Raw genomic sequence first — 72,089 nt, 5'->3', positions numbered from 1 at the left:
CCTCTTGTGTACATAAGTTAATTATCTAGTGTGCACAGGTTATTTTATCTTGAATGCACAAGTTAATTACAGCTATAAGTAGTGCAAATATGACACATGAAAACAATCAAAACAAGAAAAATAATAAGGGCAAAAAAAGGGCATGATGCATGAATAAGATGAATTGGTGCTGCAAGTTAAAGCCCCCTTTTCCTAACATTTTAACGTTTTTATTCTCTTGTGTACACAAGTTCATTAACGTGTGGTTAACAAGTCATTATCTTGAACGCACAAGTTAATTATCTAGTGTGCACAGGTTATTATCTTTAATGCACAAGTTAATTATCTCATGTGCAAGCTATAAGCAGTGCAATATTAAGAAAATTACAAAGACAGCCTTCTATCACCTGAAGAATATAGCAAGAATTAGAGGACTGATGTCTCAGTAGGATTTGGAAAAACTAGTCCATGCATTTTATAAACGCCAGTGAACCTTTCATTTTAGACAAATACCTTATACCTTACTCCTTCACATACTTAGCTAAGGGTTAAATGCATTTTATATCACGTTTAGCCTTCAGTATATCATTTCTTCCTACATCTTGCTTGGCAATTGACTAGCAACAGAGAAGCTGGCCAACGACATCAGGCTGTACTAAGATAAGATATTCTTTTATTAGTCCCACAGTGGGGAAATTTGCAGTGTACAGCAGCAAAGGGGATAGTGCAAAAAACAAGATGCATCAGCTAACACAGTAAAAAAAAAAAAAAAGAGCTAAACAAAGTGTAACAAAATATGAACCATTTAAATAGAAGGTAGTATAAAAATAGGAGCAGTATATACAGTATTGACAATAAACAGACTATTAACAAAATTGCACAAGTGGAAAATTATATTGCACTGTGAGAATGAAATGAAATTCCACCTGAAAATATCAGGTTATTGTCATTGTTATTGTACTAGCGGGTAACCTAACGTTAATACATGGACATAATAGCGTAGAAGTACATTCAAAATATCTAAATTTATTTTATTGCATTGCAGATGCCTGTGTGATTCGTGTTTTGGAAACGACACATAGCTGGAGAATCAGATGAATTGGTGCTGCAGCTGAGGTGACAAGTTAAGCCCCCTTTCCTAACATGTTTACCTTTTTATTCTGGTGTAAGAACAGCATTTACACATAGAGAAAGGTGATTTTTTTTTTCTTCTATTGTGTACACAAGTTAATTATCGTGTGGGAACAAGTTAATTATCTTGAACGCACAAATTAATTATTTAGTGTGCACAGGTTATTTTATCTTGAATGCACAAGTTAATTATCTTGTGTGCAAGCTATAAGCAGTGAAAATATGACCCATGAAAACAATCAAAACAAGAAAATAATAAGGGCAAAAAAAAGGGCATGGGACATTGCATTGTACTATAGCCAGGGTCTGAAATTAACCTTTTTCCTCACCTGCCACTGTCGCAGGTCACTGAACATTTCTACCGGCCACTCATTTTTTTTTGTCTGCCACTTCTGAAATCTACGTAGAACTCTTTAAAATTGTAAACACTGAGTCAGTGGTACCAGACACTAGAATTTTGGAATATATCAGTAAAACTTAATCCATGACTATATTTCATTTAGGCTTTAGAGTTGCTTTTTAAAAATAATATTTCTTAATATAAGGAAAACCTGTCTGTCTTGGTGGCAGGTGACCTGGAATTTTTTACCTGCCACAGCCAACATTTAACCTGTATTTGGCAGGTGGCAGGTGCTAATTTCATTCCCTGCACATAGCGATAGGTGATTTTTTTTTCTCTTGTGTACACAAGTTCATTATCCTGTGGGAACAAGTCATTATCTTGAATGCAAAAGTTAATTATCTAGTTTGCACAGGTTATTATCTTGAATGCACAAGTTAATTATCTAATGTGCAAGCTGTAAGCAGTGCAAATATGACCCATCAAAACAATCAAAATAATAAGGGCATGGGACATTGCTTTGTACTATAGTGTTTGTGCATGTTTGTGAAAATCATTGTAACAAAATTAAAAAAAATATATATAAGACTGACATTTATAATTTATATCTCTCAAAATGCTAATAAATTCTGTGCTTTTTTTCCCCCCTTCCAGCTCAACTTGTCTCCCTGTCCGTCCGTCCGTCCGTCCGTGAAATGGTGGTGATGATGGCGTTGATAATAAATGTGTGAGGAGAAAGTCCCTGTGGTCCTCTTGCTGCACCGCACACTTCCCCATGGATTCCAGCAATGACGATGCACTTGATATCATTATCACCAATGTGGTGGCAACCTTCAGGACCAGGTGCCACCTCAACCTCCGCACCATTGCCTTAGAGGGAACCAATGTCATCTATAAGCCGGAAGTAGGGGTAAGGAAGTCAAAGTCAAGGATATTCTACATGTAGATATAAAAAAAACAGCTCACCTTTATTTTGATTATGTACAGCTTTGCTGCTTTTATGATATGAATCATGTTGGCAGCATTAAAGTTTTGACCCCTTTTTTATTTCTTAGAAAGTCCTAATGAAGCTTCGTAAGCCCAAGATAACAGCCTCAATCTGGTCCTCAGGGAAAATCATCTGCACTGGAGCAACAAGGTAGACACTCTGCACATGAAACACTCACACAAACCATTAACTGTATAGAAGTCAGTAAATTAAATCTGCAACTGCACATAACAAATGGAGTGTCTGTTGCCAAAGGCCCATTCATTTTCTCTGGTGAGAGAAATCTTGGCTGCTGATGTCTTGCTTGGCTTCAGCTGAATTTTTAAGCAAGATCCTCCATCAACTGCCAATAATGTCGGGGCATTACCATTTGTCTCCACCTGTCACAGATACAATACTGACATTAGAGCTAGTGATTATCACTTTTGGCAAATCAGCCACCACAAACACACAGCACAGGGATGCCTTTGATTGTTGGTGCCCTGAACTCTTAAGGTTCCCACTTTCTGTGTATGTGTTACGTCTCTTTTGCATGCCAAACCATATACAGTATGCATACCACGGTTATCCTGGTTCTCACTCTTTGCTCTCCTCTTTTGTACAGTGAGGATGACGCAAAGCGGGGTGCTCGCAGGTTAGCACGCGTTCTGCAGAAACTGGGCTTCAAGGTGAGCATAACTGTTGGTTAACAGCATCATAACAGATGCCACTTGCCATAACATGAATACCAATGCAGATATAGAGCTTATTATAATATCAGTTAAAGGTTTGCATTTCAGATTTTTTAACAATCCTGGTCTTATTGTCTTAGTTTTGGTTATTATGCCTGAAGGTTAGTGTAATAAGATGAGGTACTTGTATCGTATGAGGTACTTATCCATAGTCAGTGTATTACCTACAGTAGATGGTGGTTGACTCGGCACGCCCCCAATTTGGAGAAACAGACAGGAGTACCAGCAGCAAGGGAGAATTTTTTTTTGCGGTAGTAGAGTCAGATGACACGCCAAACTCCCCATTTTATGGGAACGCGCACAGAGCCTGAGGAAGAAAGTCTGGCTTAATGAAGACTGTTAATAACCACCGTTGTGGTACCCATTATCTCTGTCTGGGGCTTTAGGCTTTGTCGAGCCCGCTAAGGCAAAGAAAGCCTGGCTCTGTTGACCTTGCTTCATGGTACACCCCTCAGGTCAACAGGCAGATTAGATGCTATTTGTAGTTTATATTTGCTTTTATTTCTGCAATAACTGGAGTGAGTACAAATGAGGCTAACTTACAGGTATATTTGCCAACACTAAGGCCATAAAGACCAAGATTGAAAGACCAGAGTTTTCATTTTAATATGAAAGTATGTGGGTATAAATACATTCATATGTGTGTGTGTTGTCTTTTCAGGTGAGGTTTTCAGCCTTCAAAGTTGTGAATGTCCTGGCAGTGTGCTCCATGCCGTTTGCAATCCACCTTATAGACTTTACCAAGAAGAACCGACCCATCGCCAGGTAACACAGTACTATACATCATCACACTAATTCAAATCATCACCATTATCAGAATCCAGAATCTGTCTGAGCAGTATTTAGAAATATTTCATTGTACTGATTGTTTCCCTCTGTAGCAGATCTTACCCCTCAGATGTCAGCCCAGAATCTCTTAAGTTTGATTATGCTCATATTTTGGATCATTTGAGTTATAAATGTTGATCTCATAAGGAAAAATACAGATCACTGTCATAACTACCTACCATTGTCATTTATTTTGATTTAGTTTAGCCTGAAAATGTTACACTTTTTACTTGTAGTGATTCAATATTTGCAAGGACAGGATGACCTCTAGTGGTGGGAGCACTGGTCGGCACTTTAGTATGCATTTGGCACCACAAGCAGGCAGAATATGTTGGTGTAGTCAGCCTCTAATTCACTTGTTTATGTGATAACATATGACGCACTGGCATCATGTAATACTCTCAAAGCTGTATATATGCTGAAAGCCTTTAATACTTAACCCTGTGTTTGTTTGTCAGTTATGAACCAGAGCTCCATCCTGCTGCCACGTACAGGATCAAACACATCAAGGCTACTGTACAGGTGTTCTCTACTGGCAGCATCACAGTTACAGGTAACTCTCACACTTGCATACCTACACGCACACATACAGACTAACCTCTCACCCTCATTTACTAGAGGGCACAACAGCTTAAAGGATTGAGGTCACGTTGTCCTGATGCACTTTTATGCTCTGTTACAACCAGAAAAGAGGTTTGTAAATAACCCGATTCCTCAAGGAATTTTACTCAGAGTGAAATAGTTTATGCCCTCTTTGTATGTCGTGCGTTAGGCTGAACTTGACCCAAACAACTGCTGTGATCTGTGATTCTCCCATTTGTCTGTATGTTGTCTGAAGCTTTTTCTTGTTTATTGTACTCAAAGCTTATTCTTATGCTCTCGTCCCACCCTCACTCCTCCCTATCCTATCGTTCAGGACCATGTGTGCAGAACGTGGCCACAGCTGTTGAGCAGATCTACCCGCTGCTGTTCGAGGTTCAGAAACCCCTCCGCAAATAAAAGAAGACGACGGAGGGAATGAAGGAAAAGAGGAGAGCCCGTCTGATTCGTTTGTTACAAGTGAGGAAGCACTTTATCCTTGGATTTATTTGCTCGATTTTATCGCTACACGGCAACAGACACAAACTTTTAACACAATCAACGGACTGGATGTCACCGGGATTTAAAAGAATCCCCTCAACAACCCTTGTCGGAGTTTTAAAACTTCCCTCTCACAAAAACATAGTTGTTGTTGTGGATTGTGTCGCTCTTGTGATTTTAACAGCCTAAAAGTACGTCTTTCAAACATCAGATCCTTCAGCGGAAGTAGCTCCTCCAAACGTGACTGACACTGAAGGGGGGAGGCAGTTATCTGCTCTCGCTCTTTATGTGCTCTGGGTGTTTTTTGCATGGACACAGAAAAAACAGTTTTACAACAGTCTAACTATTTCAATGACTAACAGTTGTGACCATTGCGAAGAGTCAGTATGTGAAGACTAAGAAGCCTCAACTTTAACCCTATATACCAGAAGTCGTCCCATTTGCCACATTCTCTAGATCTCCGTCCATGGGTTGTTTGCAGACGCAAATACATGGCAACCACTGTATTACCCATATTTTTGCCCAAAGGGAAAAACAGCAGTCAAATCATAGACTGAGTCTTGACTGTTACACATGTACACACGGTAAGAGCAGGTCCTTAAGGAGATGCACATATCCACTCACAACACAGTCATGATCTCTGATTTTAATAGTTGGTTTCTCACATTTCCTTACTTTAGTTTGGTTGTCAGTTCACTATAAGTGTGTTCTTGTTTCTAAACTGTGGCATTGGATCAGAATGCACACGCGTTATCTGATTTAATTTCTTGTCATTTCCTAAAAAAAATACTTTTAAACACAATGCAAAGATGAAATAGTTTTTTTTCTTGGCTGGACAATGTACAGAATAAGCTCGATGTCCTACATTTTTTGGTATGTAATGAAAACGTTTGAAGGGTTCAGGTATATTTGATTTTTCAGGCGGTCCGTTGTTGAGCCATAAGCTCCTTTCACACGGCCTGTTCGAGGCGGGAATGTTGCGCTGTTATTCCACCTCGCTGTTCTGTATGAAAGGTACGGAGATGGAAAGAGGGGAGAGAGTTGTTCCGCCGCTGAGCCGTCAGTGGAGGTAGTCGCAGAGCCGAGCCGATGGCAGGACTACACGCACACACGCCACACGCAGACGCTGTTGTGTTTAATGTCACACCCCTTTTGCTCCCCCGATGCGGGCGTGATATATAAAATCGCACAACAGGCCGGTATTATGCCGCCATTGTTTTGTTCAGTGTGAAAAGCAAAGCTGGCGTAATGGCAGTATTGCGGAATCTCTGTGTGAAAGGGGCTATAGACTCCCCTCACGCTTTTACTTAACTCAGCTACTGGTTAGAGAACTCATAATTACAAAGCAGCCAGTCTTCAGTTAACTCGTCACTGTCACTCATCGAGAGGTTTGGCAACACATTCATTTTCAATTTGTGAAGCAACGTACGACCACGCACAGTGTTGAAAGAGGACATGCCGACAGCATTAGCCAGTCTGAAAAACAAACCCCTTCACAGAATATCATTCTCCTAAACAACAAAAAACGACAGTTTAGTGTTTCTTTTAAATAGAAAACCCTAATGACAGGCAACATAGATGTATGTATATAATTAAGGCATCTGATGGAAAAGATGTAGATAAAAAAACACGTCTCAAGTATGTGGGATGGACTTTTTGAACCAGTGTCAACTGAACATTTGTGACACTTGTTCAGAATTTTGTATTTTGTATAAAAAATAAAGGTTCATGATAAAACAAGGCCACCACAGGACTACTGTTCACTTTGCTTTACTCTCATTTTCATAACGTCCTCTCTTTTTTGTGTATGCGTGTCCTGATTACAGGTGGAGTGAAGCACTTTCAATGGGTTTTCAGTGTGACACAATACAAATGAAAAAAAGATAAGGAGATGTATCAAAGTACAGATTAAAAAATGTGCAATTTTAATTGTTAACAAGTCCACACAAGTCATTCATTCTCACAGTAAAACATCCCACTTGTAAATCACCTAACTATAATTTTGGCATTACAGACGCAAGTAAAAAAAACAACAAAAAAAAACATCACTTTTCACACTTCGTACACTACAGTACTAGTTATACTATCTACTCAATATCACTACGAGACCTGATAAGTTTAATATTTCTTGTTGTTGAGGATTCAGCAGCCAGGCATAGCTTACATCGAAACTGAGCGTGTTGATTCATCATCAGACACCAGATTGACACCAGGCTCACCCTACTTAATGTAGATTACAGTGTTCTTTAGCATAACTGGTATGACTGGTTTGAGCCCTGTTGGTGTTTATGTTATTACATCCCATATGACAGGGAGCAGCATATAATGGTCATGTTAAAGTAAGTAGTTTGCAAATCAAAGAATGTTACATACACAGACATTTGAAGTGATTAGCGTCTTATTTTTTAGTACATTGATTTGTCCATGATAGTCCAAAAAGCCAATCTTTACCAGCCGCAACAGCGACGCTGGTATTGTTTTCACGTTGTGAGTCTGCGTGTGTGTGTGTCATAGCAAAATGTGGACCTGGAAACACCTACTGTAGCAGGAACTACATCAGGTGCCAGGTGTTTACATTTCTGTCTGGGGACAGATTTTGGCAATGCAGTAGCGTTTCAACTTTGTAAGATGCAGTAACAAAACATTACAGGTGCGTAGTTGAGATCAAAAAATAAATAAATACCCCTTCCTGAATTATTGTAGCTGTATTCGTAGATAGGGAGGTAAAGAAAGAAGGGAACTAAATAAATATAATGACATTCAATCCCCATTGTTTACCTTTTTTGCTGCGTTTTAAAAAGCAAGAGTGAACCCTGAGATATCCTCATTTGAGCAAATTCACAAATACTTCTCAATTATTGAATTCTTTACTGCATATGTCATTTTCCACCATCCCTGTCCTGTTGATTTGTTCCTTTACATACACACAGCATGTAGCAAGAAGGAACTATAAGACAGAGACATAATGATAGGAATCAGCTGGAACAGATGTGGGTGAGATATACGAGTTGTACCCCAGAGTCTTAACAGTGATACTATATCGTCCTTCTTGATCCTTTTACTATCGACTCTCCTTCAGGTGAGGTGTGCAGTTGTGGTCTGTTAAGAAAAAAAAAAGTCAAGATGTTTGCTGGAATCCATTTCACAAACCGGTTTACTAGATACATTGATAACATTAAAGTCATGTGGAAGCTGCCATTCACTTCTTAGCCAGTTCTTTGGATATCTCCTCCAGCGTGCGACCTTTGGTCTCGGGGACACAGAGGATGACGAACACCAGGAGAACAAAGCACATGGCAGCGTAGAGGAACATCACATTGGGAAGGCCAATCTTTTCTAGAAAAACAAGAGCAAAGAAATGTGTCCTCAAATGGCTGAACATGGCCTCAGGCAGAATGCTTGTGTGTTTTACCTGCTATGACCTTACGACTGCGCCTGTGTTGGCTCGATGTCACCTTTTTTTTTTTTTTTTATTGAGGAACGTTTTTCTACACAGGATTAAAAACTGAATTGCTCTGACGTTTCGGGCTGCAACTAACGATTATTTTTATTGTCGATTAATCTATTGATTATTTTCTCAATTAACTGATTACTTGTTTGGTCTATAAAATGTAAGAAGATGGTGAAAAATGTCAATCAGTGTTTCCCAAAAGCCAAAGACAACGTCCTCAAATGTTTTGTTTTGTCCACACAACTCAAAGATATTCAGTTTACTGTCATAGACGAGTAAAGAAACCAGAAAATATTCACATTTAAGAAGCTGGAATCAGAGAATTTAGATTTTTTTTTTCTTTAATAATTACTCAAACCGATTATCAAAATAGTTGGCGATTTATTTAATAGTTGACAGCTGATCGATTAATCGTTGCAGTTCTAATTAAGTTTAAATGTACTTGACAGACTTGACATAGGCAAAAAAAAAAGGGCTGCAACTAATAAAAAAAGAAACGGTTCATATCAAAGACTACAAATTTGAATAGTGACACACTGTTTTAGGTGTCTTCCTGTTTTGCTAGTGACTCCACAACAGGTGGGCAGTGTGACTGATGAGTAGGAACAAGGTGAGACACACCTCATTTTTTTCAAGAAGTAAACAAAGAAGTGAAACGTGTTTAGCATGAAATCTCTGGCTGTAAACAGTATAGAGTTTGCTGGTTGTTGTGATCTATCTTGGCCTGTTCTGGGCAAAAGATACGGAAATGGATCTACTAGTGAATACTTGCCTTAATTGCATTGACAGTTTCAGTAAAATGATAGCTCTACCACAATTACTTGAACCTACAATTAATAAATAACACACACACACACCTGTAATTGTGAGGAAGGTCATGGAGATGAGCAGGTTAGTGGCCCAGTTTACAGCCGACACCACAGACACCGCCCTGCCTCTGACTCCCATTGGAAAGATCTCACTGAGAACCACATACACCACTGGAAAGAGAAGGAAACAAAGACATATACATTATCTGGGGAACTTGAGCATTTCAACCTATACTTTACCTAGGCCTAGTTATTGTATGATAACCATTGTTGTACTTTGTACTTCACAGTAGGACGTGTTATAAGCTGCAGGGAAGGGAGTGGGTGAATAAAACTGAATGAATGGGTTCTTACTTGGTCCGAGGCTAATGGAGAAGGCTGCCACATACACCAGCAAGCTGATCAGTGACGCCCACTTCAGTACGGAAGACACTTCTCCAGAAGTCCTTCCTCCTCCTGACTCCCCAATCCCATCATCTTCTTTGTTAGTCCGCTGTGCCTCCTCGCTGCTCCACTGGCTGGGGAGGTCAGTAGAAAAAATGCTACCGTTGTCCAAGTCTATAGAGGTTCCGTTTAAATCCCATGGCGTTTGCGTGTGGTTTAGTATAGTTTGACTTTTACATAGGCTGGTGAGGTTAGTGTGGCTCTGCAGTGTCAATGTGCCAAGTGCAATTAGCGACATTCCCATCGCGACAGAACCCACACACAAAAAGCTCTTGGTTCCAACGCGGTCGACCAGCAGTACGGCCGGGATGGTGCCGACTACCTTGACCACTCCGAACCCTGTGGACGCCAAAGTTGCCGCGGCGTCACTGTTGAAGCCTACGCTGCGGAGAAGTGGTGAAGCGTAGTAGAGGATGTTAGGCTGACCTGTAGCCTGCTGAAGGAAGACTAAGGCCACGCCTGTTAGCAGCCGTGAACGCAAGTTGGCCTTGGTACTGAACAACTCCCAGAAACTATGCTCTGATTCCTCTTTAAGTCCTGCCTGGATGTCCCTGAGCTCCTTTTCCACATGCACCTGAACCCCACCTCTCATTCTGGCCAGCACTATCCTGGCCTGCTCCACTTTACCCTGGGTAACCAGGAAGCGTGGACTGGGTGGGAGGAACATGAGTACACCGATCTGCAGCAGCGCTGGAGGGATTACCAGTCCGAATGTAAACGCCCAGCCATTGGGCACGGTAGCGAAGGCGTAACTACAGCTGAATCCCAGCATTACACCCACAACCAACATGAGCTCGTACAGCGTCACCAGCAGACCCCTCCTCTCCCTCGGCGAGATCTCCGCAATGTACAGACAGGCCGCCGTCCCCGACAGCGCCGTTCCCATGCCGACTATCACCCGGCCCAGCGTGATTGCAATAAATGAGGTGACTGCGATGTGCACGACGCTCCCTACGACCACCACGGAGGCGCTCAGGAGCAGAGAGCAGCGGCGGCCGTAGCGATCCAGAATAGGACCTCCGGCCAGGCAGACGAGGAGAGCGCCGAGCAGGATGGAGCTGACCAGCAGTTCTTGTTCCCGGCAGGAGAGGGAGAGGAGACCCCGCAGCTGCAGCAGGACTCCAGAGGTCAGGCCCAATTCATAGCCCAGCATCAGGCCGCTCAGAGAGGCTGTTCCAGCCGCTACCACCAGCAGCCAGCTGCTGCCTGGAGAGAGGAACAGAAACAGAGAGAGAGTCAGAGAATATAAGATATCAGCTTCCCAACAAAAGGCTACCTACCTACCTACCTGTATGCAATCTGCCCGTGCCCTGATGCATTACACCGGAGTCTTCCACAAGCTGCTAGCTCGACAACTGTGAGTACAATAGGCATGTTTGTTGATTACATTCGTTACAATATGTTTAAGTTCATAATGATAATTTTGGGGGAGTGGCTTTGGAGGGAGCCCTGAAGGGATGAGCTGTCAGGGTTGCCAACTTGGCAACTTTCTCGCTAGATTTAGTGACGTTTGGAGCTACTTTCATTGGAAAGGAGTTGGGGTGAGTTTTTCAGTTGGATACTTTCAAAATCGAGCTGGTTTCTCCAATATTGCTGACCCCAGCTTTAATACGCTTTTAAACATTAGTAATAATACTGTATATAGGCAATTATTATATTAAGAATGTGCACAACTTAAGGTACATAAAATGACACTAAATTGGCCACAAATGACTCTGCCCCAGGTGTGGCTGTATTTCCTTCCTAGTTAGACATTTGTCATGCTCATTTTTTAGAAGCAAGGAAGTCACGAGGGAGATGATCAGGTCGAAGTGTCGGCGAGCATCTGTTGCAGCGAGGCGTTAAAGAGCAAGACACCGCACGGCAGTGAGTGGGGCCAACAACACAACCATTTGTTCCCTTCTGAGCGATCAAACAAGTAGTGTTCTTGTTTACGGCTAGTAATGTTTTAAAGCAGCCGATGGTCTCACGCGCAGTTGCAGTAATCAGGTTATTAGCGTGATAATCTCACCAAAAGCGGTGTTGTCAGGCAGCAGCAAAATATAAAACAATATGTTATTGTGTCCATACATTGTTGTCATAGCACAGAAACTCAACTAACAAACCTTCAGTCAAGGAAATGAGTTTTAGTAAAAAGAGAATCTAAATCGCCCATCACAAGAGGCACTGTACGTACATACATGACAGGGAGAATGCTGTAAAAGGTCACTTAGCATCAATAAATCACTACACAAAAATAAAACATATGGTAATATATTTTAAAGGACCTGGATGCCATAACTTTTGGCAGGGTCACAGCTTTTCTCCCCCAACCATGAGTTGTCTTAAAAGTGCTGACTGTGTGGAATTAGAGGTCGGATGTTCACAAGAAGAATGCCCATCAATCCTGTAAATCATTGTGAGCGTGCACGCATGCTTTGTCTTGTCACTGGGAGTTAACAGATATGTCTTATCATTAGAGAGATAGGAAAGAAACAAATCTGAGTGAATCAAAAGTGATGAGCTTAGCATGTGGACATACATACTATTTACATATATTTCACTTAACTTATGAATTAAAAACTGTGTAATATGCATGAGCTTTTTTTGATATTCATATGAACAGTCATAAACTTCCACCATTATTGATCCTTGTACTTGTTTTATTGCTGAAGCACTGCTGTCGACGTCCATTTTTCCTTTGACAGCTTTGACTAAACAAGACTGCACTTGAATTATTATTGTTTAAACGCGCTGAGTTTGTTTTTATAACAGGCTGTAGACTTAGATGCTAAGGTATTTAAATGCAATTGTCCTAATAATCTTGCTAGTGAGACTTTTTTCTTTCGTTTCTAATGACATTCTCATGGCCCAACATGCAAGAAAAACAGAAACGCACCTGCAAACTGCAGGGTCCTATAAAGTAATTTGCTTCAACTGTTACACTGCATACCCCTCTCTGGATTACCATATTTAATATATGTAAGACTGTACTCTCTTGTAATGAGTCTTTAAGCTACTGTGCAATCGGCTTACAGTTTAGTTACATTTCTACTTCAGGTTTCTTCCTGAAACATTTAAAACTAGAGACCATCTTGCAATGGGATCACACCAGCCGCTATGCCAAATCAACCAATGGCCCCTTCCCCATTCCTACCCCCCTACATCCGGCGCCCTTGCTTGGACCACGCCAATCTTCGAAGTAGACTTTCATTTGATCTTAACTACCCATCTGTAAAGTTTTGGGACTGTATCTTGCACGGTTGTGACGCTATTGCGCTGTCCTCAGACAGACAGTTATACCTGGCTCAAAACCGCCTCTGTGGTAGTTCCTGATATACGGTAGGTATCTTCAGGACACAGTAGGTATCTTCAGGACACAGTAGGTATCTTCAGGACACAGTAGGTATCTTCCTTCAGGACACAGTAGGTATCTTCAGGACACAGTAGGTGTCTTCAGGACACATTTTGCCATGATGAGTCACATGCAGACTCACAGGGTGAAAACAACACCAGCATCGCTGTCGTGGCTCGTAATGAGATTAATACAGATATAATACTCTGGTAACAAACTTTACTTAAGTACTTCTACTTTTTCACTCCTGATGCCGATACTCAGAATTGGGTCATTTTACTGAGTGGAAATTACTAGGCTCACTATTCTAATGTGTAAGGTAACAAGCTGGGACATTCATACAAAACATTTAACACATTTTTACAGCTGGTTTCTGTAATGTAATGGTATTTTAAACACGTAGTTTAGCACACAAAAGGCTTCATCCAGAAACAATTTTGCCCCAGTAAATGCTTTAGTGCAAGGCAACAGATTAAATATGTGCTGACAGGCAGTTTGTGATGAGTGCGTGTGACGTTTTTTTGGTATAACGCCACCGAGGTTAGAGTGACCCAGGACACAGGCATAAAAAACATCATAAATAACTTTTGACTTCATCATTAATCCACGTTTAAGAAAGAGCGGACGTGAAGAAGTTAGTTAGTTTTAGCTGAATGATCACTGATCTCATGTTCAAATTTGGAAATTCATACATCTGTTCCAAAAATCTGAGTTTTCTGAGTTATCTGGATAACTTTGTTGAGTAAAAAAAAACCAGAGCAGGACTTTTTACATCAATCCAAGTTCCAGATTTGCGGGGGGGGCTGTTACTAAATCTAGAGTTATCTAGAGTTAGCTATCTAGTTATCTAACTGAATCATCAGGTACACCCTCACTAAACATTCAAATTATTTAACATTTAAACTCAAAACAAACCAAAAGCACTCCTATGGCTTAGACTTGTATTCACATAAAAAAAACACACATTTTATCTGATAAAAATAATGTTACAGCCATCTGTGTTTACCTGGTTCTCTGGATGGGTTAAGTTTCTGGGTCTCAGAGAGGTTAGAGGTCATCATCTTGGTCTCACTGTTGGGGTCCATCTTCAACCACCTCTAACAATAGGCCTGGATAAAACAGATACAAACCAACACATTCAAACAAAGAAACACCATTAATTCTGCAAAATAAACATGAAACCAACAGACCCTCCCGATGTTGCACAAAGACACACCTGAAATACTTCCCTGAGGTAAAGGACTACGCACCAAGTCCTGAATATGCAGTAGGACAATTCTTCTCTAAAAACAAGTTGAAATGCTCCCCTCTTGTTTGGGGATGAAGCAGATGGAAATCGAATTCCTATCTAACTGATGCCAATAGACACACATGGCAAAATTCGACCCTAATTTTAGGTATATAAAAAAAAAAAAATGTCTACAAATCAGGCCTAATTATTCTTTGAAATGCACCGATACCGGATCGGATATCGGGCCGGTACTGACTCAAATAGCTGGAACAATGGAGCCAATCTAACCAATTCAATTTTATGTTGATATACTATAAACATTATATACTAGAATTGTAATTGCTGTTTAAGTTTTGACTGTTTAAGTTGCTGGTAAATTTCTATTCAGTAAATGTATATCTATATTTTTTTTTTTGTCACATTTTGTTTTACAAAGTTAGGAAATTAATGTTTAAGTTAAGCCTGATGTTGCCTTACACATAAAAGAGTGATACCAGTCACTTCCACACAATGAGGCATACAACTTATTAATTAAACACTGGCATCAGATCGGTACTCGGTATCGGTTGATACCCAAAGCCCAAAAGGTATCGCTATCGGTATCGGGATTGAAAAAGTCTAATCGGTGCATCCCTAATTATTCTTATATACTGGCTTTAGAAACGATAAGACCAACCGCTATACTATGGGGCATATTTAACTTTCTCCAAAATACAGAATAAACAAATCCTGGTGCAGCAAAAAAGGTTGAAATATTAATGATCTCAGTAAACCTGGGTTAAATTTGACCTCTATTAAATGCCTTTTGTTGATACAAGCAGCAAGCTCCCATATAAAAAGCCCTGTCATAAATACCAGCTCTGTGAAGCTCACAATGGACAGATGCAGCTGGCTGGAGATGTTGAGTGAAGTTGGGTAAAATACTTTCTGTGATTGTAGTTTTGTGTAGTGTTTCACACTGATTAAGTTTCTGGTAACCTTTGACCTTAAACCCTCTTATGGTTTATTATTTTGTTGGCATATAGAAATGGTCTGGGAGACTTATTCCCAGTTGTCACACTAAGGACACTTTCCCCATACTTGCAATAGCATCTTATGGTAATATATTTATATGTAATGACTATGAGACTTTTGTTTTTTTATGTTTTTTCAATTTTTCTGCTCCCTAAAAGTCCATGACTTGAGCTTAAATGGCCATAAACCCAAGACCACCAGGGAAAACACAACGTCTTTATAGCAAAAAAACAAAGTGATCAGCTCTCTTTAACACATGAGACTTCCAAGTATGGGCTTGTCCACTATTTATGTGCAACTTAAATGGGTTTTGCTGCATGCAAAGTCTCAGTAGCCTATAATAACATCTGTATGCAGTGGCACTTCCCTACCTGACGCCCCAGCGGTGTCTCTGCTCTTAGCTTCTATTCAGTGTTTATCGGTCCATTCGCTTTCTTCTCCGGACGTTATGACTTCTCCTCTGCTCCACAACTCGTCTTTCTCTCGTGTCTGTGCAGGCACGCAACTTGTTTTGGTAAAGCACTTGTTTAGCCCCGCCCACATCTGCACAGACAACCAATACGAAACGTGGATTTGGCTCAAGAAACGCCCAACGTGGAATCCTATTGGTCCAAAGCGTGTCAATCAGTTTGTGTGCCTATATACTTTATAATTAAAAAAGTGTTCATAGAGAGCGAATATATGATAAGTTTATCTTTCTCTGTGCTGCTTTGTATATAACTTCCATCTGCCATTAAAAGGAATTATAAAGTTTTTTTTTTTATTATGCTGTGATCAAGCAGCAATAAAAAAATACACCTGCATCAATAATGGTTTTTCTCTCATGCTGCATGGGAAAACAAATATGGAATTGCCACCTGCTGTTTTGCTCGGTTCCCATGTCCTGTTTCTACGAATGCTGCATGATCTGAGCTGTCACACCTGCCCTGCTGCTTCACAGATGACAGCATGGAGCCTAATGTGCCTGTAATGCCATGTGTGTGCTTGGTCTACTTCTTTTTAGTTTGTATTTAGATGTTCAGACATGGCCTCTTAGAATCCAAAGTTTTCCCCGCTGTCATTTGATCCTCAGTTAAGTTTACCAAAAGCATGTGTGTGTCTGTGTATGTGTGTTATGTAATGACTCAGTAACCAAGATAACTATGGGCGGCCTACTTGTTGGAGACTGGCCTTTACTATGTCAGCAAATAATCCCTTGTTAAATTGTAATTTCTAATTATTTTTTAAGGTACCTTGGCTAAATGGGCCTTTGGAAAGTCACATATTTCTTGTCTAGGTTTATCCCTGTGGCTTAAATACCATATTGGAATGCAGTTTCACAGTCTTCAACATTTAATATGGACACACCCAAACAGTACATGATGAAACAAATTTTGTGCTTGCAAGGCTTCTTTTTCAAGACAGTCAAAGTTTTACTCACCCAGCGGAATGATATTGACAAATTTGGAAACATAATCAGAGCAGACACACCTATTGATAGTCCAAAGGTCAAACTTGCATAATGTTGGTCCATGCAAATAAAAACAAATTAATCAATGGGTTTGTTTTGATTCAAAGTCACACTTAAAGCAGCAGTGGGTAGAACTGGAGCAAATATGATTAAAAGAGAATTATTGTTACAAAACAGTCACTGTATCCTGACAGTAGTGCATGAGACAGGTAATCTGAAGAAAATCATGTGCCTCTGTGTCTTCTGGTGCTCCTAATGGCATCTGCAAGATTTAACAGACAGGAGGAAAACATCCAATCGGAGCCGAGCTGGAGCCTGCCGTCTATGAGCAGCTGTCAATCACTCGCAAACTCTGATCAAACAGTCAAACTAGGCAGCGCTGATCAAATATAAATCAATATTATGTTAATATAATGCCTATTTCTCGCCTCAAATGTTTTCAGAAACATCTTGTAATGTACTGTTAAGCTGTAAAATGAGAAAGTTTGTGACACGGCTGCCATGTTGACTTTCTTTCAACGTACTATACTATAACTTTTTTTTTTCTTTTCGACTCACTATACTGTGACCTTTTTCAACATACTTGACTACGACTTTTTGTATTTTTTCAACATACTATACTATGACTTTTATTCGACATACTAAACTATGACTTTTTTTCAACTTGCTATACTATGACTTTTTTTTAACTTTTTTCGACATACTATACTATGACTTTCTTTCATAACATTTTCAACATACTATACTCTGAGTCTTTTTGGTGAAATTTTTCGACATACTATACTATGACTTTTTTCAATATACTATAACATACTATATTATGACTTTTTTTCGAAATACTATACTATGACTTTATTCGATATACCCTACTGACTTTTTTTAATCATCGTATACTATGACTTTTTCGACACACTGTACTATGACTTTTTTATCTTTATTTCGACATACTATACTATGACTTTTGTTTTGACATACAATACTGACTTTTTTTCCACATATTCTCCCACGACATACTATAATATACTATACTAAGACTCTTTTTTCAACATACTATACTCTGACTTTTTTTTTACATACTATACTGTGACTCTTTTTTCGACATACTATAATATACTATACTATGACTTTTTTGACACACTATCTTATGCCTTTTTGTTAAACTTTTTCGACATACTATACTATGACTCTATTTGGTGAAATTTTCCAAAAACCATACTATGACTTTTTTCCTTTTTTTAACGTAGTATACTATGACTTTTTTTTTTTTACTTTTTTCAAAATACTATATTATGACTTTTTTTGGCGTACCATACTATGCCTTTTTTTCAACAGACTATACTATGATTTTTAAATTTTTTCGAACATACTATACTATGACTTTTAATTTGTCGACATACTATACTCTGACTTTTTTTCAACATAGTATACTATGACCTTTTTATTTTTTCGACATACTATACTATGACTTTTTTAATTTGTCAACATACTATACCATGACTTTTTTTCGACATACTATACTATGACTTTTTTTCGACATAATATATCATGACTTTTTTGTACTCTTTTTTTTAAATGCTATGTTGTGAAATAGCTCAGTGTGTTAGATGGCTGGTTTGAATACTTGAGGTTGTGTTATCCCGGCAGATATCTCAGTGTGGTAGATATCATCATGGTTCAATCCCTATGTGACACAGTGATTTTTGAGGACTAACTTTAAATTAAGAAGTCAAATACAGAAAGAAACACCACATCAGTGTATCTACAGATAGCTCAGTGACGTAGATACCTGGTTGGAATACTAGTCGTTGTGGGTTTGATCCTTATGTGACACAGTCTATTTTCAGTTCTAACTTCTAATGATGAAGTCATATATACGAAGAGAACAGTCTTCTGTGCGTGTGGTATTGGTGGCTTGGCTGCTAAGTTCCCGGTTCTGTGTGTGACAGAGCGGGGTTCGATCCCCACCCTCACATCGGTGCCCGACAGTGGAGTGAGACGAGTGTCTCCTCCTAGGGTTTCGGAGATATACAACTGGGGGTTATGAAACAGAAATTGTAACAAATTTTAACTGAGTTGTTACAAAAGAACAATGTAATATATATATATATATATATATATTGTATATAACTAACCCTAACCCTATACAAAGTCAATGCATAATATATAACCCTGACCTGTACAATATAAAATCCTAACCCTGACCTGTGTAATATAAAACCCTAACCATGAGCTGTATAATATATAACCCTAACTTGTATAATATAAAACCCTAACCCTGACCTGTATAATATAAAACCCTAACCCTGAGCTGTATAATATATAACCCTAACCCTGACCTGTATAATATAAAACTCTAACCCTAACCCTGAGCTGAATAATATATAACCCTAACCCTAACCCTGAGTTGTATAATATATAACCCTAACCCTGACCTGTATAATATAAAACTCTAACCCTAACCCTGAGCTGAATAATATATAACCCTAACCCTGACCTGTATAATATAAAACTCTAACCCTAACCCTGAGCTGAATAATATATAACCCTAACCCTAACCCTGAGCTGAATAATATATAACCCTAACCCTAACCCTAACCCTGAGTTGTATAATATATAACCCTAACCCTAACCCTGAGTTGTATAATATATAACCCTAACCCTGAGCTGTATAATATATAACCATAACCCCAACCCTGACCTATATAATATATAATGCTAACCCTAACCTTGATCTATATAACATATATACAGGGTATATGTATGTTGAAAATTCATGGAAAAAAAGTCAGTCATGTCAAAAATGTTATGAAAAAAGGCATAGTATGTCGAAAATGTAACGAAAAAAAGGCATAGAGTAGTATGTCGAAAATTTCATGAAAAAAATCATAGAATAGCATGTCGATAATTTTATGAAAAAAAAGTCATAGAATAGTATGTCGAAAATTTCATTAAAAAAAAGTCATAGTATAATATGTCGAACATTTTATGTCGAAAGTTTCATGAAAAAAGTCATAGAATAGTATGTCGAAAATTTCATGGAAAAAAAGGCATAGAATAGTATGTCGAACATTTTATGAAAAAAAAGTCATAGTATATGTCGAACATTTTATGTCGAAAGTTTCATGAAAAAAGTCATAGTATAGCATGTCGATAATTTCACATAAAAAGTCATAGTATAGCATTTCGAAAATGTTATGAAAAAAAGTCATAGAATAGCATGTCGAAAATTTTATGAAAAAAAGGCATAGTATAGTATGCCATAAAAACGTGTCATTAATATTCATAATACTTTAGAATGCTCAAGTTTACAATTGTAAAAAAGCCCTAGGTTTTCCACCACCTTTAACTTTTCAATATGACACATAAAATAAAAAAAATACCTATAAATTAAACACATATTTATCACAAGCATAGATGAAATTGTCTGTATTATCACAAAATAAAGAAAATCAGTAATCAAGAGGTGGTCAAAGTATAGTTCCACGTGGTGCATGGTGTTTGTAATGTCATATTTGTTGTCTGAAAAAGTACAACTGGTTTACTTTATCAGTTCAAGACTTGGCCAGCAGATGGCAGTACATGACTATTGCTGCTGAGCATATCTGGAAATAGTATAACACATCTTCGGCCCAATACAATTTCTTCTACATGTAACAGCTTTTCAAAAAAAAAAAAAATGTATTATGGATCTTAATCAGCAGTAAGTAACTTTGTTTACCCTCTCCAAAAACTAGGACCGATGGATTATAATGAGGAAGATGATGATGGTAAAAACTACTTTGGAAGTTAAGCAAGAGTTCAAGTAGATACAAAGGGTGCAGTGGAAGGTAATGATTTGAATAGTCTTTAATCTTAGATATACATGTAGCACATGCAGGCTTTGCGTAGATCATCATTTTCTTATTCTGAAGAACATGGAAGCTCTGTAGTGACTTTAAAAAATAGCATTTTACCCAATTATATTTCTGCTGATAAACCTTGTGTGAACATTTTGAACTGGATTCACTGAATTTTCAAGTGACTCAGACCAACAATGTCAAACTGTTGTCCAGAGAATTAAACATTTTATGGGTTTCCACTAGGACACCTTCGCCACAGTCCTCTTCTTTTTTCACTTCCCAGAGGTCAGAGGTCACCTGCACTATAACCCTCTGGATCTGTTAAACATTCAGCGTCCTCTTTAAAGACACCCCAGCAGACTCAATTAACCATGAAATCAACCTTGAACTCCAATAGACATAGGGCATTGTCCCTCATCAACACACCACTCTGCTGTAATCTTATTGAAGATGCGGTATATATCATTTACACTATTTCTACTTGAATTATCATTCATGTGATTGCAGCTTTTGCTTCAAAAAACAATGCTCTAGTGCAATGTATCATGGCTCTGGTTCATTAATATGCTTTGACCTGGAGTTGCCTTATCATTCTATCTGAGGCAAGCCAATAATTTGCCCACAAATGGATGTCACAATGATTGTGATGTAAGGCTGCTGACGCACGGAGGGGGGTAAAGTCCATTCTACGCTAATATAGGACGTTTGGCAGTGGTCAGTAGGTCAAGTTCCTTCCACGAGGACTAGTTAATGTTTACTAGATCTTCATTCTTTACATTTTTTTAGTTTACTCTATAACTTAAAAAATGTGCTTATTTTTTACTGGCAATGTCAAGACAAGATTATGTAAAAATCAGCTGCTCATTTCAGACTAAAGGAAAATCAATCAAATTAATGTATAAATGATTACAAGGTTATAAGGTGTAATAAAGTTAAACTTTTATTGCAAACCAAACATGGTCACATAAATCTTAATTTTACAATTTTACAGTACATTTAACATATATTGTTACATATATATTTAAGCATACCTTAAGTCATTTTTGTTCAATAATAATATACATTAAAACTAGTACACATTACTCCAAATATACAAACAAACTTAAATACCGTCAAACTGCATTACAGCAATATTAAAATGGAATGTTCAGTTTTGATGTCGTCAGGCCGGCTGCGGGTCGCCGTTAAATTATTGTGAGGCGAATGGAAGACTAAATGAGGGGGATGCACTTGATAAAGCAGAACTACACAAGCACTTCTGAACACATCACTCTCTTTTCTCACTTAGCAGCTGTGCTCTCTCTTTCTCTCTCTCTCTCTCTATCACCATTATTGTTTTATGTGCAAACGAAAGATATGGAACATCATTTGAGTTCTCTACGTCTCACATGTTAATGCGGGAACAGGTGTGTTAATTTGGTGCTCCCCTCTGGTAACTTAAAAATAAATCCTCCTCACCTGAAGTCAGGTGTGAGATCTGATGGAGAGAAAAAATAAATAAAAGGCACATTTGAGAAAAAAAAAATTTAACATCCCCCTCTGTAACATTCGGCTTCAAGTGACTCCCTTTTTCAACCACAAAGAAAGTAAATGAGAAGAAACTAAAGCACCAAAATGGATGTGATCTCCAAGCTACTCGATCAAACTCAACCAGTAGGTCCCCTGTGGAGGGGGTTAGACAGAATCTCAAAAGAGGGAAGATGTTTCGCTACATAGATGAAGATGGAAATCCTCGTCAGGGCTGGTACAGAAGGGTCCAGTCGTCCTCTTTTGAGAAAAGTTGGTGTGTGTGCTTGTTGGTTGTGGCTTGAAGGCCAAGGGGGGCTTTTTAAGCTGCCTGAGCTGTGTGCAAACAGACCTTCAAGAGATGGCCAATTGAAGGCTGCAGAGTGTTTGTGTCTGTGTGGAAGGTTGAAGAATTTGTGCGTTGGTAAATCAGTGTAAAATGGAGAACAACTACAACCCCAGTGAGTCGTCTAATCATGGCAGGCTTCCTCTTTGCAGCAATTCTTTCAAGATCTGGAGACATTATGGCAAGTACACGTTTAAATTCTTTTGCAAATGCAGAGTTGTTTCAGGGGGGTTGGTTTCGGGAACATCCATCAACCCGATGGGAAATGTAAGGTGGGGGGTCAAGATGCAAGTCAATGGACACGCCACAGTTAATGTCCCATAAGTCTGAATTGGTGTCCATTGAGTGCCTTTGTTTAAATCCTATAGGTAGGAGTCCATAGACGGGGCGTAGGAGAAGCCCACAAAGGCCCCAGCAGCGTCTTTGATGCTGGCTGTGACTAGCGCACTGTCTGGGGAGCAGCCAATGGAGCTGGGCACCGGCTCGTCTGTGAACTCTGGATCAAAGTGCCGCAGGTCGTTGGGTCCCGTCTGAGAGGGAGGAAGGAGGGAAGGAGAGGGGGGGACAAGTAGGGATTAGTCAGGCTGTAAAATACCTTTCCATAATTGGAGATAATTCACAGCGAGGATGTTTCGTGCTCTTGATCTAGTCATGTAAACGTGAATACTGAGGACTAAGACAAGAGCAAGTCTGTGGTTTGGCTACTATGCTGTAGAAAATAATAGATCTGCCATAATGAGCACTTATTGTGGTATTAAAAAGGAACATACCACGTTTGGGTTGAAGGGAGGGGTGATCTTCTTGGCATTGAGGTCATCCCAGTTGATGGGAGAGAAGAATATGTGGTTCTTAATTTCAATCTGTGAAGAGACACAAATGATGAATAATTAATTGATGCACATAATACGTAAAACATGCATACAGATAAACGATCACATAACCAAACACTTACAAAGTCCTCTGTGCAGCCCAGCCTCTTTGTTCGGTCCTTCTGCAGCAGGCCCTCCAGCATGTGTCTGGCTGCGTTGGAAATGTTGGGTTTCAGCTGCAGCGGCTTGTTCAGGATGTTATCGTACATCTCTGCTGTGTTGCGGCTGTAGAACGGAGGCTGGGGAAGGACAAAAAGAACTGATTAGCATCTTGGCAACGAGTAGGAGCAAGGAATCCAACATGACGAACACTGATTGCGTCATTTGAAAATCATGCTTGTACAACAAGTGGAACACAAATGAGATGAGATCATTGTGTACAGTATAACTCTATATTCTAGTACATATATCTGACAATTAAGAAAACAATAAGGATGGGGTTTAACTTTACTATAAAATCATGTAAAGTGAATGTGAATGTTACTCACCAGGCCATAGAGCATTTCATAGAGCACAGCTCCTAAACACCACCAGTCTACCGTCCTGTCATACGGCTGCTTGTGTAGAACCTCAGGAGCTAAATACTGCAGAGAGAAAAAGCCAGAGAGAAGTGGTAAGCTACTAAATATTACAGAGTTGATCTGTCAAGTTCTGAATCACCGAATATTTTTGTCCTTACCTCTGGCGTACCGCAGAAGGTCGACGTGGTCCCGTTGAGTTCGATGTTCTCCTTGCACAGGCCGAAATCCGTAAGAATGATGTGTCCCTGCGAGTCCAGCAGGATGTTCTCCGGCTTCAAGTCTCTGTAGACGATGTTGAGGGAGTGGAGGTAGCCCAGTGCGCTGGCGATCTCTGCCGCGTAGAACCTGGCTCTGGGCTCCAGGAAGCAGCGTTCTCTCTGTAGGTGGTAGAACAACTGGAAGACAAGAAAAAAAAGAATTGTTTTTTTAGTGACAAAACCTTTATTGTGTTACAGATTATCTACAAGATGTCATGAGTAGAGATAAAAAGACAGACATAGAGACAGAGGAAATAAAGAGGCAGGAAGGGATTAATGAGTTTGACAAAAAGGAAGACATTAAACGAGGTTCAAAGGTGGAGTGAAAGAGCAGCAGGATAGAGGGGAAGAAAAGAGAAAGGAGAGTAAATGCGTCCTGTTTCCCCCGATGAGGCCCATATTTAATCAGCACTGTCTTTGCTCGTCCAACAATCGCAGGAAATTAGCTCGATTAGACACACACCGAGTCTGAATGGCGCTGCTAATTTTGGCCCAGAGTCTCTCCCGCTGTCCCAACCCACCCCATGATTTCCTGAGAGGTGTTTCCTTTTACAGAAAGAAAGACGGCTTCTACTCTGCTTCTCATGACAGGATATCCCCTCTGTCTGTCTGTCTGTGTTTCTGCCTCATATTTATCTCTGATTCTGGCACTATATTATTCCTCTTCATCTTTAAAATGACCTCCTGTACCCTATCCATTAATCTTTAGCTCCTTTAAATAGCACAGCTTCTCCTTTCTCCTCTATCAATCTCTGCTTCATATCTTTTCTGGCGGCAGTTTAACTCACCTCTCCTCCGTTGATGTAGTCCAAAACGAAGTAGAGTTTGTCCGCTGTTTGGAAAGAGTAGTGCAGGCCCACCAAGAACGGGTGCTTGACATTCTTTAGCAGCACATTCCTCTCTGACATGATGTGTTTCTCCTGAGGAAATACAAAGAGCAGACAGGTTAGACGAGTCGACACCTTTTGTCGCATTGTGCTCTTTTGGCGTGTCTGCATGCAAATTTACCTCTTTCTTCTTGAGGATGGCCTTTTTCTGTAAGACTTTGACGGCGTAAAACTCGTCATCCGCACGGTGGCGTGCGAGCAGGACCTTGCCGAAGCTCCCCTTGCCGATCACCTTGAGGAAGTGGAAGTCGCTGGGTTTGGCTGAGGGGTTGGAGGATGGACCGAGGTTGATTTGTTGGGATGGACTAGGCTGTGAGAGGGGAGGAAGAGGAAGAAGTTAGCACCCCATTATGACTTCCAAAATGTATGATAAACATGTAAACAGAGGATGTGTAGCTCTGCATACGGCGACATGTAAACAAAGGAAAAATCACAGTTTAGTGCAAATATACTTACAGGAGGAGACGGGTTTGTGTTCATGAGCTCAGCATCCTGAGGAGTACTCAAGTTCAGAATAGACTGAACTTCGGGACTGAAAAAACACAAAGAGTTCAAACTTAGTTCATTCAACAAAAGCTTTTTGAAAGAATCCACAATTGTTTTTCATGTGAATCAGCTGATCTGGAAAGTCACAACAAAGCTTCTCCTGAGGACAGATAACTGGCATTTCTTCTAGTTTGTGTTTCTCAATGCTTAGTCCTCCGGAGAATGCAGAACAATAACATGAGTCAGATGGTATACTCACTGCTTGCAGGCGTAGGAGTTTGTGGCAAGCCTCTGAATGAAGTCGTTCAGACCCATCCTTCTCTGTTTCATGAAAGCTGCAACACAAAAGAGAGAGAGAGAAAAAATAAATAAAAAGCAAAAAAAAAGAAAAATGTCCATCCATATCATGCTTTAAAATATCCAGTTATGATTCCATACCGGTGAGTAATGCCACAAGCCCTTTAGATTTCGAGTAAGTCAGGACAGACTTTTCTGTTTCTGTTTTGATCGTCATGATGAGTTGAATGGCAGATCTGCACTCAGCAACTGCCTCTAAGCTTAAATAACTATCATGTCTTTGGCTCCTCTTTTATAACAGGTCTGGGAGGAGGAGGTGGGAGGAGCTGCCCAATAACTCCCACACCCCCCTGGTGGGCGTGATCCTCTGCAAACATTCCTCTCAGTTTACACGGAACTGTGACAGTTGATCGATCTTGTTCTCGACCAATCAGAGGTCGTTGCGCTCCTAGCGCGTCATAGCCGCACCTCTAGATGTACTTGCGTCAAAATACATAGGAAAAAAGAAGTGCTTTACCACAACTTTACTGAAAGGCCGGTTTGTACTATTGCACATATGCTTTGAGCAACACCATAACAACTCCCACACGGTCTGAACTTGTCACCAAGACAGCAGCAGCATTTCAGTCTATACACCCAAAGCAACCAACACAAATCCTATATAGGCTAATGAGATCCAGATGTGTCCACTAAATAGTAACATGTGGTGCCCCCTTAATGTTGCAGGAGTAAAGAATAAACTGCAGATTGTACATGAGAGTTGACTATTTGAATCCTTTTTTCCCTTTCCTATTGGTCTTATTACGCTCTTATTATTTTAATGTCCTGTTGGTTTTAAGTTAGTGTTTTATTGTGTTCTTTTTTATGTATAATTGTACAGCACTTTGGTGAACTTTTGTTGTTTTTAAATGTGATTTATTATGGTGCCCCTTAATGGTTATTATGGTTACACATGGTGCCCTTAATGTTGCAGGAGTAAAGAATAAACTGCAGATTGTACATGAGAGTTGACTATTTGAATCCTTTTTTTCCTTTCCTATTGGTTTTATTATGCTCTTATTATTTTAATGTCCTGTTGGTTTTAAGTTAGTGTTTTATTGTGTTGTTTTTATGTTCTTATGTATAATTGTAAAGCACTTTGGGTTAACTTTTGTTGTTTTTAAATGTGCTTTATAAATAAATTTGGATTGGAAACAAGTGGAAATGACGAGAAACTGCTTCAGAAAGTTGGTGAGATTCGGGATTATCCTCCAAACTCCTGATTATTTTGGTAACACTGACTGTTCCCATGCTCCACGCCTATAACCCCCCTCTGAGATTGCAACTTGGTCTTGTACAAATAATCTGATAGCCTCTTAACTAGGCCTATCAGCTTCTAAAACGGTGAGTGACGCAGGTTTCCCCCTCGGTATACAAAAGAGGGAGAGCCTGAGCTGAGCTGAGCTGAGGGAGGCTGGGTGCCAAGAAAAAAAGCCGCTGCTAGTGGAAAAGTACAGACTGAGAAACTTCTGAATGCATGCAACTCAAATGAAAAAAAAAAAAAAAAAAAAAAAAGACAGAGCAGACCCACAATCTGCCAGACAAGCCTCTCAGGAGCAGCCAAAACACTTCAATAAGATGACTAGAATGAAAGTATGTGGACAAAATGCCACTCGTTTTGTGCGCTTGGCACACAGAAGCCCAGAGGGAGTACAGTTAGGTACAGTTAGGTACAGTTATGTAACACACCTGGTTCAAGTTGAATAACACGCCTGAGTGGAAAGTATGTAAGACGATATATCACATATGGAGGACAAAAACCCATTATTAAAAGTATATTGATATCCGTGCGTAAAACGGTAAGGAGACGCAGGAAAATAAAATGAATTGAAGTAATGCACACTTTCTAAAAACAGTTTATAGAAAAGATTAGAGAAGGGAACAATGCAAGTAATCAATTGTAACTTTTGCTGCACAATACAAGCATTTACAATTTAAAATGCGTGCGTAAACACAGTATCATTCCACAGGTATTCAGATTCTTAATTGGCTGAAAAAAAATACACTATGCTTCAGTTTTCCAGAGAAAAACAAACAAACCTTTCAGATCTCTCATTTCTCTGCCTGCAGCTCTAGGAGGACTCAACAAGAAGTTGCAAAAAGAGAGTTGCCAAGGTTTCTCTGGCACTTTTAAAAGACCCCCCCCTCCTAATCAGCTTTTTTTTTCTATAGATAACAGCATCATAAATCCAGGTCAAGAGTTTATAATGGGTTGAATGGAGTGACCCCAAGTATGTCTGCCAGTGCTTACTTCACAACCACACAAAGAAAGTAGGTTATGGAGCTTTACCCTTACAAAAGAAACTATAAATATCACAATAAGCTGGTGTATAATAAGCAAATATACCATTACGATTCATAACATAACCCTACAGGAGTATTATAGAGTTTTTTTTCGAATGGAGAAACCCATCGCTGTTGGTTTCAAATGAATAGGCAGTCTACTTACACGTCAAAGTGGTCGTTTTCTCTTTCATAAGGACGCTTTATTTGCTGGATCACAACAAGGAGAGGTGCTTTAGGTTCCTTGGCAGGCAGGTACAGTAATCTAACTACCAAGCAGTCCCCCTCTTGGAGATTTTCATCCAAGATGTTTTATTTTTTGCTTTCTTTTCAGGGCGGAGCCGTCCCGCCTCTCTTTCCTTCTTCCACTCTACACTTTGGTGTTTCATGCATGGCTGAATGAGTTTCCCTCAGGGCGGGGGGACGTGCTGCCTTCAAGTGCTCCTCAGAGGCTCCTACTTTAGAGTGAAACCATTGGAAATATAGACCTCTCTTTTATTTTAAATGACAAAATGAACAAAAGTAACCCATAATAAATGCACTGTTAAGCATTTCCCAGTAAAATAACAGTAAAGAACTGGCAGCAGGGTTGCCTTTATGTTACTGTAAAATTAGCATTATTATACTGTCGCTGAAAATTACAGCTTTGTACTGTTAAAGAAAAATACAGTTTTTTTCTCACAGTATTTGACAGTTAATTTCCTGTTTAAAGATACATTATATAGCTGTTTTTCACCTTTCTTATACATTATCTTACTGATTTGTTTTAATGCACTATTTAAGTTGTATTTTTTACATATATTTTAATAAACATTATTTGTTGCCTAGATGAATAGACTTAGCAGGTTACAGACATAGGAATAGTCACACTAAATACAATTAAAGGCACTTGTTAGGAAATCATGTACAATGTACAAGCCTCACATGTGCAGATCAGGTCCCAGAATTAAAGAAATACTGCATGAAACTGTTACTGATGATACTTTCTTTTGTATTAACAGTAAAGCACTGTTTTTAGCAATAACAGGTTAATACTGTTGAAATCCTGCTGTAAATTAACAGCAATTTTTTTACAGTGTGTTGCATCTAGTTTATTTACACACATAATGACAGCATGCCTTATCAACTTATCACTATCATTAGCAGTGGCGGATTAAGGTGGTCAGGGGCCCCTGTAGGCTACTCTTTGTATGGCCCCCCCACCATTGTTCATCATTCTTTAACGTTACCAGAAAAAAGTAATTTAGTGCCATGTATAAAAGCGTGCTAGGAATATTACACGGCCCACACATACACACTCGGGGAGCACTGGCATAGACACACACTCATTGAGACAGCCTTTAGTCTAAGCCTTGACATATCGGGTCAATTTAGGGATTTTCTTTAGTAGATCTTGGTCATGGTGTTCTTTCAGTCGTTGAGCTTTTCGTTTTTGTGCTCCGTGATCGTATTTTCTTTCTGACATTTTGCCACTATTCTGTCCAGTAGTGACAAATTATTTGAAAATCAAATTGACCTTATGAACCTGGTCACATCATGGGGCCAGGTTCATAAGGTCAGCTGATTGATTTTTTAAATGTTTCTTATGGGTCAATAGGGGTATCGTTTTTTTTTTTCTTCTCTGAAGTACATTTAAATAATAAAAAAATAATCAGGCCAATCTGGGGCCCTTGCAAACATGGGGTCCCTAGGCTGCAGCCTATAGGCCAGCCTGTGCAGTAATCCACCCCAGACCATTAGCTAGTCACACATTTCATCTGCATTTCACTTGCAAACTGCACTTCTCATTGTGACCATTCAACATCACATAAAGCCAAAAACCAGCTTATAGTTAAAGGCTAAATGTAAATGTTTTACCTACTTAAATTTCTCGTTGTAGGCAGTTTTTTTCCACTACAGCCTGCTAGCTGAGGTCATTCACCCGCTGAGCTCCGAATTAAAAAGTAACCTGGATTTGGAAATTCACTGAGTTCACATTAATCCAAAGTTTGGAAGCTGTCAACAAGTTGAGGCCATATTAATTAACTCTTGATGTATTGCTCTCCCAACTATTTTGTACATGTGTATACACGTCTTTGGGAGTGTGTGAGTAGAGAAATAGACAGAATATATGACAGGAAACATAAATGTGAGGACGCCAGTGGCAAAGCACTGAAGATATGGACAAGGGAAGCAGTAAGACAAACCATGGAAATGTAAGGCTGCATAATTAATTGTCATTTTATCAAAATTGCAATATTGCTTGCAGCAATTTTCAAATTGCAGGAGGCGTGGTATTTGTTAAAGGCGAAATGTGTGTCAAAATACCATTTTAAACTAAATATTGTCGTGCTACAGAGATGCCCTGGCCAACACATCATATTCTACAGACTTAAGAAACATCTTTGTTTGGTACAGATCCCTGCAAACATCACACCATAATCATTTTAATATGTTTTCCAGTGCAAATGAGAATAATGATGTAAAAAATTATCATTCCCTCTAATATCGCAAATCATATCGCAATATCAGTCAAAATAATCGCAATTAAAAAGTTTTTTAAAAATCGTTCAGCTCTATGCAAATGTGGATCAGACAAAGAATAAACAGAAATGAGAGGATGGGGAGATGAACATCTGTTTACCAGCGACAGGTCACAAATCAAATGGAGAGGAAGCAAGGGTGTGTGGAAAAAAGTATGCTTTTGTGCTGCAGAAACACTGAGCAGAATTGTTATTAGACTGTGAAAATGCAGAGCCAAAGACAAACAGCAATTAAGGCTCGTCCACTAATGACTAAAAGAGAAAGTGTGTATTCTGTTTTGCTCCTGACCCCACAGCCTCTCTCAGAGAAATTCATTGTGTTCATTGTGCACGTGTGACTCGGCAGTTTTTAAAAATAGCCTCAACTTTTCACTGCTGTCTCTGTTTCTCCCTTAACTCAGGTCAAATCTATTATTAATCTGTCCCCCACCGTAGCCACCTGATGCACACACACACACACACACATGCAGAGCTGGAGGGCAAAACAAAACTGCAGAGAGACACACACAGAGAGAGAGAGAGGGCATATCAGGTGCTTCCTAAATTCCCTCAAGGTGTCCAACACGCCCCTCCCTCACTGCACCAGCAAGAACTTTAGCACTGTTTGTTAGAAAAAAGAGATTTCTCCTTGAGACAGCACAGGTTGCATCCTTCAACACGCATTTAATCTGCAATATCTCTCCACTGAACACGTTACAGCAGCAGTCCACATTGGACACAAAGGGACATCTCTCATCAACACTTGAAAAGCATCACACGCCAAACTAAACCTTGTACACCACGACATATTGCTTTCTCAAATAATAAGAAAGGACCTTGAATACTTTGCACACAGATGTACACACAAGGAGACTGGGTTTTAAACTCTGAATGATGAGCAGCTATACTTTGCATTTTTATCCCAAGCAATAAGAACTAAAACATGTAACAGGAGAGGATGAAAAAAAAAAACGTTACCTCCACCGGGAAGTGAGCACTGCATCTTTGGTGATTGCCCAGACTTGAGTGAAATGAGAGAGAGGTGTTGAGAGAAGATCAGACGAGAGGAAGAAAGAGAGTGAGCAATACTCACAATAGGTCCACTCAGTATTTTTCCTATCTGGCCCTCTCTCCCTACTGGAGTTGCAGCCTGAACAAGAGGAGGCTCCACAATACAAGCTGTGTGTTTATTGCCCTTCTATGTGTGTGTGTGAGACACCAGTGTGTTATGTAACCCACTAGCGGCGCTGTCATCGGGTGCCAAAGCCGGCATTGACTCACACACACACACACACACACAATTAGGGGGGCCATTTCGTGAAAGGACAGGAAGAGGTTCGCTGCAGTGCCTACAGGGTTGAGGTGCAGGATATTAGAGTTGTAGTATAAACACACACACACACACTTTCTCAGCCTACCCATCTACAGTATATACCCACACATACACAAAGAGCAGCATATGCCCATATTCACGCTGTCTCCTGGCAGACGACATCCAGCCATTACATCCTTTCATCTCTTTCATCCCTCCCATCTTGTAATGACGGCTCTCTGTGCCGGGTGGTGATGATGATGAGGCTGTTTTGTGGCTACAGTTTGATCTGGCGTTGAATGTGAATGAGCCTCGGTAATGAGGAACCAAACGACACCGTTACATAAAAGGCCTCGGCTATTCAGAGAGGACAGCTAGCCTTTTATTTTGCCACTGGTGTGTGTGTGTGTGTGTGGAGTGTTTGGCTAAGTAGGATACCGAAAAGTAGGCTACTTATGCCTTTAGCCAAAAGGTCATGGATGATTGAGACTCTCCGATGTTTGAAATTTGATATTCTTGGGCTTCTGTGTGTTAGAGATGTCTGCTGGTCAGTGTGTGTGTGTGTGTGTTTGGTAACAGTTTATTTTTTAGGTCGTAGAGTTTCGGAATCATTTCCTAGAAATTAATTGATATTATAATCCATAAAAGTCAATTGTTTGGAGGGTTCCTGGAAAGGATCTTGCAATTTGATACTCATTATAGGGAAAAATGGAGACAGTAATGGGTACACTACCAATAATATAAGTAAGGGATAATGCCAGACAAGGTGTCCATTATCAGGAATTAATGCACACCTTGAAGGGCATATACCATGGTCACATTTTTAAGACCATTCAGTTATATTTTCCTGCGTTTGCAACCAAAATCTTAAGTTTTTCACTATCCATTCTCGTCATTTCCCTGGTAACCCTGAGGGTTTACTAATACCTGGAGAAATCATTACCATCCCATAAGGTTCTTATGCAATGGAAACATTGTTCACTGCTCCAGTAAATAGGACGGACCTTAGCTACGTCTTAGCAACGGGAGATATTTTTAGTCTGCTCAGATCATAGAACCCTTTGGCTCAGATATGAGCCAGAAAGCTAACATTATGTTAGCAAGATTCAACGTCAATAAGATTGCGTACTGTTGACAAACAGTAAATATAAGACAGTATGTTCAACAATAAGACTAGCTAGCTATCCAGCCATGTCATTGTCCCCAAATCACTATCAAGATTTTCACAAAATCTTGATTAAATAAATATTAATTTAGAACAGTGAACAGACAATTTCACTGGAACTAATTAGTGGGTGTACATTATCAGGAATTAATGGACACCCTGCAGCCAATCAGAATTGAGTATTCACCCAGACCATGGTATAACTCCAATTAATTGCTAGTATAACTTAGTCAGTCGGAGCACAGCAGCAGGCTACCTAAACACGCAAAAATGTACAATTCAATGTAACATACATAGAGAATAAATAATCACGGATTGGCTATTTACCTGAGTTAAAATGGAGAAGTTATGTTAAGGAAATCCAAGGCTGCTTATAAACTCAACACAACCAAACTGTTTCAGAACTTTGTTTCTATTTTCTCATGAATAAATGCAGAATTTCTGTTCTTTCCAAGAAACGCTACAAGTCTAGTAAGTTATCAGAAAATTACGAATACATAGAAAAAACGTTTACAGTACGTTCTAGTACTTCTATCTTTGAAGGAACTCTTGGGTGATAAATGCTAAAAGTGGGAACATTTAAATGTATTTTGCGGGGAATTTTAGGCCTTTATTAGATAGTGACAGTAAAGAGATGACAGGAAATTAGATGGGAATAAAAGACGGGGAATGACATGCAACACAGGTTCCCAGCTGGACGTGAAGTGGGAACGTTGCATTCTAAACCCCCTAGGCCATCAGGACGTCCCAAAAAGTGATTTATTTTTTCAATTTTTGCAAAGAGATTATTTTGGTTGATCTACAGTTTTTTAGTTGGGCCATACGAGGGCAAGGATTTGGCTTTTGGATTAAGGCTAGAATTAGATTGAGGTTGTGATGGTCAAAAGGTAGATTTAGGGAACAGGGATTATGTCATTGGCAGCCCTGGCTCTGAATACAGTACACACTGTACAGTACATCCAAATCTGTCTTACTGCAAATCTTCTGGGTGTAATGACAACAAACGTGTTCAGACTGTCTCTATCGGGAGTGCCTTAATGGATAACAAATTATATGCACATGTTGTGTTGGTGAATATGTGCACGTTTAGGTGTGAATGTTTGCCAGTGTGAAGGGCAGGTTAACACAGGTTAACACAGGTGAGCAATGTGTCATGAACGGTGGAAGAAAAGACTAAATAACAGCTTCCTGGAGAGAGCTGCTATGATGATGATATCGTTGCATCACTGAGAACAAGAGTTACGTTTGAGAACAGTTTGAGTTGTGGACAACATTTTAGGACGTCATCTTGCGCTTTGAGAAACACTGATCAACATCTTTCACCATTTTCTGACATTTTATAGACCAAACAACTAATCAATTAATCGAGAAATTAATCGTCAGATTAATCAACAATAAAAACAATCGTTACTTTCAGCCCTATATAAACCTGTTGGCATCTCCGGAAGAAGTGCTGATTAACTGCTCTTTAGCAAGTTGATGAACATAATAATGTGTTTTAATAAGGGCATTCTAAGCAGATGCTCTTTGATACATAAGATTAAAGTGAAAGTACACACAGTTTGCTGTGTTAACTCTTCTGTGAAATTGGACAGTCGGAACTCTACTCCCTATAATTATTATTATTGGATCTATCCCTACTCTCCTTCATTGCTCTCTATTGCTCCTTCTGTCACGCACATCACTGCATCATCGTAAATGACTCACACGTGACAGATTTCAACTTTTAAGTGCTCCTAAAGCTAACTAATTGCTGAGCCTGGGAGGACAGGGTGTAGCGGCATCACGGGCCGAGGCCACAGGAACAGCTTGTCACCAGCTCGGCTAATTGCTTGGATGTCTTTCCATACGCTGAAAACTCCCATAATTAACAGGCAGACTACTCCCAGTGAAAAACATTTTCATCAGAATATGGGGGTTATTGTGTTCATATGGTTGTTATATTGTCACATTTCTTTCTTGGAGATGTTCAGGCAGCAGTTACATGCATATCTGCCACAAAGTTCTGTTATTGCAGTAGCACAGAGTGACAAGCGGTGGTTGAAAGTAACAAAGTACATTTACTTCACTTCTGTACTTAAGTACAGATTTTAGGCACTTGTACTTTGAGTATTTCCATTTCATGCTCCTGTATACTTTATGTGAGGGATTATATACAGCGAACCGGTCATTGTTGTTAAATAAAGACCCCTTTGCTTGCGTCGGGGTGCCACATGAAGAACAATGACCTGCTTGCTGTACGTTATCCCGCTAATTACACAGCTACTTACTTAAGAAATCAATAATTTGACCCAAAAACAGTCCACCAGAGTCCGACATCAGAACTGTGCCCATAGCAACGGTCTGTTATACATAGCAACGGTCTGTTATAAAGAAATAACAGACCACGGAATGCCATAATTGACCAATCAGAATCGAGTATTCAACGAAGCCGTGTAATAAACATCTTTAGTTACTAGTTACTACAGATGAAGACTTTACATATAAAACATATGATGGACTAAAATATGATGCAATATGATAGATTAATCCAACAGTAGGGTATATAGAATAGTTAAAATTAGCTATATCTCGACCAACTACAACAGTAAAATTTTACTTTTATGCATCAGTAATAATAATCCAATAATATAATTTGTAATAGTATAACACGCTATTTTTCTGAATTATGAGTACTTTCGATCATGTAAGTACATTTTGCTAATAATGTTTATGTACTTTTACAATGCAGGACGTTTACTTGTAAAAGAGTATTTTTATATTTCAGTATTGCTACTTTTATTTACAGTTACAATCTCGGAGATTCATTCTCTTTGGCAGCACCTATGGCGATATGCAGTAATTGTGTTTTTTCCCCAGAATGTCGCCACAGACACCCAGTTCGTAATACTGCAAATGCAAAGGCTTTGCTCGGTGGGCCATAAACTCAGACAAGCTAAGACTTACTTTAAGTAAAGAACTTCTGCCACTGCTGGTGAAATGGATGTGCATACTATCCAAGAGCGGAAATTAATGGTTCCTACGTGGAATTAGCAAAATAAGGCAATTGCAATGCAATGCATTAGAAAAATATTAGTTTTCATCTGATAACTATGATCTTTTACAGTTTAAAGATGAACAGAATTCAATATTTTTTTAGTTCATTGTGAAAGGAAAGTTAAAGTTTTTGTTGCTAAAAATGATATATAATGTAATGGTGAGCTCAAACACACACACACACACACACACACACACACACACACACACACACACACACACACACACACACACACACACACACACTCACAAGAAGAGCTCATGCAAGATTCCCAGCAAAGGTAAAGGTAGCAATAAAAAAGAGAATAGATAGGCTTCATGCCAAGCGATGACATCCATACATATTGGGTACTTCGGATTGGACTATGATTTGTGGCACAAGTAAGCGGCATGATGGAAAATTAAACACCAGTCACTTACAGTCGTGTTGGTTATAAACCAATGCTGAACTCTCACCCAGTGACAGATACAAACACACATATTTCTTCTGCAGCGAGCAACAAAAGTTGTGAACAAATGTGGAAAAGGTCACTGTGTCATGTGTATGATGATGATCAGCGCTCAGTATTGTGTCTGTAAATACTGTTTTGCTCTCCAAGCCGGTTTCCACAAAACAACAAAACAGTAATCTTGGTTTATGAACAACAGTTATTATCGGGGAGCTTAGAGGTTGGATTAGAGAGCCAAGTGGTAACGTAAGTTAAACTTACACAGTGTGTGTGTGTGTGTGTGCTGGCTGAATCATTTTGCTCCCACAGCTATTAGATTTGGACGGAAGGGAAACAACAAACAAGAGGAAAAATAGACAGAGAATGAATGGTAGAAGATTATTTTGGATTGATGGTGAAAATAAACAAAACTGCAGATAATAAAGAGAAATGACCCGGGACTGACAGAGAGAGATAGCACAGGAATGAGAGTCACGGTGTGAAAGACGGATGGGAAAGAAGGAAAGACTGGAGGAAGTGGAAGAATACAAAACAACGGGTTTAGTTGCCGGTGACTTACTGTTGTTGTCGCCAGGGCAACAGTAGCTGTCTGGGTCTGACTCATTGTGGTAATACAGGTCCATCGCCTGGGGGAGAAATATGGCATTACTTAGTAAGAACAAATATAATACTTTATGACAAAAACATGCACATAAAAGAACATTGAGACTAAGGCTGTGGATTCAGTTGAATAGCATTCAAATAATTATCCATATTCGTTAATAACTGACCTGACATATTAGGCAACACCCTGCTATTGTTGTGTGCAACCCTGCAAATCTGGTTTTGTTGTTTTAATACAGTTGAATGATAATAGGTGTACCACAACTTGCGGAAACTGTACAGCCCTTAGGCTGTAACTGTCTTGTAAAGTCCCTATTAGATACATTTAAAAAAAAAAAAAAACAGGCTGGCAAAGCTAAAATCTAGGTCAGTAGTTCCCAACCTCATGGGATCACAACACAAATCGGAGGTGTGGCTAGACCATTAACAGGATATGAGAGCAGAAAAAACATCTCATTGCTACACCAAATTATGAGGAATTTTTCTTTTCCTTCCTTCTTCTTGTGAAACACTTTAACTCTTATTTATTTAAAACAAGGTTGGTTGAAATGGTCACAACTGGTAAACAAATGTAACCTGTGAAGATGGGTCACAAGCAATTGATTTGTTTTAAGGGGTTACTAGCCCAAAAGTTGCTTATAAGCTCTTGAAAAGAGTACAGTGATTTTAAGAGATGTGAACATCAGCACTCTTAATCAGCATTTCTAAAACCATTGGTTCTGACCCAGACTTGTTCGTTCCTCAGCATCAGTTGGTTCCCCACATGACTTGTTTTAATGAGGATGGGTTTCCAGGGTGAGACTGCACTAAATCACTTGAGTCCTGCGCTGAAAGTGGTGAGAAACCTCTGCTCTAACAACATGACGACACAGTATTATTGTGCTTTAGTGAGACTGAATGCCGGGATGAAAAGAAGATGAACTGCTTCTTCATCTTGTTAGGCTAAGTTCACTGTGAAACATATATCTTTAAACTGTTTATAGAGACATAAGACAGTCTCATATGTATCTCTTTAATAAAAGACAACACATGTGAGCAGTGGTGGAAGTATTGAGATCTTGTACTCAAGTAAAATCACAAATTAATGTAAAAATACTCCATTACACGTAAAAATCCTGCATTCAAAATCCTCAAGTACAGAGATATTATCAGCAAAATGTCCTTAAAGTTTAAAAAGTAAAAGTACTCATGAGCATACACGAACAAGTCGATTTTTGTGGACTTTTTCTCTAATGTTTGTTTTTCATTGTGAAATATTGGACAATTTGGATCCCAAATCAATTATTCAAATGAAAGTGGTTTAGAGGGGACATGTCTCTTTGGTGGAACTGACTGAACTCATAGACAAAGGGCCCCAGCGTTTTTGTAAAATGCCACAAGCCATCAAGGCTGGGAACCACTGGTTTAACCTTTAACAAGGCATTTGATCCTATTAACTTTTCATATGTTGTTTTACGTCAAATTTTGGGCTGTCAAAGTTAACGTGAAAATAACACGTTAACGCACATTTGTTTTAATGCCACCAATTTCTGTAACGCATTAACACAACCTGCTTAGTTTTAAAGCTAGAGTGAATCATATGGAACTATAAAACCTAAGGAATCCATTGGTACCAATCATAACATACTAGCTTGTCATGAAGAGGGATAAATAACGCTCCAAACTTACGCACAATTTTGGTTGGCCCTTTTCAAAAGGGTCTGTTGACTTTTGACCTCAAGATATGTGAATGTAAATGGGTTCTATGGATACCCACGAGTCTCCCCTTTACAGACATGCCCACTTTATGATAATCACATGCAGTTTGGGGCAAGTCATAGTCAAGTCAGCACACTGACACACTGACAGCTGTTGTTGCCTGTTGGGCTTGAGTTTGCCATGTTTATTATTTGAGCATTTCTTATGCTAAATGCAGTACCTGTGAGGGTTTCTGGACAATATTTGTCATTGTTTTGTGTTGTTGATTGATTCCCAGTAATAACTATATACATACATTTGTATAAAGCAAGCATATTTGCCCACTCCCATGTTGATAAGAGTATTAAATACTTGACAAATCTCCCTCTAAGGTACATTTTGAACAGATCAAATCGTGTGATTAATTTGTGATTAATCACAATTAACTATGGACAATCATGCGATTAATTGTGATTGTGAAATCTTCATCTGAGAAGTAACCAGTAGGAAGCACTTGATGACTATGTAGTTGTTTTCCATCTCTCGTGTTTATGCCTTTCTATGTGTTGACCTTTTACGTCTCCATTTGATTATACAAGTCAGTACATTGCTCTGGCATGTGGAATGGCTCAGAAATGTGCAAGTAAACACTCAAGAATGTGCACAAAGGTCTCAACAACAACTACCTAAGTCTGTCACGCTTTTTTCTTTTCACATGCATTAACAGTATAATTGGCAGCTGTCACAGGAACCAGCAGTATTTGCATCTCAGGACATTCCCGTGAAGTCGTGTCAGATATCAGTTGTTCGTGATGTCGCAGTCACTCATCGACTTTTCAAAGTATCTCTGTTAAATACAGTCTTAGCCTAGTTTGGTATTCCACGTTGCAGCTCTGAAAACTTATCGCAGCTCTCAGGATTCTCCCATGGGTGTTTTCAGAGAACCAGACAAGTCGAGGCATGTGTGTGTGTGTGCGTGTGTGAGAGTTGTTTCAATCTCAACACTTCGTTTATTCATTCAGAGGCAATGCTTTCAAAAATCTGCCTGTCACGCTGGTCATTTCATCTCCATATAAGTCTCAATATAGCTGACAGCAGCCTCGTCTATCCGTCTTTTCCTCTTTTTCTGCTCTCTCACATACACACACATATATACACGCATTCTATTCACATCCCCTTATACTGTCAACATCTCTCTGTAGTCAATCACGTCACCGTTCATGCCCCTTTCTCCTTGAATTTGCCTCTCGTGCTCTTTCCTTTCTCTTTCTTCTGAATTGTTTATTGATTCAGTATAAAGATCTGATGGAGTCGTATCCACAGTGACGGCGAATCTAGGCTTTCCGTTCATTAATATTTCATTGCGGATTTATGTTTCAAAAAGAAGACAGAAAGTTTGGGTTGTTCAAGCAGAGGCAAAGGGAGAGAGGGAAGAAATCATTTTTGTCTGTGTGAGAGTCAAGGAGAGGTAGAGGCTTATATGACTTGACTGTGAGTCATAAAATAAAGCACATATAGCAGTAATGGAAAATAAATAGTTTACTTTTACCATCAAATATATTAGGACGCAAAAAGATGCAAATGAAAAATGGAAGAAACTATGCACTCGATTATATTAATTCCAGTGCTATAATCCTTTCTTTACTTAAGTTTTCCATACAACAAACATAGAATTATTGTGCTTTCTAATAACCCTTATTTTTATGTAATATTTCGTATTATCATTAAAAACGATTTGAATCAAGTCAGTATACTGTCAATTATTTCTTACGTTATGACATTTTCTCAGACTTTTTTTGTCTTGTTTGGTAGGAGAGCAGAAAAAGTGAAAAGCAACTTTTTGGTTGCACAAACAATATACAGACACATATTAAATATTACCATGTGCTGCTGTTATAGCTTATTACACATTTGCTGCAATAGTACTTAAAAATGTGGATGCCACAATAATGTCATGGGGTTAAATGAAAAGGGTCTCTGAAGTAACCTCATGACAATTACAAGTACTGCTACTAAGGTGGGTCATGTTATGTTGAATACCAATTAGCAGTATTGGTCAGCAGTAGAAGTGGTGTGGCAGTCAGCACTTTGCACTGCAGTGAACAGAGCCAAATGATCTGTGGCCAAACTGTACAGTAGATGCCTCGGACAAAAAATAAATAAATATGGATATACTCTAAAATCATTAGCTTTAACAATGCTGCAAACTGACATGCAACCCTTTTACGGGCCACATTTATGAGAGTGTTTCCTATAACGATTAAGTTACTTCAAACTTAAAGTCCTATAACAAGTATTTTAATTATTTTCTCAACAGAAAGTAGTTAATTAGTGTTTGCTACCTGTAATTCAATTAGCTGTAGGCTACTGTAACTTACCTGTGTGCGTTGCCGTGGCTGCCAGGTATCCTCCAGGGCGTAGCTGATGTAGGGCCCACTGCAGATGGAGCACTCCAGCATGACAGGGCTGGCCATGAGGGGCGAGGCGTGGATCCCCCACGACTGACAACCACCCAGGTGGACGTCTGACTCTGCTTCCTTCTGCTTGCCTGTACCGTCGCCGTGATGGCGAGCCAGCATCTTCCACTTCCTGACCTGTAAGAGAAGATAAGTGAAGGTGTTTTAAAAGTTTAAAACTAAAGTAGGGACTGCAACTAACAATTATTTTCATTGTCAATTAATCTGTTGATTATTTTCTTGATTTATCAATTAGTTGTTTGGCCTATAAAAATGTCATGGTAACAAATGTGGATCAGTTTACTAAAGCCCAATGATGACGTCCACATATGTCTTGTTTTGTCCACAACTCAAAGATATTCAGTTTACTGTCATAGAGGAGTAAAAGAAAACAAACAGAAAATATTCACATTTAAGAAGCTGGATTCAGATATTTGTTTTTCTTTGAAAAAATATTTAAATCGATTATCAAAATAGTTGGCGATTAATTTAATAGTTGACAACTAATCGATTAATGGTTGCAGCTCTAAAACCATGTGGAATAAAAGCAACAAACTACGACAGCTTGAGTCAACACCTTCACTTTATGAGTAAAATATCTGAGGGTCACATTTGCATTGCACAGGAGGCAGTGAATGAGTTTAGCAGTAATCTCCTCTGGTGTGACAGCTGCGCTGACACACTCTCCTGAGGACTTTTCATCACAAACAGCTCTTCTGAATCATTCAGCATGTGACAGGCAAACGCTGACTGAATACATATCGTGGGCATAAACCAAAAAAATACCTTTTAAGCACACATGCACAGGAGAGAGAAGGAGGTGTATAGGAGAGAGAAAAATAAGATACATGGGACAATGGCAGCTATACGGTCAAGGCACGCATAGTTCTTGAGGAAACCAAATTGCATAGGTGGATGTGTCAGTGACCCAGAGTGGCTGTTATATAAGGCAAATGGTGTCCTTGGCTCACAGAGCGAACAGGTTCAGTGACTGCAGCCATTTCAAATGAGTCTTATCAAGGCCTCTATCAGTGGCTGCTGCTCTGCTGGCCTCTACATTACCACAGCTTGGCTTGGGGAAAATGTGTGCGAGGGAGATTGTGTGTGTGTGTGTGTGTGTGTGTGTGTGTGTGTGTGTGTGTGTGTGTGTGTGTGTGTGTGTGTGTGTGTGTGTGTGTGTATTAGAGTCCAAAACTTGCAACTCTGCAAAACACATTTTCCCCGTGTGTGAATGGTTGCTCCCTTGACTATAATTATAGCTCAGTGCTGGAAGGACAGAATGGATCTAATCAATTACTGAGGCTGTCATAACGCTGAGGGTGTGTGTGTGTGTGTGTCTACTGTGAAATGAAATTGGCACATATTGATCCAAATTTGAGAAAATTGTATTGAATCAATGGGCCTATATTGCTGTTTAGGTATTAAAGGAATAGGTCAACTTTGTTTGGGAAATATGTTTATTCGCTTTCTGTTGGAGTTACACAAAAAGATACCACTTTCATATCTGCCCGTTATGCATAAGGATACAGCCAGCGGTCGGTTAGCTTAGCTCAGCACAAAAACTGTGAACAAATGGGAACAAACAGCCAGCCCGGCTATGCGACGTGAACTCACTAATTAACATTTTACATCTTGTTTGTTTAGTCTGTACAAAAACGTGTAAAAAAATTACAATTTGCTGTTTCTCGGGTCTGAGCAGTTGCCAGGCAACCAGTGGAGACTCATATAGAAGTTACTGCTCCCAACCAAAAGAAATAGGCACATAACTCCCCATAAAACAACAAATTGTCATTTTTATGCTTTGGTTTTTTGTACGGATTAAACAAACAAGACATAACGTGTTAATTAGCGAGCTACATATACACTGTTAGGCAGATTTTTTGTTACCTTCGGACAGAGCCAGGCATAAGTTTGATTCTGTTTCTCCTAATTGTTTACTTCTTTTAAATTTACATGGCTATATTTTTCTTGCATACTAATTCATAGCTTTCTATATCTCAAATGCATATGTATTTACATATTTATTGCTAACTACTAATTATAAACATGAAGGAAGTCTAGGACAGCGTGGAGGTATCTGTGTGTGGGTCATAAACTTTGTTTCTCTAGGCAACATTTCATCATAGTTATGTATATACAGACCCATAAACTGCTCTTTATTAGACTGAACTGTGCATGTTTATCATGCAAGTGATCCTATATTGTATGGCCTTTTACTGAACCTTGTTCCAGAGAAAGTACCATGCATTCCTCCAGTGGGTAAGAAAATATGTGCACAGGAAGTATAACACACACAGACAAGCACATAATGCATGCCATCTCCAGATTCCCCTTCCTCTTAACCCCTTTCCCTGCCCTTTGACCTAGTTTCATGCTGCGCCCCATTGAGACAACAGTGGTCCCACTATTACTTAGGTTGCATAAGGCCTGTCCTATAAGATATGTCCTTTCACCTCATAAACTCAGGATGTATTACAGGGGGAAATTCTCACATTAAGACCAGGATGTACACATCACCCTCAAAGTCCCACAAATCAAGAAATAAAAACATCAGGCACCACATCCAGACCCCCGTACGTCTGCCTCTTCCTCACTAATCTCTTTACATAACTGTCCTTTGCCGGTGTTCTATACACATCACCTTTGAAAAACAATCACTGACAAAGTTATGTAAAACTTTTACCTTAAGATTTGCCCTTTGCTCCCATACAGTAGTTCTAGCCATAAAATGCAGTACTGTATGATTAAGCTGCAGCTGAAAACACTGTTATCGTGAAGATTTACATCATAACCACATAACTCACACTACTACTCAACGCAACACTGAGTATACTGCCAGCACGTAACGATATTGCATAATACATCAGGTAAGGTTCTGTATAAAGTCCTTTCATATAGGGGTAGACACAATAATAGAAGCAGAGCACAATACAGTAGCCCTACAGTAAGTACTGATTTAATGAAGGTACTTTTAGGGCCACAGTTGTAGTTGTTGGGCAAATTCTTGTTAAAGGGGTACTCAACTGATCTTACACAAAGGGTCATAAGGTGGATGTCTGTTTGGATCATAGACTGTATATAAGAAGTGGACATAATCAGTGTGATGTCACCCATTGGTTTGTGGACTGCCATTTTTAAGCCTCAGGTTCGGCATTTTGGCTATCGACATCTTGGTTTTCGGCCGTCACCATCTTGGTTATTTGCAACCAGAAGTGACGTGAGAAGGTGGACTTATATTCAACCGAACAATGAATAAGACATTTTTATGAGACTAAAAATATTACAATTTACTTTCATGAACTGAAAACACACTGTCAAAGGGTTAAATTTGTAAGACGAAAACACGGACAACTCCAGATAAGAAGCGACCTGTCAATCACACGGTAGCCACGCCCTTATGCATACCCTTTATCGTCTATTTTACTCTAAATGGGACCATAATTTACTAGATGAACATCATGCTGTATTAAAGAAGACTTAAAACTAGCGATTGAGACCATAAACTCAATACAATCTGACTTATTTTTGCAACCAGAAGAGTCGCCCCCTGCTGGCTATTTAATAGAATGCAAGTTTAAGGCACTTCTGCACTGACTTCACTTTTCAGACCCCGGAGTCAAAAAGTATAGAAGCAAAGAGACGAAAATCTGGAGTTTTTTTTTTACAACAGCAGCTGCCGCCATTATGGACTGAAAACGCTTATTATATTTATAACATTTTATTGTTCAACACAGGTTAATAAGTGGCTAGTATACTGTATAGCGTGCAGTACCTGGTAATAATCATTGGACATTAAGCATTGGTAGACTGATATAAGTCTATGATAGAATAAATAAGGTATTAACAGAGACTCAAATGACTAAGTTGAGTTTTAGTAGAGTTTTTTGTGTTTGGATGGTCCAAATTTATTTTAAAAAATCATAAAAGCTTACATACAGTATACTGCTAATTAATACTCAATATGAATGATTTCTATAGATCCCTTTATAACTGTGATTTACAGTCAGAAAAAACACAATGACATTTGCAAAGTGAGAAAAACAGCACTGACAGTGTTCAGACCAGCAATGACTAAAAGACCAATCTGACAAAAAAATATATAGTTTGCTTCTTTAAACTGGTATTTATAGCTGCTGTATTGCATCGTAAGGTGTTTCTGTTATTGTGTGTTATTAACCAGCCAATGGCCCTCTTTCCCGGTAACCCCCTTTTTGCCTCGTCCTGCTTATCCCTCCCTGTCCTCTACCAGCTCCCCTTGGTGTGTTACTCCACCTCTAACAAGCTGTGTGACGTCCCACATATGTCTGAGCATCAAAGAGTAATGAAATGAGGGAAAGGCGAGGGAGCATGGGTAGGGGGGGGGGAATCATAAAGTAGAAGAAGGGAATGAGGTGCGAGCGGAGATATGGAGACAAAGAAAAATATGTTTGAAAGACGAAAAGATAAATAGAAAGAATGAGAGTGCGAGATAGTCTTACATAAGACGTCCCATTCCCTGTCAGAGATAAGACTTTGCTCATTAACACCAAGGTCACTGCTCTTTCTTCTCCCTTTCTTTTCCTCGCTTCTGTTTCCTAGATCGCAAAACACAGTTTTTTTAAAAAGAATAAGGGAGGGAGGGGAGTCAGATCCAAATGGGTAGAGAGGGAAAGATGATTCAGGCAGTCCAAATGGAATTCAAATTCCAACTACAGTATGTCCCACGTGAGATTAAGCCTCCGAAATATTGTTCAGAGAAAGAGAGAGAGGGAGAGTCAACCTGAAAAACGAGAGCGATTATCTGAGAAACAAGACAGCAGGACGGAGAGAACTGCAATGTTATTGTTGAACAGGGGAACGCACTAAGGGGTAAGTTTGGGATTTCAAGATTGAGATATTGACCCTAAGCTGCTTTTCAGCCATGTTCATCCTCAGGGAGCGCTGAGGTCTCTGAACCTCGACTTCCTGGCAAACACTAATAGGCATAATCATGGTCATCCACTGTGCCTCAATCCCTGCATTTTTTCTTCTAAATTAAAAAGCTGCACTCTCTCTGGACTTTCTTACTATCTTCTCCCAACATTTCTCATTCTTTTTGTCATTTCTATAAAACAGGGAGAGAAGAATATATCTACGTGGCACGGAGCCTATTTGCTCACTGCTCGGGCTATTATGAGATTTTCGTCGTTCGCCATTGTTTTGACATTAAGCCTCACCTCCTGTCTCTCTGAGATAGTCAAACATTTCAGATTGCATGAGCACACTTTGACTAAATTGGCCAAAGGTGAAAACATTGGAACACTGACTTTAAAAGCACTGCGAAATATATTCACATTTTCACGGCTCATCTTATTTGAGACGTTTGAGGGTAACTATCTAATTTTACAAAATTTACTGGATGCCAACTTTGTCTTGCATAATAAAATTGGATATTAATTTCACAGATATTTGTGAATGACTACTGTATACTCATAAACACGAGTCTACAGCTACATCAAACGACCCAAAGCATGTGTCTATACTTCTGCATAGGGGCTGTCCTCGACCAAAGAAATTCTTAGTCGACTAACACTCATACAATTGGTCAATTCGATTAGTTGATTTAATCGACAGACAGTTTCTCCACTAAGAATCACACAAAAGCACCACTTTAAATCTTGTGTTTACCAGAGATGTGCTCATAAGTTTATTAGAAATAAGTCATTCAGCATAAAAAAAGCATAAAAAATGACTAATTGACTGCAGAAATCTTAGCTGACTAAGACCAAAACGTCCAACTAGTCAACTAACCGACTAACAGGGGGTAGCCCTGATTCTGCAATTGGATATCAGTGCTATCTGTCCTTTCAAAACACAGGTTTCACAGCATACCAATAGATTTTATATGTATTTTCCATCTTGACTATAGATTATTTCATTTTTTTTGTTGCTGCATGCCATTGGATTTTTCAAGGATTTAGAACCACAAAACCAAAATGACATCTCAAGGTTGACCTGAACTGGAAATGGAATAACAGTATAACACCAATGAGTCCGAGCCTTTCACAGCACAACAAAATGCAGTATGTAATCACAAAGCACAACTACAATAGCTTGTTGTACACCATGCCATGAGTAAGCATATTGTCTATGTGGAAGCAGGTCAACTCGCAAGCTTAGTTGTCGAGTATGTGAGCCATAAGCTCCCAAAACCTCAATGCACTAAGCAGTTTCAATAGAGCTGAGTGTGTGAATGGAAGTTACACTGCATAGTCACGGTGCTGCTGAGCCTCTGTGGCGCAGCAGTTTCTTGGCATTAACTGTGGAACATCAAGATGGAAGAGATGGGATTAGCCGGGTTCTCAGGGTAGATTAGAACAACAATAATTCCCAAATTCCCTCACAATGAGACTCGGAAGGGAGGATGCTCCCTTTTTTTTTCTTCTAGTGGGCCAATGTCGGCGGAGAGAACGGGGGAGGAGTATTGATGCTGGTGGATCTCCCCGATACGTGGGGGAATTAAGCCACAGGAGGTGTAGAAACTGATACAGAATCTGTTACCGGTCTTTTGAGTCTTGTGAACATGCAAGTCAGTGATTATCCACTGAATGTATCCTACATAGTCCATTTTATCTCAGTTAATACACCTAACCATCAGTCATATTATCAGTTGTCCTCATCGTTAACCCCTTTCTTCAAGCACCCATGCACTGAAACTCGGAAAGTATTATCAAAAAATAAAACTTCCCTTGACATTTCACCACACTACATGAAGTCGTGCAGATGTATATCTCTCTCTATGTACGCCGAATGCCTTTGTTATCTGTATCAAACCAGACACAGATTAGTCAGGATGGCTCTTTACATCACAAACAACCTGCCTTCCTTCTTCAGCTCCCCTGTAGCTTGTTAGAGCTAGAGAGTAAAACGCAACAAAGCTAATTCACACATCCTCCTTCGTCACGACAAATCCAGGAAACTGCAGCCAAGGTATGAAGTGCCTTCTGTATTCATCTCCTTTTTTTGTGCTTTGGCAAGAGAAAGCCTGCAGTAGCAACGGTTGGAAACCAATGCATTGTGCCATTTTAGGGTGTGTATATACATCCTCTGTGAGCAAGAAGAGCGATCACGCAAGAATTTCAAGTTTATTACTCCAACCACATTCTTCCACTGCCAGAGCACTTGGCTCTGGAACAAAAGAATAGCGAAGGATTAGCAGTTTTCCATTGCTAAGTGTATGCTAAACAGTGGTAGCTTAGAACTACTTTCCAATCCCTGAGAGAGATCCCTCATTTAAATGCTGCTTAAATATGTTTAAATCAGAGGAGAGAAAAACAACATGAGTCATAACAATAAGGAGGGCAGTGGATGATGGTAGAGAAATAACAAGGTTGTGAAGGATATAGGGCATGATTTTAATAGAAGTAAAGGTTTTCAACAGACTACCAGCTGACTCTGTCAGGTATTGCCAGGAGGACAAGAAGGAGCTGGAAGTTTGCCAAACTGATTCAAACTGGCTTTATACCCAACGCTTAGCTGGCACCTCACCAGTTTCATTACTAAGCACAGAGTTTGAAAGACTCAGGGGGTTCTGACTTGTGGCATGAATATGAATATGTTCCGAGGTCTTTAACAAGGAGAAAAGAAAGTTTGGAGTCAATTAGCTGAACTATTTAAAAGAATACAAACAGAAGTTTGGACTGAGAGGCATTTCTCCTTGGTATTGGTACAATATGCATGACAAGCCAACCACTCGGAAAGGGATTTTTGCTCCCAGTGCTCTCTGCGTAACTCTTTGTATCAAATATAATTGGACCTTGTGGGTTGTTCCTCTTAATTCCTTCTTATTCCCAATACAAGCTTAAAAACCGCTTTGGCAGTTATGCAATTCATGGTAAATGCAACTAAAGCTGGAATTCAAGTGAGGTTTTTCTAAAAGGTAACCTGTTTGGCAAGTGAGGAGAGGACTAAATGTTGCTTTGGAGAGACACAGACAACATAGTTCATGAGTTCACTAGGTGCACATAGTTATCCAATACAACAGCCCTGCAAGAAATCATACAGCTTTGCTGAGACTGTGCCAGGGAGTCCTTTTGTAAGCTGCAGTTTGTTGGTTTCATAATACTGAAATATGTTTCTTATATTGACCTAAATATTGGTGAAAAACACAAATCAAGATTTTCCATCCAGAGTTCACAGTTTAAATTTAAACAGCTGCTGGAGATGGCTGGAATCCAGAGTTTGTGTCCTTGAAAGCATCATCAGCGGAGTGCTAGTAAAAGGTCACCGGTGAAGCGTGGCGATCTTTGAATATGACACACAAGTGATTAACCATATTCTCCAATAATAGGTGATCTACTGCCTCTCAGTATGCACAGGTAAAGCACGTCACAGATAAGATTACGTCAAGAGCTAAAGTCTGAAGTTCAAAGTCCAGCAGAATCGTATTCTCACATTAGAACATGTGAACCATAAAAGTGGGAATTCTTTTCTAACAGATTTTTTAACAGCCAATATGTGCAGCCAAAGTTGAGGGCATTTCTACTTCTAATCCTCCTGAATTCTCATCTGATTAAGCACCTGAATTGCATTTGCACTCTTCATCGACTGACTTGACAGGATCTTTGAATGAAATCAGTCCACCATCAATTGCCTCGTCCTGGTCTCATTCACTGCCTAGGACACAATGCATTAGCATTGGTGGAACAGAGCTTAGCCTGCAGGGCCTTGTCACTGCTGAGGGAGAACAAGAGAGGTGGATTTGTCACAGGTCGTCTCCCTCGGTTTTGTCACTGTGGAGAACGAAACCGGTACGGCCAATTTCTACATGAGAAACCCGCTCTTTAAAAAAACATCACTGATCATCTGAGCCGGTGTGTTTTTGAACTGTGACGACAAAGGTACATGATCAAGCTTTTAATTCCAGCTGACTAACAAAATGTTAACGAGATGAGATCACCTCACCGACAAATGAGGTTTCTAGAAATTCATATGCAGTTTTTCCCCCTCTACTTTGCCACCACTCTCAGCTGAGATTTAATCAATAGTCGACGACATCTCACAGGCTGCATGGGAGCAGATAAAAATCACTGTTCTTCTTGGACACGCTTGGCTTCTCTCATCTCTTTGGATTTCTTCACCCCTTGTCTTTTTTGTTCCCTTCCTGCCTTCCTTCCTTCCTCCCTCCTCTCTCTTGCATGACTGATTTTGGACAGTAAACACAAATGGGAACAGTGCAGGTCAGGCTTTCCTGGACAAAGTTGGTGTTTAAACCATAGCAAATACACTGACTGATTAACAACACCATCACCTGATCCATGCACAAAACAGGCCATGAGGAAATGGAAATAATGCCATAAGCAACTTCGATAACGGCTATGAACTCATGTAATACATAATGTAAAGATAGTAGGGCTGCGGAGGTTAACACGTTAACGCAAATTAGTTTGAACAGCACTAATTTCTTTAACGCATTAACGCAACTCACAATTTTTAGATTAGAACGGGCTCAGTTTAAAAAATCCAGAGTGAAGACACTGGCAAGATATGAAACGAAAAAAAACCTAAAAAAATTCATTGGTACCAAACATTTCATGCTAGCTTGTTGCGAAGGATGCTAAATAACGCTCCAAACGTACACTTGCGAGGAAAAACTGTCATGGCCATTTTCAAAGGGGTCCCTTGACCTCTGACCTCAATATATGTGAATGAAAATGGGTTCTATGGGTACCCACGAGTCTCCCCTTTACAGACATGCCCACTTTATGATAATCACATGCAGTTTGGGGCAAGTCATAGTCAAGTCAGCACACTGACAGCTGTTGTTGCCTGTTGGGGTTGAGTTTGCCATGTTATAATTTGAGCATATTTTTATGCTAAATGCAGTACCTGTGAGGGTTTCTGGACAATATCTGTCATTGTTTTGTATTGTTAATTGATCTCCAATAATAAATATATACATATATTTGCATAAAACAAGCATATTTGCCCACTCTCATGTTGATAAAGTATTAAATACTTGACAAATCTCCCTTTAAAGTACATTTTGAACAGATCAAATCGTGTGATTAATTTGTGATTAATCGCAATTAACTATGGACAATCATGTAATTAATCGCGACTAAATATTTTAATCGATTGACAGCCAAAAAAATAAAATAAAATAAAAGAGCGATTTTGCTGTTATGTCTGTTTATATATCATGTTGTTCTTTAGATTAGAGCACGCAATCTAACATGTTATAGGAGTTCCCCTAAGATTCTAAAAAAGTACTGAATCTATGTGACAAGAGAGATAACATGCCAGGACAACCATCAGTCAGCAAAAGTTGTTGTTCTTTCATGTTCTTTTCATTTTTGATTAAGTCTTCATCAAGAACAGTAAGGGCTTTATGTAGGAGATTAGAGGAAAGGCTGTGTTTGCATTAGCTTTGTGTGTGTGTGTGTGTGTGTGTGTGTGTGTGTGTGTGTGTGTGTGTGTGTGTGTGTGTGTGTGTCGTATCTGACAGTCTGATGTTGCGCACACAGGATAGTACAGGACGTCCTTATCAGGAGGATTTATATGCTTTTGATTTCTGGCCATGCTCAGGCGCTGGGGCAGATGCTCTGACCTCATCCTCTACGTTCTAATAAAAGTGTCCTCTCAGCTCCTCTCATCTCTCTCTCTCTTTATCACGGCTGTTTCCTGTGTTTATGTCTCTCCTCTCAGCTCCACCAATCCCTCAACTCTTATCATTTTTCCTCTCTGGTTATTACTGTTTACCCTTTGTCCATTTTTAATTCTAATTTCCTCCTAATTACTCATATTTCCTTCTAGTAACAGTAAACCTCTCCTCCTGTCCTCCCTTGTTTTATCTGCAGTTATCACCCCATGGAAAAAGGCACTATAAATTCAGTACACCGATTTCATAATATAATAAGATCAGCGCCATAAAGTTGGTCTATATTTAGCTTTGGCTGTGATAAACTAAAGCAGTGGCAGATGGGGTGAAGGCTATGCAAAGCACTGGGTCAAGGCTACGCTAAGCTACCTGCATTTTAAATGGTGCTGATGCTTCGTAATTAGAAAAACAAAAAGCTGCTGTGATGGATTTTCAATGAGGAGGGGGCGGTGGAGGTGGACAATCTGTCAGGGAAGCCTTTTTGGAGAGAGAACAACATAAGTAGATATACTTATATTTATTCAAATATTTCAGATTTCATGATTTATTTATTTTTCTGCCTCTAAGGGGTTAGTGAAAACTTTAATTTCAGTTCATATGCAGCTCCTCTGGCAGCAAACAACCGCATTTCGTGGCCAAGTACAGCTTAACAAATTCAAAAGCTTCTGCTCACAATGAGTGTAACGCAGAAAAGCTAATGTTGAGCATTCAGTATTCGACAATACAGGACACTTAAGGCAAAATAACGTACTTCTAGATTTACAACAGCGTACAAAAAATAAAGAATGAAGAGCATCGTGTGACAAATGTCCTATGAGCTTTCCCTTCTGTCTCTTGCACACTTAAGAGCAGGCCTATAAACTGACACCGTCTGTCAACGTCTGGCGTCCTATTCATCTCCTCCTCCTCTAAAAAATGTGACAGCAGCCTCTCGGCGTCATCACCCCACTTTTCTTAAGTCTGAGACACTTGTTAGACAGCGACTGATACGGTTCACTTTGATGGGGGCTGACAAATTTCACAGCGAAGCTTCGCTCATTTGCATTCGAGTCAGGACGTGGGTGGCCTCCTCGAGCACGGAGCGGCGCGTTTTGGCATGGGAGGGAATATGTTTCTGTTACCGCTCCATTTGTTGAACAAGTGTCACGCTCTGCGAGTGTTCGGCAAGCCATGAGGGCCTGAGTGTGTGAAGTGTTTGGACAGAGTGTGCCAAGATATGGTACAGAATGTGGCGAAGAGTACGGAACATGACGTCTGTGTGCTGAGGTTTTTGTCGTGGAGTATTTGGCAACAAAGTCAAATAGAGGAAGGGAGCATTTCAGCCCATATTTAGGTTGTGAATGCAACTGCCACTGTATGTTGTAAGTTTCCAGTTTAAATTCGGTCAATCATTGATTGAGTCTTACCACATTGGAGTAGCTACTATAGGTCAGTCCAGTTTAACTCCACATTGGCTGTGCATGGACTTCACACACTCTGCAGTGAAAACTATGACTCACCACAGAGCCCCATCCTCTTTAACACCCCTCAGCCTGCTCCAAACTCACCGCAACACCCATTAATCCTACACACACACACACACCGGTTATCTCCGGTGAGACATTAGTGACAGATCTATTGGTTGTGAGGGCAAGAGGTGGAATTTGTGGAGAGATAGAGGGAGACACAACTGCCTGGAAGAAAACCAGAGCAAAATGAAACTAAATGAAACTAAAAGGTGCTGGAGTGATGGACAACAACAACACGGTCCTGTTTTATATTCCTACACGATTCAACGTTTCTCGTTGCACACGCGCTCACATGCAAACACACGCGGTACACAGTGTGGCTTTGTCTTGCTGGGACATTGATGACTCATTCTCTCCTGTCGCCAATGGGACTGGAGAAACACAAACATACGAGCGAGGAACCACTTGATGGGTATGATGATTGATAGGAGTGGGATGGCTATTATGATTGCAGTTGCAAGGACAACCTGGACACCTGCAGCAGCGTTAGAATGAATGGACTGGTGTGTGTTTGGACAAGGCGTTGGTTGACAGCCTTGCACTGGTGTTTTGCTTAATTTTTTATACAATGTTCATGTTCTCTGCTGAATATATGCCTCCTGCTGTAATTTTAGAAAGACCAGCCCGTGGTGAGCAACAAGTGCAAAGTTTAAAAAAAAAAAAAAACGCCCCAGTCTTCTTAGTGTTTATGTTACATAACAACACTCATGGTAGAGCTTAAAGGGCGAGTAAAGATAAACTAAACAATGTCTAGAGTCCTGTTAATACCTAATTTGCTTCTTTGACTTCTTTTAATGAGCGCTAATGGGCAAACAGAGGGAGCTGTAAAAATGATTGCTGTTACGGAGTGTGTTAGTTGCACCTGAAGGTCAGAGGAGGAGATTTGTGGTGAGAGGATGGCGGGATGAGACGGTGGTAGAAATGCAGAAAAAGCATCACAATATCACATATACAGTATATTGGACGTACTTGTTCCACTGAATTTACAGTATAGAGAGCTGAAGTGAATTTATGAGTTCTTCAGAATAAAATGGTTTAGATAATCTGGCTAAACTATTTGGTTTGTTCAATTTGTCTGAATGTCTGACTCAGTGGTTCCCAACCTGGGTTATCGGGACCCATCGAAGAGGTCACGAGATAAATCTGAGGGTTCATGAGATGATTAATGGGATAGGAAAAGCAGCATCGGGCCGATACTGACTCAAATAGCTATCGGGTACCAGTGACAATGGGGCCGACCTCTTCAATTCATTTCTATGTTTATATACTATATACATTATGTACTGGAATTTCAATTGCTGGTTAAGTTTTGACCAATTTATTGATGCATTAAAAAGATTTACACTTTAATTTACGTTCCCGTTAATTTTGAAAAAAATGTTACCAAGCTGCTTGAGAATTATGTATTATTTTAATAATAAATAACCATTCAATAATATTATATATATGTATTTATTTGTTACATGTTGTTGTACAGCTAGGAAAGCAATGTTTAAGTCCAGCCTGATGTTGCCCTTCCACACAGTGGGGCGTACAGCTTGTTAATTAAACCTCTGGTATCAGATCGGTACTCAGTATCAGCCGATGCTGATCAGACCAGGTTTCGCTATCAATATCGGGACTGAAAAAGTCAGAACGGTGCATCCCTAGAAAAAAAAAGTTATTTCTCCAGACATCCCTCTAAAATATTTGCTTTTTTACTTGTGGATTATTGAATACCTTTGCATTTTCAAATACAGATTGCTTTGTTTTAGGGACCGCTTGTTTCTTTGTTTGTCTTTGGTAAGGTGTTATAATCGATAGAAATGATGACCAAGCTATGAAAATAAGACCTCAAGTTGTATTCAACTTTACCCTTCAAATGAAGACTGAGCATATTACTCACTGCCAACAGCTGTGTGTGTGTGACGGAGGTGACAAATGATGCTGCAGTTGATTGTGTGTCACAGTAAAGTGTGACATAATGACTGACTACTCACGCAAATGCATTCATTGACACTCTCTCTCTCTCTCTCTCTCTCTCTCTCTCTCTCTGTGTGTATTTGTTTTTACCTTGCATCCTTTGCTTTTGTCATGGCCGCTGGTTTGCCCACTGGCAGGGCATGGCGAGCACGGCTCCTGGTGGTAGTACTGTCCGCCCTGCAGGCCGCCGTAGTGACAGCAGCCGTAAGGCGAGGGGAAGTGCGTGTACCACAGGTCGTCGGCCAGCGGACACTTTGGACACGGGTGGAGGCCTTTCCCTTGGGCCTTCTCCACGCTCACCTTGGGGTTCCTCATCCACCTTCGTACCTGCATGGGAAAGAAGCGCTCAGGTCAAAACCAGTTTGAGAAATAAATTTTTTTTTAGAAGAAAAAGGTTGGTTGGATCTCACTTCTACTTTGTACAAACACACACTGTCAGCTCTGCCAGCTGCAAACCTTCGATGAGAAGAGTTTCTCATGTTATCCCTGATTACATGTCATTTCAAGTGACACACACACACACACACACACACACAGAATTACACTTAAGTGAGGAACAGATTGCTTCTCTGCTCTGCACCCACACCAGTTGCATGTATGTGACCTTCAAATATGACAAAGAGTGCCATCTATCTTGTCAAAGTTTCTTCAAAATCTTTGCCTTTGACTCAACTCGCTTGTCTCGCTTTAAGGTCGACAATACTTCAGAGAGCTCTCCCTGCAAAAGCGAACTTCAAACCAACCGCACGTGACTATTATGATGAATTAGCACAATTTAAAACCCTTCTACATCCTCGTCACTAAAAGATGTTCACATTACGCAGCCGTACGGTAATAAAAACAAAAAAGAGTGAGACGTTGTGTTTCATGGTGAGATATCACCGACACATGTTGGTGCATGCGAGCACAGCATTGCATACACACACATCTCTCCTGCAGTGACTAAGGCTTCCCAGAAAAGCACTGTCACTAACCATCAAATCTGGTGTGTGAGTGTGTGGGTTTTGGGGCAAGAAACATGGAGGAGAGGTGGTTAAAGTGGAGAGAAAACAGAAAAAAGGGGCACATGGGAGACAGAAGGAGAACGACGGGGAAAGAAAAGCGAAATTTTCATGAGAAGCCTTGAGAAATCTGGTCCTGCTGCGTGAATCGAACATTTAGCAAACACACACCGCGGGGGCAGTATAGCCTCTGTGACTGAGCAGCACAGAGTCCAGACAGCTGTGACACACACACACACACACACTAAGACTGAATGCCTAAGTCGAAGGGTAGCCAGACAGCATGTCAAGGCACGTCGGCTCTAAAGGAAAACAGTCTTGGAAAAACACTCCAGCAGGTCAATACAAAAACAAACCAGCCACTGTGAGGACTAGCTCATACAAGTCTAATGACATGCACCTAAAATAAGAGTAGGCGGGATTGACGTTACATCCAATTACAGGATTCTTCCCGTTCTTATTTGTCATCCTATTCAAAGCAGAGTGAGAAATGTTTTGGCATTACCCCCAGTGGATCAAACGCTGCACTGTCATACCGCTTGTTTAACATGTCCCGCTGACCGTGAAACTGATGAGAGGTGTCTGCTGAAGCTTACCACTTATTCACCTCAGACACAAAAACACGGTGCATCGTGGCAGCAGGAATGTGTTCTCCTTTTTGTGGCCCACTTAAAAACCTCAGTGAAGAGCTATACTTCATCTTTTTGATGGGGCTTTTTTGTCCATGTGTCATATCTCAAAAGCTGCTGACTAATTTTGATGCAACTTCAGGGAATTGTTGCATTTCAAACTTTCCCGTATTGCCCAAATGTCTAATCAACAATCAATATGTACAGTCCAAATTCACAGACAAAAAAACACACACACAGAGACATTGATTTTACATTTCCTTCCATTATTTCCCTTACTCATTTGTATGATATAGTGCTCTGTCTGGACTGCTCTCCCCATTATGTAATTAGGCTTCTTTAGACACAAATAGAGAGACAAATAAACCCCTAACAGCAGCAGGCATTGATTCGGATTTGAGGCTGTGTGCTGATGCATATCTGGAAGCTTCTGTTTTTCTTTTTAGGGTGGAGCCCAGAAGGAAAGTCAGTTTTATACAAAATATATGCAAAAAAAAGGCAAAAAGAGCTAAAGATGTATCATACGTAGATGTATAGATAGATCCTCAGGCTCTTAATTACTGATTCATATTTAAATTAGTTTTTTTTAAATCCCATGGGAGACTCACCGCAGCAGAATGTGCCTGTGGGAGTGCATGTGTGTTTGTGCGTGGGTGTTAACACAACACAATCTGCTCATATTAACCGGCCGAGTCATCAGGGATCCACACCATACTGTACGCCATCTGAGACCAACAACACTACTGCGAGCAAGATCACACATCGATGACACAACCGGAAACATATCTAAAGCTACTCAGCAACTTAAAACCTTTTTACCTATTTATCAAGCACATAACTGATTGTTTCCAATTAGATGTCATCCTGGAACATATTCCCTCCCTAAGGCTGAAAATGTGGTAACTTGAACATAATAACCGGTGCAATAAAGCCTTACTTTATCATCTGATTTATCGTATTACACTGTTTGGGTAATGGAAAATAATAACGTTGCACCATATTCCCAGAGCAATACAGTGATTATTGAGTAAATGCATCAATCTGCTTCTCTTCCGCAAGCTGGAAGTAATGTTAGTTATTTCCTTCCCATCATACCCCGCAGTCATATTGCTCAATGTTTTTCTTTTGATCTCATGTAAATCGGCGGCAAATTATTCAGATGTGAGGGAGCAGAAGTTGAACTGTTTGTCAAGCTTGGCATGTTTGGAGTGTAACAAACACTAATGGAGGTTTAGACGGATACAGCATATACAGTATACTGAAGCTCAGAAGTCCAACAAACTCCTGATCTCCTCATCATGTTAACAATTCATTGGATAACATCCATATGCATTACCTCTCTTTTGAAACTTTAAGCTTTTCTACTTTCTTATCTACTCTGATTTATTAAATGTAATGATTCGTATTTACTGATAAGCATTAGCATTGAGCACAAGGATTGTCAGCGTGTCACTGTCTGTTTATGGCTGGAATTAACGATTGTTTTTATCATCAATTACTCAATTATTGTAATCGATTTCTATTTGAAAAGTCAGAAACACTGACTTTTTTTTGTACTTTTACTCAAAAAATGTCTGATGATTACTGATCGCCAAATAATTCATCAATTATCAAACTAGTTGTCAATTCATTTTCTCTTTATCTATTAATTTTTCTTAGCTCTACATGTTGTTATTTTTCTAATGCATGCCATGCATACAGTTCAAGCACAGGACAATCTACTACTTTTTAATACGGCGTAGTTTGTAAAGGGTTAGCAAGTTGTAATTAATGGCTTTATTAATGTTAATAAACAGTTTATTAACGCTTTATAGTGAACGCTTTATAGGAACAACTTTTAGGTGCCTGATTGTGAAAAATCCCCCTCTAGCAAACTTTACTTTTTGCTTTTAGCTAGCTCTTTTCTTCATTTTGATGTCTCACTTAAAACAACATACAACATCCCATGAAACCTCAATTAATGGCTTTATAACATTAATAACTTCAGCGTTGGTGGCTTATTAGAAAGTGAGTAAGTTATTAATACGGGTTACGTTGAGTTTCTCACTTTAAAAAAAATAAAAAATTAAAGATCTTAAAAATTTAAAACTTAAAATAAGCCATCAGGTTTGCAGTTATAAATGTTAATCAATCATTAATAAACTGTTATTCCACTTAAACCATCTATGAGGTCATAAGTTTGATAATTTGGTCATAACTCTTCAATCAAATAGTGCAAGACATATTCATAAAAGTGTATTGCTGATGTTAATAAGTAAATATAACTATATTTGAATAAAATTGGATGGGGGGGACATCTGCAGTTGTAAATGTTTATACAGTCCTAGTTAAAAAGAGCTAGTTAATGAGACAAAGCAGTTATATTCAAGAACTAATGATTTATTCACCATAATTAAAGCCATTAGTTACAACTTATAAAACCTAAGTATGCCTGATTAGAAAGCTGTACCAAATGTCCTCCCTATGCAGTTTTGTAGTCCATTAAATCCCTGAATTGTACTTTTGTTTTTGGAAAAGTCAGCACACGCACTCAAACACAAACACGCCAACCGAGGAACCCATTTAATGCAACCCCATTAACATTACACAGGAAACGAGCCTTGTGACAGCGCTGCAGTATAATGCAGGAGATGCTGAGTGGATCCTAAACTATATAGGACCTCGCCAGCTCGGTGATGTCATGATTTCTACACAACAACAAACACTTGTGGGTTCTGTAGTGCAACAGTGTTTTGGAGCACGCGCACATGCACACACAGTAAACACAAGTACGCAGGGGAGCCGAATCTTGCGCCTGATTAGCTTTCACAATGACATCATCTCTGGCATGCACACACACACACACACACACACACACACAGAAAGAGAGAGAGGGAACACTCCGGCTGTGACACCCCCTCTCTCGGCCAACACATCTCTCACTCTGGTTGTGTAGGTGCATGTGTAGGCACACACACTCACATCCATCCCAAAATGTGTGTGTGTGTGTGTGTGTGTGTGTGTGTGTGTGTGTGTGTGTGTGTGTGTGTGTGTGTGTGTGTGCGTCACCCAAACTCACCTTCCTCTTGACAAACTGGAAAGCAGAGCACTTCTTAAAGGAAAAGGCAGTCTTTTCTCCACCTCCTCCACCTCCCCCGCCGCCTCCTCCTCCTCCTCCTCCTCCGCCTCCTCCACCTCCTCCTCCTCCTCCTCCCCCGTTCACCAGCTTCATGGCCGACACCGGCACTCCGCTTGCCTCCGTAGATCCCAGGGTGACGGACGACACTGACAGGGAGTGAAACGGAGAGAGGGAGAGTTGTTAAAAGGCGTGAGGAGAGTGCGGGACAGAAAATGAGAGGGATGCTTCTGTGTTGAGAGAGAGAGAGAGGTGGCAAAAAGAGGATGCGAGGAGGAGAGTGAGAGGAGGAGGTGGAGGTGAAGGTGGAGGAAACAGATGGACCAAAATGCAAGGGACAGAGGCAGGACGCTGTGATGAGAATGAGATTACTGGAACAACTAGGTGTCAGGATGGAGATAAAGATAGGGAGGAAGTGAGAGAGTATGCACACAAAAAGATGGAGAGAGGAAGACGAGGAGGAGGAGGAGGAGGAGGGTACCAGCAGCTCCTGTTGCTTTGAAGAGGAAACTGTTTACATTCAGTGAACTGTCTGATGTATGTGTGAAGTTTATCCATGCATGTGTAAGTGTATTCACATGCTGAGTGTGTTTATACATATCCCTCCAAAGTATGTTTATTAATGCATGCACATGCTTTCATCCTTCCATACCTTTTACTGGTGCGTTGGCTGGTTCCGCTGCAGCTTTAACAGCCTCTATTCATCCAAGGACTCCTTCCAAAAGCTGGTCCCAGATGATCAGATGCACCAACTCCTTGCTCCTCAGGTATACAGGTGTCACTGAACTATGCCCACATACCCGAAAGAGAGTGGAGAGAGAGAAGAGGATGGAGGGAGTCTGCGAGGATGTCTGTTTCAATAAGAGTGTGTGGTCACTCTGTGTGTGTCCTCAGTTGTTTGGAGTGTGCACTGTGAGTGAATGCATTGATGCCGCTGTGGTGTCAGCCTGTAAACAAACACCCAGGAAGTGTGTGTGTGTGTGTTTGGGTGTATGAGAGTGTGTGATGTGTCCAGCTGCAGTCCTCTGGTTCACACCAGCGCTACTTTATCAATGAAAGGCTCTGCAGTGAGCAAAATGCAGCCTCCACTTCTCTCTCCTCCTTCCATCTCTCTCTCTCTCACTGTCCCTCATCACCACTCTGCCCTCCCCCTTTTCCTCCGCTCGCTCATTTTTCTGCTGCAGTCGATGGCGGCACCTCCCTCTCTCTCCATCTCCCTCCTTCAATCTACCTAACCTCACTCTTCACCCCCCCTCTTTCTCTTTCCCCTGTCTCTGAAATTGTTCCAGTGAGGACTGAAGAGGACAGGGACACCCAAAAATATGTCTCCACCACAGTAAGTGTGTGAGGGTTTAATGTAGCGTGCTATCTTTCCTGACAGCTTTGGTCCTGCTGGATTTGAAACACACACAGCAAACACACACACACACACACACCTCATCATATCTGTGTTTATGCCCTTGTATGCCTCTGTACCTATAACACAGGGTTAGTTTAATTTCCTGATGTGACACCCAAGAAAGATAAAGCTGAATCCTGTTCCTTTCAAAAAAATAATATCATGTTTTCTAGTTGTGAGCTGGCTATATTGCATTAAAAATAAATAATAATAAATGAAATATTAAGCCAAAAGAAAGAACAGTTGCATTTTTTACAACCCTTTAAATATATATTTTTTTATTTTTCTTGTATTAGTCTGTCTTCTTCACTTATCAGTTAAAAGTTGATGTGTACTGAATTCACCCATGCAGGCTGTTCTTATTCACTGTTGGTACCTACGAAAAGTAATGCACTGTAATTCGTATCACGTAATTGTGAGCCAGGACGTGCAGGGCTGCCTCTAAGGAAGTCTGGTGACGTAGTATGAAGAGCGACAAGTCTGCAAACAGAAGAGTTCGGGGTGGATGGATGAGTCAGAGAAACACAGGACTTTCACACAGGAGATGTTTCTCCTGTGTGAAACCAATAGGACATTGTATTGGCAACAATCTGGCGATACGATACGTATCATGATACAGGGGTTACGATTCAATATATATCGCGATATAGTGCGATACTGTAAGTAAGGCGATATATAGCAATTTTAAAAATCTAATCTTAGGAAATCTGTCGTATAGAGAACACGCCACGATATGCATGAAACCTGAGCAAAAGAAGTTGACTTTTTTTATGCAATCAGAACATTGGAATCTGCATTCGCATTTATCACAGCCCCCATTAACATCCATCAGCACTACTTTGCAAATGAAATAAAGTATGGACTCTTTGCATGTAAACTATTAATTATTATCGTAATTTCCGATATTTTCTTACATCCCTAGAAACCAAAAGTCAACGTTGATTTATTTTACCTTACCTTTGTTACGTAACTTACGTACTTAACTAAAGCCACATACATACGTACGTTACGTAATGAACATACATATTTTACGTAAGAAATGTACTTTTTAACCCATTTAAACCCAAACCACGATCTTTTCCTAAACCTAACCAAGTAGTTTTGTTGCCTAAACAGGTTATGCACTGCAGGAGCTTGCACAGGCACACTGATTGCTTGTGTTGCTGGACCTTAGTAGGAGAACGCTCTAAAATTAAAAATAATACAAACTGTTCTATAAGTATATGTTGACCCATGATGAAGAAATTAGTTCAAACTTGACCTTTGCCGGCTGTAGCTCACAAACTCAAATGGCCTGAGGCATTTCTAGCAGCTAATGTCAAAGTGTGACTTGAATTATAATTGGGGCTGGATCCAAGGAATTGTTCGTGTGGCTTTTTTTCTTTTACCAAAACAAACTGCTCATATCTGATCAGTTCTTGTTTGGCATGAGTCAGTGGCTTATTATGGCTGGTGGGAGTGAAAACCAAGACCATTGTTCATTGAATCCACATGGTTATTAATTGTTGCTATCTCTAAATTGGTCACTTAGAGTTAGTTCAAAAGCATCCGGATTTTTAATGGAATTGTTTGACATTTAAGGAGGCGTTTATTCGCTTTCTTGCAAAATTGAGAAGGTCGATACCAATTTTACATCTCTATGCTAAATATGAAGTGAGACAGCAGGCAACTAGCTTAACTAACTTAACGCATAAACACAAGAAGAAGGGAAAAACAGCTCGCTTGGCCCTGTCCAAAGCTAAAAAATATATATATATATATACACAGCTCCCTAATTATAATGTTATGTTTTGTTTGTTAAAAGCAAGACTATGCTACTTTTGAGAGAAAAAATAACACACTCTTCCACTTAAAAATCAAAAGTTGAATTGAATAACCAACATGCCAAAATTGTCATCTGTACTCCCAGTGGAAAAAATCAAAATAAGCGTATTTACCAAAATAAACAATTCCTTTTAACATAATGCAAGAAGGTATGAAACACAGGATTAGGTACTGCTGCCTTTCACAGTCAAGTTTTATCATACTATCTGCTAATTATGTAGTAGTTGTGACCTACATTTGTGTGTGAAAAGATGTGCTCCATTGCCAGTTAACTTAATGAACAACATTTGTATTAGTAACTGTGAAGAAAATGCTGTTAAAATGCACAATTAAAATATATTGAAAAATAAATCAGGTTGCTAGAGTGTATTATTTAGTACAATAGTTACATTGGCTGGAACTGTATTGATCAAGACAAAACCAATTTAAGAGAAAGGTTAAGAAGCTCTCGCTGTGTAAATTACAAGGTGTTTCTTAATAACACTCGGCGGCATATGCGGAAATTAAACTCTCATTATGCAGCGAGCGAGCCAGTTTGCCTCAGCTTCATATTGAGATGGATGTAGCTCTCCTTTGCAGGGGGAAACAGTGACTGTGCAGTATTCACTGTAATCAGGATCAGTCAAAGGCCCAATCAACAGTGACTCATCGGTAGTGACACGGAACAATGATTGGTGAAATCAGCTTTGCACCCAGCTGCATGAAAACCCAGGGCAGCCTGTAATTTACCAACAGTGGCAAACAATGTATTTCCCTCTATAGAAAACTTCTCAGGTTTGTTTTTTGGTTTCACCAGCATCTGTTAAAACTTAATTTGCCTATAAAATATATATAATAATATTAAATATTCTTCAAACTTGATATTATGCACTTGGTTTTTATCAACATCCTTAGTCATTAGAGTTGTTTTTAACTTGAGCCCTCAAATGGTTTTAATTGAAAGGGCTGCACATAAATAGCACAAAAAGATATAAAAGATTGTTTGAGCTATTAAGTGCATTTTTTAATACTTGCCTCACTGCATCTAGTCAATAGACTAGACTAATAGTTATTCTTTTAAAAAGAAGAAAAAGGCTATTTTGGCTCTTAACATTTGAGCACCAGTGGTTTGCTTCATTGAATCCGGTCACAAGCCTAAAGGAAGACAAAAACCTAGTTTGCCAAAATATCTCCTCATAGATCTGTAAGGGCTCTAGGGGGCTATTATATAGTCTGACAGCAGCTACACTCTTACATAACCGCAACAATTTCTCACTCAAATATATAGCTCTATGGCACATAAATTATTCTGTGATCTCCCAAAAGACCCAACGATTCTCTGCTGCTCTTGTGAATTCAAATGCAGCCGATAAATAATTAATAACAAGCTTTCTTAAATGGTTCAGAGAACTGCCAAAATTATCGCAAAGTCAATAAATTATGAATTTTCCTAAAAGTGAGCTGGATGCAGTAAAGTATCATATACAAGCCCCCTCCTCCTCAAAAACAGCCCCCAACTGTGACGGCCCTGTGATAGGCTATGTGGGGGTTGGTGTTTACAGGCATTTATTATTTACCCAGAATAATCAGACAGTACATTTCCGACCGAGAACTTTTAATAGAAAGCCAAGTGAGGCTGTTTTAAGCCCTTATGATGGTCAGAGGTGGTATACACTTTCTATCTCAGGCTGCTAATGAGCTCCACTGGGCATGTTTTGATCATATACCGAACAAGACCTGGTAAAAAAAAAAAATCTCTGCTAATCCTTCTCAGCCTCTTTTAGAGAGAAAAAACACCCCGACTCGACTTGACTCTCTGATGAAACCAGCGCATCTGAGAGACATCACAGACAGTGCAAACAAAAAATGAAAAAATAATGCATGAGAAAATATTTTTTTGATTACCGGTACATTACTTTGGTTGCTCATTTTAAATCTTTTAAATATCTTTAAAATAAAAATATGTCTCCTTTAGGGCTGACAAAGTTAACGCGATAATAACCCCACTAATTTCTTTAACGCATTAACGCAACTTGCGATTTTGGAGTTTGTAGCTCAGCTGTAGGCTAAGTTTTACAGCTAGATACTGGTATCATCTGAAACTAGAAAATCTAAGGAATGCATTGGTGCCAACCATGGAATTGCTAAATAACGCTCCAAACTTGACCTCTGACCTCAAGATATGTGAATGAAAATGGGTTCTATGGATACCCACGAGTCTCCCCTTTACAGACATGCACACTGACACAGCTGTTGTTGCCTGTTGGGCTTGAGTTTGCCATGTTTCTGGACAACATTTGTAATTGTTTTGTGTTGTTAATTGATTCAATAAATATAATTACGTGATAATAACTATATACATGCATTTGCATAAAGCAAGCATATTTGTCCACTCCCATGTTGATAAGAGTATTAAATACTTGACAAATCTCCCTTTAAGGTACATTTTGAACAGATAAAAATTGTGCGATTAATTGCGATTAACTAATTAATCGATTGACAGCCCTAGTCTCCTTTCCTGCATACATTCCGAGAGATTCACTGTTTCCAGCCAAACAATGAATCACAGTGTCAAAGTCAGCAAAAGATCATCAATGGAAATCGATTATGTATCTACAAGCCATACACAGCGCAAAGAGGTCTCCACCTCTACAGCTAGTTTAGCAGTATTCACATTTGCAGCAAGTTACATTTGCAAGAAAAGAGTAAATCAACACTACAGATGAGAAGATGATGAGAAGATTATGAAAAGATGCGTCTTTGCCAGCCTATCTCCTCCTCTCTCTCTACTTTAGCCTTTGCCCTCTGACCTTTCTCAACAGCAAAACATAATGGATTTCCACTGTCCTCCACAGCTCTGCTATTCTACTCAGAGAGGCAGGGTCTGACATCTTGCCACAGTTTTTTTCTTGGCATGGACAGGCTGTTCACTGATACCCGGAAGGTGAGCTCATCACTGGGAACGATGCCCCGAGTTCCCTCCACCATGTGTACCTGACTGCATGCATCTCTGTGTTGTGCAAAAGTTGCTTTCTGACACACATTCACAGCCACCGTCTTTAGAAAAAGCTGCTCTTGACTCCGACTCACTTTCATAAATTAACCATATTCCTGCTCTACTTCCACAGGCTGCAGCATCTGAAGAAGTGCTTCTCTCATCCACCACTGCATGTTCCCTCCCACGCTGAAAATAGTAACCCTGCCTCGCGCATGTGTTGTCACAAAGCTCCCAATTCCTTCTAATCTGATTCACAGGGTGGGTGTGCATATCTGCGTCTGTATTAAAGGTGTGTCGGCATTGTGTTGGTAGGTGTTAGCGTGTGAGATTGTTAGCATATATGCAAACTGACAGCATTTGTTTGGTGTGAATAATATCAGGAAGCAAAGGTGTTGCAATGACAGAGGATCATGAAGGAAGGTATAAGAAGTAGGTGTGTGACAAAAATGTGTGTGCATGTGTAAGACTTGATTTGGACTTGCAAAAAATTACTCTCTGCTTTTTAGTCCATGAAAGTATACTTTATATACTCTAACTTACAGTACTTAGCCAATGATTTATGTATTACATAAAGAGACTGGCTCCTTTTGCTATTTGACTTGATGATTTGTGATGAGATTAAAAAAATAATAAAATGTGTTGTTCTCGCATGCCTCTACGGTGAACGGATAATCCAAAAACTTGATGAATTGAGGTAAATTCATATCAAAACATCCTTTTACAAACTCTCACAACTACAAGCCAAGTATACCTTTCTGTAGGGCTATAACGCAAGAATACTTACTTATACTTATCTTAAGTATATCTTGAAGATTAAGTAAGTAGGATTATAAACTAAATGTACTTAGACTTTTGTGTATACTCGTCAGTATAAGCCAAGTATACTTCGACGTTTCTGTATACTTGTCAGTATAATCCAAGTATACTTTGACTTTTCTGTATACTCATAAATATAATCCAAGTATACTTAGACTTTTCTGTATACTCATAAGTATAAGCCAAGTATACTTTGATGTTTCTGTATACTTGTCAGTATAAGCCAAGTATACTTCGACATTTCTGTATACTTGTCAGTATGAGCCAAGTATACTTCGACTTTTCTGTATACTTGTCAGTATAAACCAAGTATACTTAGACTTTTCTGTATACTCATAAGTATAAGCCAAGTATACTTTGATGTTTCTGTATACTTGTCAGTATAAGCCAAGTATACTTAGACTTTTCTGTATACTTGTCAGTATGAGCTAAATATACTAAAGTATGCTTTTGTTAAGTATATCTCTGATAAGTACATAAAAAGTAAACTGAAAGTATACTCTCTAATTTTAAATTCAAAAGAAGTATACTAATAGCACACTTGAACAAACTTCATTTTGGTAAGGGTGTGTGATGGTATCACAATGATTGCGAACGAGTGAAGGACTGCCACCTGCAAGTAAATGCAGACTTGGACAGGTGCAGTAAACCACATTAATTCACTCTGACAGCCACATTTGACTAATGAATAGAGTGATGAACACCATTTTGGGAGTGTGGGCGTGTTTGTGTGTCTGTGTATGTGTTTCAGTTGTACTTTTTATTAGGTGTACTTTACCTCAAGGCTCTCAAGGGCCTAAAGTCAAGCTTACTGAATCTATCATCTCCTAATGAGCAGCACGTACAGAGCCACGTGCCTACTGTTGGTGCCAGTGTGTGTGTGTGTGTGTGTGTGTGTGTGAGATGCGTAGGAGTTGGTACTGATGGTGTATCCAAAAGGAGGGATGGGTTGTGAGAGTCAAGTGGGGCTCGCACACACACGCATCCTCACGTGCCTCGTGATTGTGGTGCCTTTTTGTGAGGTTGTGTATTTTTTGTTTGCCAGGGTACAGTATACCGCGTTGGTGTGTGTGTGTATGTGTGCGTTGGTGTGCGTGGGAGGGAGTGCAGCCATGAAACAAGTCCCAGTGGGACTGACAACACTGCAGTGCTGAGCTAAGGAGACGGAGGGAAAGAACTGGAGAGGAGACAACCAATTACAATGGCTCACTGGCCGACTCTCATCACTGTGCTCAGTCAGCTAAAACAGGAGCAGCGACTGCAACACGCAGCGAGTGAGACTCCCTCGCTCAGGATTTACTTTACATAATGTTTCATTTGCCGTGACACTTGGAAAAATGTTTTAGTGTCGGTACTTTGTAGAGGTGTGCAGTCGACTCACATGACTAAGGCTTGAGTCAGACTCAAGTCATAAATTTAATGGCATCCGACTTGAACAAATCAAAAAAGACTTTTGACTTTAAAGGAGAACCTTTACACAACGGGGCGTTTTTTTTAGTGCGATTAATTCACATTTTTTCGAACTGTTGTTTTTGACATGAATACTTTCACACAATGCGAATATTACGCTGTGAAAAAGTGACACCATTTTTTTTCGTATCGCGAATAAAGTTGTCAGCCAATCACGTTGTTCGGAACGGGTTTAGTTGCGCTTGTATTTATGACCAGATCCACTTCTTCCATTCTTACCTTTCACAATAAAAGCCCTAGACATATAATATGCAAGCGAGTATTTCGCAATTTCGCGTCGTTTATTTGTCACGTCCCCGATGTGTAAAAACTTTAAAACTGTGAAAACAATTCCAGAAAAGACCAAAACCAACAATTAATTGATCCTACTAAAAAGTACTGCCTGTGTAGCTAAAGGCCGAAACACATCAATGAGTCTCATAGTTGCACTGGGTGACATGTTCCTTCATTACAATGAACATGGGTACTGTAGTTTATCTTGAGTCGATCCCAATTGCACTGTCCCGCTGCAATAAAACTTAATTTTGCCTGAAATGTGTATAAATCCGCTGCTGAAAGTAGTCCCCAACAAAACAGTAATTATTCCTCTCTGAGTGACATTTAGGCTATTAAAGACTACCGTGCCCGGCGGCTTTAGATGATCACTTAGCCTTGTTTTAAAAGGTTTACATCGTCAGAAGGGATGAATGGGCTTGGGGCTGAGAGCCAGGTTGGGGAAGTATTGATAAACAGAGTAACTTGTAATTGGTTTTGGTCTTTTAATGGGATTTGTTGCCAATAAGTAATATAAAGAATAACGCCAGTCTTATCGTTTAGCACCAAATTACTTTTCACTTTACATGGACTTGAGCTTGAGACTTAATATCCTCCTCAAGCCCAAAGCTTAAGAATCATGAAATTGAGTGTTCAAATTCACCTTTTTAGGCTAAATATCACTTGTTTAACTGTTTTAATCCCATATGGTCATCATGTTATGGCACAATTTGGTATATGTAAGTAGAGACAGAGACGGAGGGGAAAGAGAGGGATGGGTTTTTGAACTATGTTTAACAATAAATGCATTATAAAGTGTTATGAACTCAAAAACCCCAAAGATAGGATTTGGGACTTCACTTGGGTTGAGAATGTCGAGACTTAAGGCTTAACTACTTGTGACAATGACTTGGTCTCGCCTTTGTTACCTGGTATTCATTTAACAATTCAATTGCTTCATTGCAGGGAAGAAAGAAAGCCAAACAATGCAACAATTGACACACTATTTGTCATTTGCGGTTTGTTGGGTTAAAACATAAACTGATGGTTTTGTCCCAGACATTTACAAGGTCCAAAGACCAAAAAAACAAACATTATATAATATTATGCAATCCCCTGACAACAACACCCCTAACTATGGCTTCAAAATAACTATAGCGCTGAATCAACACTTCACTGACAGTTGGTAAAAAAAATGTGTTTGCTGTTGTGTTGGCTGGATGTCAAGAATTCCTGTAATTTTGTCCAACCCTTTATAAGCCTATTTAGAGCACAAGGCGAGTTTGTTTGTACAGTACATTTCAAACCCAATGGTAATTCTAAGCAGTTCACCTCAGTGTGACTTCATACTCTATGCAAAGAGCACACAATTGTATTTGAAGACATTGGGCCTCATGCATAAACATTTTCATATTCTTTTCTTAACTTTCTCGTACCGCAGGGTCATACAAGTGTACCACGTCAGATTCAGCAAACGTTCCTAACTTCAAATAACGGTGTAAATGACCTGCATAAACATGATGAATGCCACCTAAATGAGCGTGTGTTCATGAGAATTGTACGCTGTCTAAATACATGCTCTCTTCCAAGGGCATGACCAATGGGGCCTGACGCGCATCCAAAAGAAGTAGCTCAGCCATGACGTGCCTGGTTACACTTCCTGTTGACCTTATCATATAAAGAGAGAAATTAACCTTCAATTAGTGCGTAATTTAAGTCGTTTTGCAGTTTGAGATGTTCATATTGATATTGTAGTATTATACTAGCATCAATGGCCAATTTAAGTTAATGATGATATCATTAGGATATGGTAATACATTTAGAATTATATTATACATCGAACTGCAGAGTCAAACAGGATACTGTCAACATGCAGTACTTATGAAGTGTAATTTGAAAATTGATTAAAAAGTAATGAAATATACAATCAATTAGTGAAAAGCGTAGGTTTGGATAACAGCAGACTAATTGTGTTCTTACCTAAGAGAAAATTCAAAATACCAGAAAATAGGTGAATGCAGCAAGTTCTCCTAAATCACTCGTACAAGCCACTTAAGAACGATTCTGTTCGTACGAGTGGTTCTTGTATGGGGCCGATTGTGCTCATTTCACAGAATTTCAGTCGGCCAGGCTCAGGTATCTCACTGTGAAAGTGTAAAATGTCATTGGGTCATCTACAACAGCAAAGCAAAGGTTAGCGGGACACACACATCCAGACATTCTTTCACTCTGATAGTAAGGTGAGAGTAAACGGCAAAGTCGGCCACTTTCTCACACCTCAGCAGTCTGTGAAGGTTTTCTGTTTGACTCAACTTAAGGAGGACCTTCAAAATGTTAACTCTTTGGCAATAAGCAGAGCTTAACTAACATACCGTTTCAAGTTTATGTAATAGTTTTACAAAAGGGGGGTTGTTTATTTCATGATATGAAGAGGTCTGAGGCTTTTTTTTCAATTCAAACATATTTTGAGTAAAGCTAAAGGAATCTATTTTGATTATATTTGTTAACAGCATTTTTGCATTTCTTTTGAAACACTTGATATGTGTTGAGCTTTATAGTTCATTCTTCACCTAGGAAAACAACACTTGACAAAACCATTTCAACTCAAGATCCACTAAACAAAAAGTGTTTGTCCCAGTTCTTTTGTGAGGATATCGGTATTGAACAACACCCTGATGAGGAGGCAGTCACAAGTGAATGTAAACTCAGAATTGTAAACAGTATGCATGCACATAGTTTTCTTATCATAATTATTATGGTCTATTATGACAGATAATTATAGTGCATGGTAATTTAAATGTTCTAGTCATAGTAAATGCCACTGTATACAATGTTAACTCTTTGTGATGCTGTTATCAGTCATCAGCATACAAATGTCAACATACATATCCTTAGAAATCACACATTAAGTTAAACAATCTCAACTTGAGGTTGACTTACTTATATTAGGGGTGTAAGAAAATATCGATAAGCTTGAGTATCGCGATATTGTGTTTTTGCGATATTTATTCTCAAAAACAATGTATTGATTTTTATTTAATAGTTTACATGCAAAGATTCGTCGTGGCAGACGGTGGCTTAGATTGCCCAAAAAGTAGTGCTATAATGTAACAGGGAATTTGATAAACGTAAATAGAGATCCCACTGTTCTGATTGCATACAAAAAGTAAACATACTCA

The 72,089-nt window shown here is 39.6% G+C and overlaps 3 protein-coding genes across 17 annotated transcripts in view; 1 reads left to right on the top strand and 2 right to left on the bottom strand.

Annotated features, from left to right (window-relative positions):
* Nucleotides 1-6,822, top strand: part of tbpl1 (TBP-like 1) — a 7,965-nt gene extending 1,143 nt beyond the window's left edge. For 3 of the 6 annotated variants that reach the window (XM_074614922.1, XM_074614923.1, XM_074614925.1), the window contains exons 2-8: nt 1,025-1,095; nt 2,105-2,360; nt 2,506-2,588; nt 3,043-3,106; nt 3,831-3,934; nt 4,456-4,550; nt 4,914-6,822. In XM_074614922.1, the coding sequence (XP_074471023.1) occupies nt 2,226-2,360; nt 2,506-2,588; nt 3,043-3,106; nt 3,831-3,934; nt 4,456-4,550; nt 4,914-4,996 (564 nt within the window). In that variant the 5' untranslated portion in view covers nt 1,025-1,095; nt 2,105-2,225 and the 3' untranslated portion in view covers nt 4,997-6,822. Of the gene's footprint in view, nt 1-1,024; nt 1,103-2,104; nt 2,361-2,505; nt 2,589-3,042; nt 3,107-3,830; nt 3,935-4,455; nt 4,551-4,913 lie in introns of all 6 variants that reach the window. The other 3 variants (XM_074614926.1, XM_074614927.1, XM_074614928.1) reach the window with 2 other exon arrangements.
* A 157-nt stretch (nt 6,823-6,979) lies between these two features.
* slc2a12 (solute carrier family 2 member 12) lies at nt 6,980-16,905 on the bottom strand. 5 transcript variants are annotated; one of them, XM_074614917.1, is made up of 7 exons: nt 16,781-16,877; nt 15,732-15,903; nt 14,122-14,224; nt 9,692-10,987; nt 9,386-9,508; nt 8,281-8,413; nt 6,980-8,176 (listed from the first exon to the last, which is right to left on the bottom strand). In XM_074614917.1, exons 3-7 carry the CDS (start codon nt 14,198-14,200, stop codon nt 8,113-8,115), a joined length of 1,695 nt encoding a protein of 564 aa, XP_074471018.1. In that variant the 5' UTR covers nt 14,201-14,224; nt 15,732-15,903; nt 16,781-16,877; the 3' UTR covers nt 6,980-8,112. The 5 variants fall into 5 exon arrangements, with proteins under 5 accessions (XP_074471018.1, XP_074471022.1, XP_074471020.1 ...); XM_074614921.1 differs by having other exon boundaries at nt 8,243-8,413; nt 16,781-16,876; XM_074614919.1 differs by having other exon boundaries at nt 15,732-15,849; nt 16,781-16,832.
* Nucleotides 16,906-21,576: 4,671 nt separating this feature from the next.
* On the bottom strand, nt 21,577-61,292 carry sgk1 (serum/glucocorticoid regulated kinase 1). Of its 6 annotated transcripts, XM_074614889.1 has the most exons (14): nt 60,825-61,292; nt 60,116-60,321; nt 55,518-55,754; nt 41,262-41,477; nt 37,163-37,229; nt 25,781-25,856; nt 25,492-25,567; nt 25,157-25,345; nt 24,937-25,068; nt 24,050-24,286; nt 23,859-23,954; nt 23,454-23,609; nt 23,272-23,361; nt 21,577-23,031 (listed from the first exon to the last, which is right to left on the bottom strand). In XM_074614889.1, exons 2-14 carry the CDS (start codon nt 60,266-60,268, stop codon nt 22,864-22,866), a joined length of 1,893 nt encoding a protein of 630 aa, XP_074470990.1. In that variant the 5' UTR covers nt 60,269-60,321; nt 60,825-61,292; the 3' UTR covers nt 21,577-22,863. The 6 variants fall into 6 exon arrangements, with proteins under 6 accessions (XP_074470990.1, XP_074470996.1, XP_074470994.1 ...); XM_074614895.1 differs by lacking the exons at nt 37,163-37,229; nt 41,262-41,477; nt 55,518-55,754; nt 60,116-60,321; nt 60,825-61,292 and adding an exon at nt 31,735-31,819; XM_074614893.1 differs by lacking the exons at nt 37,163-37,229; nt 41,262-41,477; nt 55,518-55,754; nt 60,116-60,321; nt 60,825-61,292 and adding an exon at nt 31,620-31,751.
* Nucleotides 61,293-72,089: the final 10,797 nt, after the last annotated feature.

The sequence above is a fragment of the Sebastes fasciatus genome, chromosome 18 (genome assembly GCF_043250625.1).
Source record: "Sebastes fasciatus isolate fSebFas1 chromosome 18, fSebFas1.pri, whole genome shotgun sequence".
Classification (NCBI taxonomy): Eukaryota; Metazoa; Chordata; class Actinopteri; order Perciformes; family Sebastidae; genus Sebastes; species Sebastes fasciatus.
Note: the sequence above shows the minus strand (reverse complement) of the source record. Positions and strands in the feature narration are given on the sequence as shown.

Coding starts and splice junctions, on each gene's coding strand:
- slc2a12 (XM_074614920.1), bottom strand. CDS start 14,200: ATGGACCCCAACAGTGAGACCAAGATGATGACCTCTAACCTCTCTGAG. Junction 9,509..9,691: donor CTCCATTAGCCTCGGACCAA/GTAAGAACCCAT, acceptor TTCTCTTTCCAG/TGGTGTATGTGGTTCTCAGT. Junction 8,177..8,280: donor TCCAAAGAACTGGCTAAGAA/GTGAATGGCAGC, acceptor TTTTCTTAACAG/ACCACAACTGCACACCTCAC.
- sgk1 (XM_074614889.1), bottom strand. CDS start 60,268: ATGAAGCTGGTGAACGGGGGAGGAGGAGGAGGAGGAGGTGGAGGAGGC. Junction 25,568..25,780: donor AACTCCTACGCCTGCAAGCA/GTGAGTATACCA, acceptor GTGTTTTTTCAG/TCCCGAAGTTCAGTCTATTC. Junction 23,610..23,858: donor ATGAAATGCTCTATGGCCTG/GTGAGTAACATT, acceptor GTCCTTCCCCAG/CCTCCGTTCTACAGCCGCAA.